A 72,089-nucleotide genomic window follows, 5' to 3' on the forward strand; every position below is an offset into this window, starting at 1 on the left:
TATGTTTTGTACATGAATCTTGTTTATATGTGATGTACAGTTAGTGGGTAAATTAACCACATTTTTGGCATGTAATGTATGTTCATATAAATGCACAGCTCTTTGGACTATTAGTGGTTATTGTTTTCGCTTCCGCGAGCCCCTTTTTATTTATGTTTTGTATAGCAAGGCCTGTGGTAATCTAGGATTACTGGCCGGTCTCGTTGCCAAACTTCTAGGGGCGAGTTTGGGGCGTGACAGAGTGGTATCAGAGCGCATGAGTTAATGTACCCACACACGTGTCCATCAGAGCTGTAGGGTGTCATAGAAAAGAAATAGAGCATGGCATACATGTGTGCATGTGTGTGTGTGTTTGGAAGAGAAAGAAACGAGAACTGTAAATGATGAGACATCAGAGGAACGATTATGTTGAGAATGAAATATTCTATCTGCTATGGGTACTAGAGACCAATGGAGAACGCTAATGCAAGGAATGTAGATGAGTCAGAATCTTCTAATGCCAGAATAGATCGGTTAGAAAGAATGGTGGAAGCCTTAACTGGGTTGGTGAGACAACAGCAAGAGCAAAACCAACAACAACAGAGACAACCTTTTCCACCACCTCCTCCACCACCTGTTCAAGTGGAACCAATCAATTATGATGACATCATCACTCTGACACAGAAATACAAGAAATTGAAACCGCCAGAATTTGCAGGAGGTATTGAGCCATTACAAGTAGAGGCATGGGTACTTGAGACTGAGAAAATTTTTGAAGTGTTTCCATGTAATGATACATATAAAGTTCTATTAGCCACATTCACTTTGAAGGAAGAAGCGAGAAGATGGTGGATGCTCATTCGAGATATGAATAGGGACTTAACATGGGATCGATTCAAAGAGACGTTTTATGAAAAGTATTTTCCACAATGCATGCGAGATAGAAAAGTATCCGAATTTGAACAGCTGAAGCAAGGAACCATGTCAGTAGCGGAGTATGAAGCGAAATTTACCGAACTAGCCCGTTACGGCCCTCATATGGTTGATACGGATTACAAGAAGGCAATGAAATTTGAGGGTGGCCTACATGTTGAGGTACTTGACAGGGTGAACGTGTTGAAATTAGAAAAATATGTTGATGTACTTGACAGAGCCTTGATGGCTGAAACAAATATTGCTATCTTGAACATGTTCAAGTCTATAACTACACCTGAACCAGAAAGTAAGAAATTCAAGAAACAAAAAGTAGAAACAGTTAGTGAATCCATGGGCTCCATGAATGAAAATTTGACTTCAAAGTTTAGTGACAACACAAAAAGGGAAAGTGGTGGCAGTATAGGTGTTCCTACTTGTAAGGAATGTGGGAAGCAACATTGGGGTATTTGTCGCCGTGGAACTGGAGTCTGTTTCAAATGTGGACAAAAAGGACATATAGCTAAAGCTTGCCCACAAGTTTATGTAAGAAATGAAGGACCCATTGCTAGTGGAGTTAACTCAACAATGACACCAAAGACAAACGTAACATCTGCTCCTGAGGGGAAAACATTGAGGCAAGGAAGGGTTTTCACCCTAGTTTCAGAAAAGACACAGAATACTGGAAAAGCGAATACAGGTATGATTTTTATTATCTACTGTGATGTTAGCACTGTTCTCTATGCGATGGCTATGTTACTTATGCGGTGGAAATATGAACATATGACCATGACGGAATAATATACCTTTGTTATTACTTGTTAAGGAATGATTATGTCTATATGACTACTTTTATATTGAACATTTCTGATGGAAGAATTATCACGTACAACCGAAATTTCTGATTTGAATATTATCCGCATGAGCTAAGTTTGGAGGACCAAACTTTTTAAGTTGGGGAGAGTGTAACGACCCAGAACCGTATACCATGATTACCAGTAATTAATTATGTGTTAGCAAGATTTAATTGAAGATTATCTGTTGAACTTAGAAGAATATCTGTTGAGATGAGAACTTTGGGACTGAAATTGATGACCGTAATGGGTTCGGAAAACGAAATTGAACACGCCTATGTGATACTGGGAATTTGTAGAACCATTTGGGAAAATAAATTGAGAACTGAATTTCGTCTGATTCGTTAAGTCTTGTTTGGCTCAAGATAATGGCACAATTCTATTTTTATGATATATATATATATAGATAAAGATGTTGACCATGTTTTGACTCAAAACAAAAGAGAAGAAAAATCTGGAAAGGAGAGAGAGAGAGAGAGAGAATTCGTGAGAAAGGGGAAGAAGAGGAGGAAAAAGAGAATCAAGCTAAATCTTCTACAATTAAGTGATTAAGGTAAGGATTCCTCTCTAATTTCTTGAAATAAGGTTGGTTCATGCATGACCTCATGGTAAATAAGTGGATTGAAGAAGAAATATGTTTAAATTTGAGCATGTATGGCATAAGTTGATGATTTATGTTTATATTTGGCATTTTTGAGGAAGAACCTCCATGGATATGAAGAAATGAAGCTTTTACATGAATAGTTATGATTCTTCACCTTAAATCATGGTTTGATCTTGTGCATGATGCATTTGGGTTTGTTTAGAAGCTAAAATGTTGAAATCAAGTGGGTTCCAAGTGTTTTGGGACTTGGGTTTTCATCAATGTTGAAGTGTTTTTGCAAAAAGGAAAGGTTAAAGCTTGAGAAGAGTCCAGAATTTCAGATTTTCGCGCGGTCCGCTCGAGCGGAGGTATTCCCGCTCGAGCGTGAAAATAGGCCTCCCAGCAGTTTCGGAAAATTGTGCAGTCCGCTCGAGCGGACAAAGTGGCGCTCGAGCGGGGACCTCTTTTTCAGGAAATTTTGAGAAGTTGAATTACTTGATTTTACCATGTTATTGACATCATTTAGCATCTCATAATCATGAAATAGAGTAAAGAAAGGATAATATGGCATGTATTAAGTGATTTAATGATAATGTGTATGGGAGAAATGTGTTCTAATGTTGATAATTGCAGGTCAAGAGGCGAAGACCGTGCAATCGGTTTTGGAAACCCACTGTGAGTAACATTTCTGTAAAGATATGTTATTATGAACTATGTTTTAAATGTATTACGTTATGCTATGCCTTGAAATGAGAATGTTTTCTGTGAACGAATGTCCAGTTTGCGAATCTAGTATGGCATCCATAGATAGTCCTAAGTGGACCAGTTTACGAGATCTCGGTATGTGTTTAATCGGTGTCCGGGACCGGTTACTCTAGTCGTTGGACGACAAATGTTATGTTCTATGGAGTATGCCATTATGTATGTTCTGATATGAGATGATTATGTTTATGGATGATTTATTTTATGGTATATGAATGTGGAATCCGTTCACTACCCCTTTACGTTAATGTTACTTGCTGAGCTTTAGCTCATTGTTTGTATATATGTATTTATAGGTGAGCACTCTGGGAGTCAAGCCTAGGCGGGGTCCGAGCTGAGCCTCCGTTTTGAAGCCTACCCGGTGTTTTGGTGCCTCCGAGTTGGGGCTAGGCCTAGAAGGCCGTTAGGAAGCTTGGTTTTGGTTGTGCATGTGGCGTGAGCCTATGTTTTGTACATGAATCTTGTTTATATGTGATGTACAGTTAGTGGGTAAATTAACCACATTTTTGGCATGTAATGTATGTTCATATAAATGCACAGCTCTTTGGACTATTAGTGGTTATTGTTTTCGCTTCCGCGAGCCCCTTTTTATTTATGTTTTGTATAGCAAGGCCTGTGGTAATCTAGGATTACTGGCCGGTCTCGTTGCCAAATTTCTAGGGGCGAGTTTGGGGCGTGACATCGTGCCTATGTGATGCATGATCCTTTGATAAAATGGATTGACGTGAGGAGTGAGAGAAGGCATAACCATCCATAACGATTAGTGCAGCAGAGTATAAATAAAGGTGGTATCCAAAGCTAAGACACACACATTCCAACACTTCTATTTAAACTTTCATTCACATTTTCTGCTCCTTTGTCTATTGGTTCATTAACTTAGACCATCTCCAACGCTTCACAAAATCTGGCATCAAATTTGAAATTTAGTGAAAAAAGCACTTTTTAGAGCTCCAACGGTTTCACCAAATTGATATCAAATCGAGAATTCACCAAAAGTTTCGCCAAAATGAGAACAGGCTCCGCATTTCACCAAAACACTGTGCATGACCGTTGGGGGAAACAAACCGGTCGACCAGCCGGTTGACCAACCGGTCAACCACCAAAAGGTTCAAACAGTTCCAAAAAAAAGTTCAAACAGTTAAAAAAAAATTTTTTTTTTTTGCCTTACCGGTCGACCACTAAAAGGTTCAAACAGTTCAAAAAAAAAAATTTGGATTAATCAGTCGACCAACCGGTTGTTTTGGCGCAAATTTGATAAAAATTTGATGAAAATTAACCGTTGGAGCACTCGGTATCAGATTGAGAAAAAAGTCATTTTTTTACTCAAATTTGATAAAATTTTTGATGAACCGTTTGAAATGCTCCTAGGCATCGGATAGTTCTCAAGCTGTTCTCTAACCGGACCATTCATTCTTTATGAGTAAGTTTTAGGTTTAAAAAGTCCAACAACCTTATTTCCAATGTAACCAAAAAAAAAAAAAAAAAAAGAAAAAAAGTCCAACAACCACAGCTTAGTGGTTCAGATTTTTATCCACCACACAATGGGTTTTCCAACCAAAGAAAGAGACCTACCCATTTGGATCGAGTGATTTGGACCAAAATAATAATAATAATAATAATACACATATTTTAAGAGAGGCATGAGATAAAGTAGAGAGAAACTATATATATATATATATATATATATATATATATTATGATCTTTGTTTTGAATCTCTCAAGAATTAGATAGATTATACTTACCCAAAAAAAAGTAGGTAGATTATAAGAAAAAATAAATTATCTATTTTTTTTTTTTATAATACTAAAACTTTAGATATAAAAATAATAATATATTGACACATACAAAAGACTATTTTGATAATTTAATATGAAACTTTTTTTTTTTTTTTGTTAATGTAATTTAACCAAAGAAGTGGTGGGATATTTGGTGCAAATTAAATAAGTTGATTATAATTTATTTTTGGATAAATTATAAACACATCATTTGAGATTTACTTAAATTACAAATTATCTCTATGGTTCTAGAAATTACATTATGCCCCATATGATTTCTAATTTCATAACAAATAGGTCTTTTTATTAATAAATCATCAAGTTAATTAATAATTTTTAATAATGTTAAAATTTAATTTCAATTAATAATTCAGATAATTTTATTATTATATAGGTAAATAATTAGAAAATTTTCTTTTTTCAATTAATTTTGTTAAATAAAAAATTCTGGTAGGGAAGTATTTGTAATTTTTCAAATTACAGAGGACAATTCGTATTTTAAGCAAATCTTAAGAGATGTATTTATAATTTACCATTTATTTTAATTTGAGAATATGTGTCAGGTTATTTGGTATAACTTTCACTCACGTTTTATTGAGCAAAAAATAACTTAAATAAATTTTTAAAAAATAATTATTTAAAAATTAAAATAAAAGTATTTTTTATTATATTTTTTAACTTATAATATACTCATTCCGTTCCAAAATATTAATCCCTTATTTCATTTTTCATTGTCCTAAAATATTAATCTCTTTTTCAAAAATCAAGTACAAAAATAATATAAATTTTTTATTTTGTCCTTATTTTAAATTTATTAATAACATAAAAAGTACAATTATAATATTAATATTTTTCAAAAAAATATATTATCAAAAAATAATTTTAAAAAATCAAATTTTCAAAGTATAATAATTGTATGGCGCGGAGGGAGTCTGTCTTTCCTCTTCTTTTCTATGCTTGTGTGTGGAACACACACCATCCATGGTTCGGATCAAAGGTTGCGGGGTCTCAATGATTGAGACAGAGCACAAAGTTTAACTAGTTGAGGAAGAAAAATAAAACCAAGGGAATGGAGGGGGCGTCGGGGGTGGTGGGAAGGGAAGGGGAGGGAGGCGGAGGGGGTGGCCGGGGGGAAGGGAAGCTGTCGCGAGGTGGCAGTAGGGATGGCAATGGGGGTTAATGGGGTAAATATTAATTTCCCATCCCCATTACCCTATAATAAATTTTTTCCATTCTCCATTCTCCATGGATACCACTCTCCTCATTTCCTAATGGGTTTGGATTTTCCCTAACCCACTTTAATCCCCATTTTTATTTTATTTTTATTTTTTATATTTAATGTTAACTACCACTTTTTTTTTTTTTTTAAGATTCACAACCAAAACTAAATATACATTTAATCTTTTTTCTTTTATTTATTTATTTATTTTTTCAGGTTCATAACCAACTTTTTTTTTTAAAAAAGTTCACAACCAAAACTAAATATACATTCCATCTTTTTTCTTTTATTTATTTATTTTTTCAGGTTCACAGCCAAACTTTTTTTTTTTTTTAAGATTCACAACCTAAACTAAATGTACATTCAATCTTTTTTCTTTTATTTATTTATTTATTTTTTCAGGTTTACAACCAAATTTTTTTTTTTAAGATTCACAACCAAAACTAAATATGCATTCAATCTTTTTTATTTTATTTATTTATTTTTTTTTTCAGGTTCACAACCAAATTTTTTTTTTTTTTTTAAGATTCACAACCAAAACTAAATGTACATTCAATCTTTTTTCTTTTATTTATTTATTTATTTTTTCAGGTTCACAACCAACTTTTTTTTTTGGTTTTTTTTTTAAAATTCACAACCAAAACTAAATATACATTCAATCTTTTTTCTTTAATTTATTTATTTATTTTTTTAGGTTCACAACTATTTTTTTTTTTAAGATCCACAACCAAAACTAAATATACATCCAATCTTTTATTTTTTTATTTTTTTTTATTTTTAAGGTTCACAACCATTTTTTTTTTAATTCTTAAGATTCACAACCAAAGCTAAATATACATTCAATCTTTTTCTTTTGTTTTTTATTTTTTAAGGTTCACGACCAATTTTTTTTTTTTTTTTTTTAAGATTCATAACTAAAGCTAAATATACATTCATCTTATTTTATTTTATTTGACTCAACAATAAAATCAAATACACATTAATTAACATTGCCACATTATTCTTGTCAAATTTTATGCATATCTAGAATTTTTTAAATTTATTTAAAAAAATTAAGGACACTGTCTAGTGCAGGTTTCGGTTTACTTTTCTATATTATTTATTTTGTTATGTATTGTAATTTTCAGAATGATTTACTTGGTCTGAAATTTCAATTAACGAGTATGAATCTATTTTGTTATTGTGGGGATATATTTTCGGAGTACCAACACGTGACAAGGTGATGCCGACGTGTCAGCCGAGGTGCCACGTGTCCTGATCGTGACGCCGAGGTGATCTCGGCAAGGTCGAGGTTATCTGCGAAGATATCGGAATCTGAGATAAGTGGAAAAGGAGCAAGAGAGTTTATACTAATCCCACTGGGAGTCCCAGATTGGCAGTAATCCTGAGTCCATTGGAGTTAGGCTCCTATTGGGACTAGGATTGAGTTTACTATAAATAAAAGGCACCCCCATGGGGTCTAAGGTATGCTTTTTATGCTCAAGCTTGTGAGTTAAATAATTGATTTATCTTTGAGAGATATACTGACTTGATCGTCGGAGTACTCCGGATGGAAGAACCACCGTCGGAGTTTTTTCTTTCTGTGCAGGACAGCAAGGTGCCATCTATTCTGCCTGTGTTCTACAGCTAAATTACTAAACAAGACAGTGTGATCGAAAAATCACTCACACAGTTATGTATATGTATACTAAACCTTCAATCATAAGCCTTATTTTGGTGGGTTGAGTGCTCAACCCTATTTGAGGCGAGATGGGGATTTTTGAAAGAACATCCGGAATGTATACTTGAGAGAAACTGCCTATGAGAGCAAACAATTCCCTGCAACTGTATTTTAATTTAATGTTTTTCAAAATAGTGGACTCAATCATCTTTTTTGAAAAACAAAAAAGAATAAATAAAAATTGAATAAGTACTACATTAACAATGAGGCAAAGCCAGCCCTGCGTGATTCTTTTTTGATAAGATTAACCCTAAAATCTTTCTTTGTAGCATTTGAAAAAAAAAATAAAAAAAAATAAATGATTAGAATCTCATAATGTTCTATAATTTATTTGATTTGGTATTAGGAAAAAATTTATGATTAAATTTACCAATTTTTCATTTAGGTTGTATACAATTATTCAAAAGTGAACATTATGTAATAAAAGCGCTGGCATGAATCAATTTAAAATGTTAAAATGCTTAATTGAACGGAAATTTAGTCTATAGACATAATTGATTTAAAAAAATTGGCATAATTTACTCTATTTATATTGGAAATGGAAATTTTGTTATCACTCTTCCAACGAGTCATACTCGTCATTCAGTACCTTACAAACTTGTGTTGGTTCTATTTTTTTTTTTAACCAAAAAAAAAAAACAATAATTTTGTTTTGATATTAGAAAGAAATTAATCAAATTATTGTCATACTGATATCTCTTATAATTGTCAATGACAATTTTAAACTTTGAATTATTATGGTATTAAATTTTATCATTCAAAATTGGAAAAGAAAAATTAGTTGCAAGACAAGATGATCTTACTTTCCTAAAATCTTACAAGCGAGTAGTTAGTGTTGTGATAGAAGCATTCTTCACAATCCAACTACATTCCTGCAAGACCTAAAAAGAGTACAATCATTTGCAATCAAGTCTATTTCAAGCCAATTAATTGAAATAAAAAAATAAAAATAAAAAAAATAAAAAAATAAGTTGTTAACATTAAATATATTAAAAAAGAAAGAAACAAGATTAAGGGTATATTTAGCTAAAAAACAAAAATTGTTAACATTAAATATATTAAAAAAGAAAGAAAAAGGATCGAAGGTATATTTAACTTTTGTTGTGAACCTTAAAAAATAAAAAAATAAAAAAAAAAGTTGTTAACATTAAATATATTAAAAAAGAAAGAAAGAAGATTGGAAGTATATTTAGCTTTTGTTGTGAACCTTAAAAAAAAAAAAAAAGTTAGTTGTGAACCTGAAAAAATAAATAAATAAATAAAAGAAAAAATATTGAATGTATATTTAGTTTTGATTGTGAATCTTAAAATAAAATAAAAAAAATTGATTGTGAACCTGAAAAAATAAATAAATAAATAAAAGAAAAAATGTTGAATGTATTTTTAGTTTTGGTTGTGAATCTTATAAAAAAAAAAATTTGTTATGAACCTGAAAAAATAAATAAAAAAAAAAGATTAAATATATATTTAGTTTTGGTTGTGAATAAAAAAAAAACAAAAACAAGAACATATGAAAAAATTAGTGGTATTCATCCCAACCCATCACCTGTAGATATTTAAACCCAATGAATTAGAAAAAAATGAGAAAATCCATGTATTTGGGTGTGGGTTTGGGTTAGGTCACCATGAATACCCACAAGATAACTTATCCATTGCCATCCTGGGTGGCAGGGTGGGGAGGGGAGGGGTTGGGTGGCGGTCGGGCTGGTGGAAGAGATGGTGGGAGCGGGAGAGAGACGGCTATATATATATATATATATATAATTGATTGTCATATTATTAAGTTTGAAAAATGGGTTTAATTTTGGACTTCAATAGCTATGCTCATATATATATATATACATATATTATAATTTTACTTTATATATTTTGAGAATGGAGAAGGATTTGCCTATGGAGGTCCTCCATTTTTTTTATATGGTTCCAAAAGAAGCTGTGATTTTCGATGATAGCAAGAATGATTTGTCGTCTACTAAGACGTTTTTGGATCTTCTTCCTTGTTTCTATCGTTCAGTTTTCCCTAGAAGGTATTAAAAAGATGCTTCCAGTTGTCCGAAATTCCATTACTTCGATCATTTCCAGGTTGTTAATACATATACATTCACCCTCTCGCTTTGGAACCTTCAATCAAGGTTACCAAAAGCTAGGAAGACAAGGTAAGGGGTAGAAGAAGAAGAAGAAAAAATAAAGGAGATGCATTGTTTAGCATTAGAAGCTACTCATTGACCACCTCCAAGCTACTCAAGTGGGAAACACCAAGGTTAGATTGCTAAATTTCATTGCTTTTTCTCACATGCTTTAAATTTTATTGCATCCTGCAGCTTGGCGGCTCTCTTACTACACATACAATTGGTCATTCTCTTAATTAAGAGCTCTTTTCTCTAAATTTAAAATGTTCAAATTTTCATGCTCTTTTTACTGCATAAGATGTGATGCTGCATTCTTCTTATTTCTACAAATGGATTTTTCTTCCTTTCTTAAAGCCACAGTTAATTGATGGACCATAGGGGAAGAGAGCTAGTTGATGGACTTTATTCTGCATGTAATTCTCTATGTATGTTTGCATATGTATCTATGTGTTGATGATGCAACTGTACTTTGAATGCTAACTATGAGTTGATTAATCACTATTTTCATTTATCAATCTCATCAGGTATGAAATTGGGATTTTTCTTTACATGAGGTAAGCATTGTTGTAAATCATCAAATCACATATGTTCTATTATAAAAGGGGTCCATCAAAGCAGAAAAAACAAATGGGAAAATTTGTGGCAGACAGATAGATGCACATGGGAATAGTTATTTGGTGATTTTCGAATACGGGTCACATGGTGTTCCAAGAGTGCCGTACTCAATGTGATTAGTTCAGTAATTAAAGAGCACACAAAATTTCTCACCCTCAAAAGTTTAGTTTTCAAAATCATGGCTACAAATTATGTTGGATTAGCAGTTATTAGGATGCTACTATACCAGCAAGAAAAAGAAAATAGTTGAAGGAGATCCTTTTGTAATGCATTGATACAATACCCCATTTTACCATGGTCTTATGTACAAGAGACCCATTCCATCCTATTCTAATTTTTTTAAGGCTTAGCAAGTCTCCTATGACGAGTTCATAAACCTTGTCCTCCAATCATATTGGAGAAGCTTTTAGTTTCTAAATCACCTCAAACTGTTAAGTCACCAATTGTCCTAAAACTTAAGTTGTTTGGAAATGGGCCCAACAATGTATATCAAGCTATCCAACATAAACTACAAAGGAAGAGCGAAGAAATGAAAGGATGGAAAGTAAAAATTAAAAGGTACTGAGATTTTGGAAGATATAACTACAACTTTAACAAATTAAATTTGGTGAATGCTGGAATTGGAAGTAATTTGGACTTCCACACTAAACAAATTAATTTGACCATGGAAGCACCTTTGAGACCCCTGGCACTTATTGCTATGATTCGTTGTGTATCAGTTTGTCCATGTTGCCCCCATCACTGTAACAGAGAAAATATTTCTCTTTCACCATTTTTCTTATAAATATTATATTTGGTGAATGCTGGAATTGGAAGTAATTTGGGCTTCCACACTAAACAAATTAATTTGACCATGGAAGCACCTTTGAGACCCCTGGCACTTATCGCTATGATTCGTTGTGTATCAGTTCATTCATGTTGCCACCATCACTGTAGCAGAGAAAATCTTTCTCTTTCACCATTTTTCTTATACATATTATTCTGTCTGGCTATCTTATTGTTATGATTGCCAAGCTCGTTGTTTTCATGTTGCTTCAGTTACTCATCTGGATAATTTCAGTAATAGTTTAGTGCATAATTTCTGAGAGTCACACTTGGAGTTTCTATCATTAGATCGGTCTCATATCTACTCTAATGTATGGCCTAGTAGCCAAAGCTTCTATTTTTTTTTTATTTTTTTTAGGGGGCGTGGGACTCACTTTAGGCTATATTGGTAGACTAAGTCAAAATAAGTGAAATAACAAAAAGCTAAGTGTGCATTTGATATGCCATGAAAATCAAAGTTGCTTCATTTTATCATATAGTACTTGTAATTGATGCATCTTTGTGAATGTGAAGTGTAGACAAGCAAAAATAACAGTCATCTTATCTATTGATGATGAACAATTGATACAATGGAAAAATCTAGAATTGGTCCTATACAAACTTGTACCAAAAAAAGGGGAGAAAACTATACATACATATTCTTTAATTTCCCTGTTCTGCATTACTAACAAGTAACTTTAATATTGCAAACATGTCTTTATCAAAAAAATTCTTTTGAGAGCCTTAACCTAAGTTATTTTTTTCCTTTTTTTTTTCAGTGATTGCTCCATCACCTGCAATTACTCTTGGAATTCAGAACTCTCCTTCTATGCAGCATTCAGCGGCATTATTCTTTTTCCTTGGAGGGCTAGTTGTGCTTCTAATATTGCTGATTCTCGTATTTATCTTCTGGAAAATTATCAAACCAGAAAAGCTGAAAAAGTCTGTAGGATGTACTAAAGGGCAGCAGGGTAAAAGTTTTGCTGATGTGTGAGAACTAAGGGAAGCATTGATGAGCATCATGATTAAAACTTTTGTTATTTTGTTGCAGGTTCAACTGATTTCTTTAGTGGAAATCTTCGAACCATAAGCTATTTTGCCTTCCACAAATTAAAGAAGGCAACTAAAAATTTTCACCACTGTAATCTTCTTGGAAGAGGTGGTTTTGGTCCTGTCTATCGGGTATTACTGCTTCTAATGAAAACTCTGTCTGGGAATTTCTATTTCTATTTTGTATAATCAGGAAAAGTCCTAAAGATAGTGGCAAAACTCTTTGACGACCTCTACCTATGTATGTGAAGCGTCAAAATGGAATATTGGAACTAACAATGAATGGGTCGAACAACATTTATCTACAATTATGAGATGCAGGGGATGGGCTAAAATGTTGACTGTGGTAGAGGGATGGGATTTAAGGCAAAAAGAAACTTGATTTAAGGTAGAAAGAACCTTACTATAAGAAACGAATTAGAAACGTAAGAGCTAAGAAGAAAATTTGTTGTGTTCTTAAATTTTAGGAAGACCAAGGACCTCTTAAGCCTATATGTAGGTTGGTTTTGATTAATGTCTTAGTGTAGATGTTGCAAAAAAATTGTTTATATGTGCTGGCCTCCTTTTGTGCGTATTGCACCACCAAATATTCACCACTGACAGATTAAGTCTTCAGAAGGGATCTAATTTCTTTTTATTATGTCAATCATTATATTAATTAATATGTTGCCTCTTTGTAGGGAAAACTAGAAGATGGAAGGTTGGTCGCTGTGAAAAAACTATCCCTTGACCAATCCCAGCAGGGAGAATCAGAATTCCTTGCAGAGGTGAGGATGATCACAAGCATACAACATAAGAACCTGGTTCGCCTTATTGGATGTTGCTCAGATGGAGCTCAGCGGCTACTTGTCTATGAGTACATGAAGAATAGGAGTTTGGACCTCATACTATATGGTATCACCTATATTTGACTCTGTATGCATACTCTAGTCCTTTTGTTCAGAAAAGAATCTCCTCCTGATTTGTTTTTATTTAATTAATCAGCATTTAATTACGTATGCTCTACAAAGTCCTATAGATGCAATGATAAGGAAGAGTGATATGATTACTATGAATGGGAATGGGAATGTTAGGGGGAGAAGTAGACCTAAACTGACATGGGATGCAAATTTTGGGACACAAGGCGTAGTTTGGTTCGGTTTGGTTAGCCTCTAATTACATGATAGAAGTTATTTGAAGCTTCCAAAAGCTAAAATCACTGGGCCTGTTTGGTATAGCTTCTTGTAAGTTGAAAGTAGATAATCAAAAAATAGAAGCCAAACACACCCCTCCCCAACTTCCAGATAATTAGTTTTTTGAGCTTATTTATTTCTGCATGATAAGCTGTAAGTAGAAGTTACACCAACCAGTCTAACACAAACTCCCCAAATAATAAATAATAATAATAAAAGAAGCTATAAACAGCTCATATAAGCTACACCAAATATCCCCACTATCCTTCTTGGGATTGTAGCTAGGTCTACATTGTAAGATCTCCAAAAAAGAGGGCAAGAAAAAACAATTATTGGATTTTGTCATCTTCAGTAAACTAACTTGACTACTCGCACATTCATCCCATACCATACCCTTGACTATCCTTTTCTGTGACGGAAATTGATTTTATATTTTTATTTTTCCTTTTTTGCTGTGCACGCCGCTTGATGAAGGAACCTTTAAAAGGAAGGAGTCTTCTAAAACTTTTAATGATTTTAATTTAGGTGTGTGCTACTACAATACAATGATAGTCATTTACTTTTTTATTGATTTATAGTATAATATGTGATGAACGAGGCATGCCCAACCTATTTGCAAAGCTAATCGCCCAACATAAAAGATGATGGAATCGACCTTTGTTTTGGAAATGTATAGGTTCTTTTATTTTTTTTATTTTTTATTCCCTAAAATGTATGGGTCTTTATGCTATAGAAATTAACAACTGATTCATGCTGCAAACACTTTTTTCCAGAGCTCTGTCTGAGCTCTACTTTTGCTTGACACCATATGCAGCTCAATTGCAAACTAAACAGAATTTTAATTGATAAGTTTTATAATGACCAGGGTTACTGTGTACTTTTTTAATTTGTCTTCTGGCACAGGAAAGAGTGATCAGTTCCTGAACTGGGAAACCCGCTTCCAAATAATTCTTGGTATTGCTCGAGGATTGCAATATCTGCATGAGGATTCACACCTCAGAATCGTTCACAGAGATATCAAAGCTAGCAACATTCTTCTAGATGATAAATTTCAACCGAAGATTGGAGATTTTGGCCTGGCCAGGTTCTTTCCTGAAGACCAGGTTTACTTGAGCACTAATTTTGCTGGGACATTGTAAGTCTATTTCCGATTATAATTTCCCAAGAACATTGCAATCATATTATAATTGCTAAAGACCATTAAGGCCATTGGGATGGCATTTGGGAGTAAGGATTTTTAGGCAAGCAACTAAAATAAAAAGGAACAAAAATGGTTTTAGTATGCAGTTTTAGGGTACCTATTGAGTAGAACTGCCAAAAAAAAAGTAACAATAATAATAAAATAAAGGAAAACTTACATGTAGGTCCTAATAGATAGACTTATTGTCCAATAGGTCATATGATAATTAATGGCATTTTTCATCAAACACTATTAAAAAACGTCACTAATTATTAAGTTTCAGTGACAGTTTAAAAATTGTCACAAAAAATGTCACTAATTATAAGTTTTAACAGCAGTTTAAAAAAAATAGTCAAAAAAAATGTTACTAATTTTCAACTTTCAGCGACAGTTTGAAAAATTTGTCACAGAAAAATGTCACTAATTGTAAGTTTTAGGGACAATTTATAAAAGTCGTGACAGAAAAAAGTTACTAATTGTCAATTTTTAGCGATATAGGCCAAAAATCGTCACAAAAAATTATTTTTAGCGACGATTTTACTAGAACTTATTTTCAATAGAACTTGATGGGAATTAAGTCCAAATATTAGGACATATTGGTAGTTTACCCTAAAATAAAGGTAGTCTTTTGATACAAAATGGAAAGAGAACAAATATAGCCTTGGTAATGGCTTGTTAACCAAATTATGTTGTTTTTTTATCATAAAAACTAAGGGCTATTGGAACTTAATTTCACAAACTACGTGGAAGTGTGTTTACTAAAATTTTTTTGATGAAAATGCTTTTAGCAAACACAATTTCAACTGTTTTGGACTGAATGAAGTAATAATATCGCATGAATAAAATAATGTATAATTGTAGTTAGAAAGCTCTAATAGTAAGAAAGCTTTCAGTGCAAAAAAAGAAAGTGTCATAAACTGGCTTTTAGTTAAGAACTAAGAAGCATGGGCACTTTCATGAAGGAGTGTCATGTCGGGCACAACACTTCGTGGAAATTACTAAAAGCATGTTTGACACTTCTTTAAAGTGTCTTAGTTACAATTTTAAATTCATAATATCGGACAGTTGACAAACACTCTCAGCCACTTCGGCCACACTTCTGCAACCCTCCAAACTAAATTTTTAACCTGTTCAAGGTGTATCGTGTCCTGTGTTTTTGGAAAATTATCGTGTCGACATGTCCATGAACTTTAGGAAAGTAAAAGTGTCTTTTCTAAACACATACATTAGAAAATAAAAGTGTGTTTTCTAAACACATATATTAGAAAACCCCATTCCCTGCCTTTTTGGTGCAACCAACAATCCCAAGCACACAACTCACAATTCAGAACACCTTTTTGTGTTCAATTCTCTCCCTCAAGTCTGTATACCAAGGGCACAGTGTGTGCCCAGTTTTGCAGCCAACAAGCATCAAATGGACAAAATTGCTTCTCAAATTGGACCCAGGGCATACACCACACAATCTGGACTACCTTTTCCTAGTCTGTTTTCTCACTCAATTCTATATACCTAAGAAGCACAGACACTTCTAAGAAGGTGACATATCCATGTCGTGTCCGTGTCGGACACCAACACTCTTAGGACACGTGTTCAACACTCTTCAAAACGTGTCCTATTTTTTAAATTTTTTTAAAGACCCGGACATTCTTTGGACAATTGGAGGACACACGTGTCAATCGCATAAACACACGTGTCTATCGATTGGACACATGTGAAACTAATTATAAGTTTAAACAAAACAACTTTAGATACAATAATAAAATAAAAACCATATAAATTTATAGAAATTAGTATCATATTGCATTTTTTATTATCTTTGAATGATATATTCATATATATAACATATAATAAATATATAAAATTAGATATTTCATGCGTGTCTCCGTGTGTCGTGTCCTTCATTTTTTGAAAATTAACGTGTCGGCATGTCCGTGTCGTATCCATGTCATGTCACGTGTCCGTGTCCATACTTCTTAGCTGTATACTCAAGGACATGATGTCTATTTGGCTTTACAGCCAATGGCCATCAAATAGACAAAATTGCCCCTCAAATTGAACACATGGCATACTTACAAAAGGTCAGTTTACAAGTTGTATCTTTGCACGCAACTCACAATTCAGACCATCTTTTCTTGTTGCGTATTCTCCCTCAAATCCTAAACTCAAGGGCACAGTACGTGCCGGTTTTTGGCCAATGGTCGTCAAATGGACAAAACTGCCCCTCAAACTGGACATATGGCCTTTTTACAATATTAGTTTACAAATCATATCTATGCACACAACGACCATTTCCCATATGCACACAACTCATAGTCGTTCTTTTCTTCTACTAAAATTAATTAATCATTTAATTTGCATCCTAGAAATTTCTCAAACTAAATTTTGGATGTGTCACTATTTTATTATATGAATAATCTAATTAAATTATTATTAGGAGATATAAATTTATAGTTGAATTTATTAATTAATATATTTAATTGTTTAGTTAGACATTAACGCTAAAATAGAGATGCAAGGGAGAATAAGAAGGTAGAGGAGACAAAAACAAATTTAATATTTTAGTTGAGAAAAACGTGTTTGAATAGAAGTGGAAGGAGAGAGGGAGACTCATTGATGAAGAATTCTACTTTTAGTATGCATATTTCTATTATGACTTAATTTAAATAAGGAACTTAATTGGATCACAAAGAAGAGAATACAGTGGTCCAACTTTTATTGCCCTTGTGATGTAATCATGTACCATTTTAAAAATATAAGATCATTGAGAGTGTCATGTAGGCTCTAAGTAGGAGAGTAAAAGTTTGGGCAAACTATACCATTTTGTTTTTGTTTTTATTTTTTGTTTTGCTCTTCAGTGAATTATGAACTTTAACAGTATAATTTTTTGAAGTTCCATATGCCTTGTATTTACCTTAGAAATCCACTTGTGCCATTTTGCTTCTTTCTGCCCCAGTTCGTTCTTCTTAGGCACATAAACAGAAGACAAGATATAAATATGAGAATGAGAAACAACATTGGAACCGAAAGCATAGGTATCTAGTGCATGAGTACATACCTTCACAAAGAACATGAGGGAGATTAGAGTCATTAGCAGCAAGAGTAACAGGTAAATAATTGGGATTATTGCTTTTGTCTGAAGGAAAGACATTCATTTGTTTTTTCCCTTACACCTCCTACTATTGACATACAAATATTGCTAGGTTCATAGTCTCCTGTGCTAAAATTCTTCCTGTAGTTCGAATTGTAGCATGAACCGAGGGAGCAAAAATTGCAGTTACCTTTCATCATTCCTTCCAAACTCAAGAAATCAACCATAGATTCTAAGATTTGTTTGGTTTGAGTATTTATTGAGGGAAAGGAAAAGGAAAGGGGGAACAAATGATGAGGATAAATAAGTGAGAGAAGTTAAATTCTTTGCTTTTGATTGGTTAGGCTAAGAAAATGAATTGGTACTATTAAAAAAAAAATAAAAAATTGTTTTTTGTTTGGTTACTCATCAAAAAATGCACAGTATGAGTAATTTCATTTCCCTTTTGTTTTCATTTCTTTCAACAAATCCTAAATTCAAACATATCATATTATGTACAGCCCCTTTTTTTGTGGATTTGAAAGTATGAAATCATATGGTTTCTAGAACTTGGGATGATCTTACTTCTGTAGTGATCATGATCAATACACACACAGAACACCACCAAAGGTCTAATGAGGGTGTATAACATCAAAGTGGAAGATGTTCAAGGGTGCTTTAAAGTAGGACAAATAAGGGAGAGAACAGGAGGGAACTGAGCAAATATGGAATGAGAGAGCTACCTACCCTTACTAGGATTTGTTCCCCTAAATAATGATGGAACTAATGTTATTGCCTTTGCACTTCTTTATTTTCTTTCTTTCTTTCTTTCTTTTTAATGCTTTTCCTTGTGCTGGAGCATAGGCATTAGCTAAGCTTGTTTTATTAAATAGATAATAACTGATCCTTTATAAGAGTTTCCATAAATGCTGGCATCATTGTTTAATCTACAAATCTTAATCATTGTGGAGTGGAAACTTGCATCATTTTACGTGCATATCTCAAATTTTTAATCATGCATTATCCATCAAAATTTCCAATTCCTTATTTGAAGCTGTATAGTTGGGTTACTGGGAGGGTGGATCTGGATTTGTTTGCTTTTTTGGATTATTTAGATGATTTGATTTGTTAGGTGGTTTCTCCCCTTCTTGGGGCTCCTTTTTTATATTTTTTAGCATCTTCTTGATGCTGTCAGTAATAAATTTTACTTACCAAAAAAAATGATGCGGCCTTTAATCATTTACTTCTTTTTTCCAGGGGCTATACAGCACCTGAATATGCCATTAGAGGAGAATTGTCTGAAAAAGCTGACATATATAGCTTTGGAGTTCTGGTGCTAGAGATTATTAGTTGTCGAAAAAACACTGATCTTAACTTACCATCAGAAATGCAATACCTCCCCGAATATGTAGGGTCATTACCTTGCCATTTCTACAATTATTGTATCTGTATTTTATTGGTATTTATTAGTTGATTGATTATGTTGTAATATATGTATATATATATTTGAATTATTTTTATTTTCTTGTTAGGCATGGAAGCTCTATGAGAGGTCATCTGTGATTGATCTAGTAGATCCAAAAATGCGAGAAGATGGTTTTGTGGAGAAGGATGTTTTGCGAGCAATCCATGCTGCCTTCTTATGCCTTCAGCCTCATGCAAACCTAAGACCGCCTATGTCAGAGATTGTAGCTATTTTAACACGCAAAGGTGAAATGATTAGAACACCAATGAAACCAGCCTTCACGGATCGTCGGAGGAGGAAGGATGAGAAACTTTCTTGGGATACTATATCAGAGGCTTTCCCTTCCCCACTAAAGAGTGATTCCCCTTCCTTGCCTCAATCTTCACACTAATTAAGGATGGTTTCATATCATATTATATAAATCTTTCTATACAAAACCATGAATTCGATACACTGTTCCTTTGTTGCATTTTTTGTAAAATTTTGTAAAATAGTTTCAGTTTGGTGTTTTTTAATTTTATATTCCAACATTTTTACTGAGACATGGAAACATGTACCGGTATCAGTTGCAGGATGGTTAATAGTTCAGTAGCTGCAGCCTTGTGAGATCATACGTTTGTTAAGTCAATACTTTATGGGTTTTTGTTTTTTTGAATTACTACTTTGTTAGAGAAATTTATACAGGAAGACTGGAGGAGTAATGCTTCTTCAATGATGTTGACATTACAACGTCTCATCGGGATTTTCTTTCATTGTTTACAATGAATGATGATGCAATCTGTTGCTATCATCATAATGTTTATTAGGCCTGTTTTGTGCACTTTTTTGGAAGTTAAAAATTGTTAATTAGAAAGTAAAAATTAAAAACATATTTTCTCAGCTTCTCAATGTTTAGGTTTTTAAAATTTATCTAAGTTATTTTAACTTCATAAGTTACAAACAATTATGCGAAATAACACAAACTTCTCACTACCAAATGGTTTTTAGAAAACATTTTTTGGGAAATGCTATTCAAGGGACGGACAGAAGATAATTTGACAGTGAACATACATATATAATCTTTAATTTTTTGTGATGACCTAGTGAAATGTAATATCAATCCCTTCTCTCTCGTGTCTCTATTTTTGAAAAGGGAGATGGGCTTATTGGCCATGGTGGAGAATGCGATGATAATAATTGTTGGTGGAAGGTTGATTTTGGATGACCCCGATTGACGAGCTCATGTGGATAATTTACAGAATAATGTTATTTATGTATAAAAATTATATTTTTATGGACAAAATATTTTCGAAATTAAGGACTAAATCATATATAGAGTAAATCATAATGCGATAAGGTGGTGTTTATCTTTAATAAACTTTAGCTTATTTTTTTAATGATTTTTTTTTTAAAGATTTTTATTATATTTTGTTATTTTTAGTTTTCAAGATTATCTAGTCTAAACAGAGCTGAAAAATAAAATTAAATTAAATTAACAGTAAGCCCCAAAATAATAATAAAAAACTAAAGCCAATAGCTAATCATAACTAGAGCATGGCAACTCCATAATAAAGAGTAGTTTAAATTCGTTTATATCTCCTCTACTATGGTAGTGATCTGCATAATATAATATTTTGGATATTTTTAATTGAGTTTGCCTCCTCTTCAGTACGCAATCAGATTGGAGGTTATTATTGGCTCATGGTAAAGCCTTGTTCCGGGTTTATCTCGGTAATTTAAATTATTCAATGTATACGTCACGTCAAGTATATCATTTCTATAAAAAAATTACGTTGATTACATATTAATAACTATTTGATCATATCACATTTATGTCAATAACAAATATAATTTTAAAAATAAACTGTTGACACAAATGTGTTTTGATTAAGTAATTATCGATATCCGATTTATATAATTTTTTTGTACTAACGATGTATTAGAAAAGACCTTATATATTGTACTATTTAGATTATTGAAATGAATTCCGATATGAACCCACCATGAGTCAACAGTACCTTCTGACCTATTATTTATAAGTTAATTTTGTTAACAAGTGACGTAGAGGCAAAAAAACAAAAAAAAAAAACAAAAACAAAATAAATATAGAACTAAATACACGTTTTATTAATTTTATAATTTTTTTACTCATTTTAAAACATTTTTTACATTAATTCCATGCTTACGGCTGTAGTTAACATTTTGCCTATAAAAAAATAATTAAAAAAAAAAATTGCCGGTGAGGTAGTTTGTTGGTGGAGCAATCATAAAACACGAGATAACCTTGGCGCACCGTTAGGATGCTTTCAAACCAATCAGTTCATTGGCCTGCTATTGCTAGGACTCTTCCCCCTTTGGGTTAGGTAAGTCACTCACTCGTTAAAGAGAGAGAGAGAGAGGAGGGGGGGTTTCTTTTTAGAGGCTGCGGATTAGGAGGGACGGGGAGAGAGAGAGAGAGAAGAGAGCGAGGATGGGTTTGATAAAAGCAGCGATTGGTGATGCCGTATTGACTTTCATGTGGGTGTTCTGCGCTTCAACACTGGGGGCAGTGACATCGATCATAGCATCTGCCTCTGGGGTGCAAGGGATGGCAACGCTCTTCATAACCACCGTCCTTGTCTTCATTCTTCTGCTCGTCTTTGGCATCATTGGTGACGCCTTGGGTGGTGCCAGCTTCAATCCCACTGGCACTGCTGCCTTTTACGCCGCCGGCGCCAGCTCCGATTCTCTTTTCTCCATGGCCCTCCGTTTCCCTGCTCAGGTTGGCTTTTTCTCTCTATTATATTATTCTCTATTCTTGCTTCCTTTCCTTTGCTTGTTTGTGCAGCCGGAAAACATCTCTTTCAATTGTGGCTGGGGATTCCTTGTCTTCTTCATTTTACCCTCTTTTTGTGCCTACCCAATTTACTCTTACCTCGTCTCCTTAGCCATGCTATCCTAATTTCGTGTCTGGATCGACCAAGAACAGGAACTGAAATTTACAAGTGGATAGAATTTGACCGGACCCATTTCACGACTCTGCGGGTTGTTGGCCTCAAATCAAACTTCCTTCATCTTGTTCACTCCCCCGAAATCATGGACATATGTGTTATCCCTATTGAACCAGTGGCAGCTCTAATGTCCTGATCTGATCTGACAATCAACCTAATAGATTCTCCAAGATACCTCAGTTTATGGGAAAACTAATAAAAGAGCTCAGTGTATTGTGGAAAATTAATTTAAACATTATATGAAACTTAAACTGGATTCTCTGTTCACTCCTCTTTCATAAATAACCTTTTTTTGACTTTTACAATAAACTTGATGCAAATGGTCATATGCTGAGAATGAACATGAGATGAAAATCGTAACAGTCCATTTGGCTAACTAGGAGAGAAAAGAAAAGAAAGATAATTGGCATCTTTCCTTCTTGTTTGAATAGTTTATTACAAGAGAGATAAAGTAGGGGCGGAACCAGAAATTTGTATAGGGGCCAAGCTATGTGCATAAAAAAATTTGAGTTTGTTTTGGTACATTATTTTGAAGATGATTTCTTACATAAGTGCTACAAAAGAAGTATGTCATGAGAAGAAAATTAAAGAAAACTAACTAGCCCTTTTTTTTTCCATTTGTTCTAAAGTTTTGAACTATTAATTAGATCTCAATATGTAATTGATTAGACCACCCCCATTTTGTTGGCTGACATAATCTAGTAAATAAAAGTATACACACCTCTTTTATTTTTAAAATTAAAAAAGAAATGAAAAAAGAAAAGGAGTATATGTACCTCTTGCAGTAATAAAATCGACACGATGAAATTAATGCTATTAACTAGCATGTGAAGTAGTTTTTTGTATTTTTGATCGAGAGCATGTGAAATAGTTGAAGATCGTCTCATTATACATTGTGAAATACTAATAAAATAGATAGTTAGTAAAGTGATTTATATAAAATTAAGGGGTCATCCAATTATGCAATTTACAAATACTCCTGAAATATAGAGTTAATACCCCTCAGCCCCTATGTTGTTCCGCCCCTGCGATGATGAGAAAAAAGTGAGAAAACATAACAAAACTTTATAATGTGAGTAAGAAGGGTAAAAATGGAAACCTTCACAAGATTATTCAGTTTGTTTTTTTCACAGGCAGCTGGTGCAGTGAGTGGTGCTCTGGCAATTGCTGAAGTGATGCCCATGCAGTACAAAAACATGCTCGGGGGACCTTCTTTGAAAGTTGACTTGCATATTGGAGCGGCGGCTGAGGGGGTTTTGACCTTCATAATTACCTTTGCTGTCCTTCTGATTGTGCTTAGGGGTCCCAGAAGCCCAGTTGTGAAGACATGGTTACTTGCTATGTCAACTGTAGCTTTGGTTGTTACCGGCTCCAATTATACTGGACCTTCCATGAATCCTGCCAATGTGAGTACCAGCAACTTCTTTTTTATCTTTGGGGATCTAGCAAACCGTGGAAGTTCACTGTATGCCATTTACATTTATATTTTGGGGGGTACAAATGCCATTTGCATTGCATCAGCTGATTTTTGCTATGCCTTTTCTTTTGCATAATACTCACGTTTTCCTTTTTTTTATTTTCTTCCTTTTTTTGGTCTTGGTCAAGCACTCACATTATTTGAGTTATAATGAATCTGTACCATATTTTTATGATGCAATGGCCTGCACCTTTGTTAAGTGTCAATTATGAATGCAAAGTATATTACCTTCTGACGAAGATGCAATGGCCTGAACCTTTAAAATGCCATTATGGTCTTGTACTCTTTTATTTATTGTTTTCTTAAAGTGACAAGGATTTTTATTAAGAATAAGCTTAAGAAAGGAGAGAGGACAAGGAGTCCTCCAACAATGTAAAAGGTCAAGTACTCTTTTATTATTGTAAAGATCACCGTATGCTTTTTTGATATCTTTCTTTTTACATTCACCTCTTTCAAAAATTTCCTCATTTCTACTCTTTTGCCAAGTTTTATAACAAACCCATTTTGTTTTCACTACATTTTGGACATCCTCATTCCACATTTCTACATTTTGGACATCCTTACATAATGGCATTTTTCCTTTCGACTCACTAAGTGCCTCATTTGTTGTTTTTTTAACACACTTGCACATTTTTCTTTGTTGCATATTTCAAATCCCATGTAGCTTACTAACATTTTATATAAAACAATTCCCATTTTCTTGAGCAGTCAATGTTTTTCTTCTTCCTCAGCTGTAATTTCTATCTGAACTTCGTAATTTTAATGTTAGTTTTTTAAAATTTGAAATTTTGCAATGCTTTTATATTTGTGATGGAGTTAGCAACGACTTTATAAATATACCCTTATGTAGTTAGGCGTTTGATTTGAAATGATGGAAATTTTGAGGGCACCTTAAGAACTTTGTGTTGCTGGCCTTTGCCGTGAACATGTGTTTCTCCTTTTGTGTGAAGTTATCTTTTGAGCAGTGATTCAGTGCATCATGCACCAGAAATGCTTTTTTTTTATCCAATCAGAACGTAAACTAAGAGGAACATGGACAAATGTACTCAAAGGCATGTCGACATGTATTGACTTGCCCCTCAGCCTTAGTTCTTCCAAGTCTGCCATAACATAATTTCATAAAGATACAAAAACCAGATATTCACCGTCTAGAAGCTGATCCCTTATAAATGACTTTTTTTCAAGACAATAAATTTGTGAACCATTAGATGATCCGAACACTGAATCTTTCAAGGACCCCCTTTCAAGTATCTTAAGATATGATATGATACTACTTAGCATCTAAATGTTGCTGCCTTGAGATTTGCGTAAACTAACTCTCCACTCCCAACAAAATTAATGTCTAGTTCGGATAATTGAATCTAGCCTCCCACTACTAGCCTTCTATACCCTTTTAACTGGTTTAGCACCTAGTATTCCAGTCTTAGGGTTTACAATTCATTATTGTGTTAGCAAGTTGGTGGGCCATTTACACTGTCATTGTGCCCGAGGAGTGCCTTCCTTGATCTAATGTTCTCAATACCGAAAAGCTCTCTCATTTTTGTGAAAGTATCCTCAACATCTGTCCAGTTTCTTTCTTTTTTTCGACATTAGTCCAGATAATCACTACATTCACACATTCTGTAAGAAACTATTATCCAACTGTAGCTCTGTTTCACAAACATGGAGTGTGATGCAACGATGCTCTCTCTCTCTCTCTCCCTCTCCGTGTGTGTGTGTGTGTGTGTGGACTATAAGTTCCTGAGTAATTATGATCATTTATAGAATTATGGGCAACTGACTAGTATTTAATATAGTAATTAGATGCATGACATGTGCTTGATTGTCTCTGCAGGCCTTTGGCTGGGCATATGTAAACAACCAGCACAACACATGGGAGCAGTTTTATGTTTACTGGATTTGCCCCTTTATAGGAGCAATATTGGCTGCATGGGTTTTCCGTATTCTCTTTCCTCCCCCAATAAAGGAGAAGAAAGCCTGAAAAGGCCAAAAAGAATAAGCCTTATTGTCATTTGTGTTAATGAAGATAATTCCCGGTTGGGACTATTTGCAGCTTAGGAATTGTTAATATCATTTGTCAATTTAAGACGGTGAATGTTTTGCACCTATAATTTAGTGCCGCTGGTAAAAGAAATTGCATACTGTATGAAGGTTTTGAAAGTTCTAATTTCTGGTTGATGTTTAGCTAGGTATTTAGTAAAATGAGGTAGATATTTCCATCAACAACAGCCTTTCCTGTAATGAGGGCTGTAGGAGGTAGAAGAGGGATGTGACAAGGTTGTGGGGTCAATAGGGGCTGGTTTTGGGTGGTGTTGGTGGTGGAGATGGTGATTTTGGGTGGCTTTGATGTTGGGATGATAGAGAAGAAGGATAAAGACACAAGACAGAAGTAAAAGAGCAAAACATAAGTGTTGTTTTGTCTTTTTAACTTTTATTTTACGACTATTAATTATTATTATTATTAGTTTGGTATTGACACAGAGGGATAAGGGTTAGTTTGGCCAATGCCTGTGTACTATGTTTTATGAGTAATGTTAAGAATTTTAAATATTTTATCATGTCTTATATAGATGTGTCTCTTATACCCATATGAGATATTTGATAAAATATTTGGGATCCTTAGCATTTTTTATATTTTATTTTATTTATTATTTTTTAAAGATAAAAGTGTGTGTTAAAAAAGTTGGTGCATTTGTCAAATGCCAAAAAAAAAAGTTGTTTTTCTCATTGAGAAAGTTCAAGTGGAATTTAATTTTTTTTGTAGCCAGTAATTTTTTTATTTTTTTTTTTGTGTAGATTTTTCTAGAGTAAGATCTAAAAAGAATTATTTTAATAAATTTTTTAATATTTTTAGCTAAGGCTCTCTTTGATCAGAAAGGAAGAAATGATGGGAAGTGAAACTGGTAGCAAATAAAGTAAAGGAAAAGAAAAGGAAAAGAAAATGTTATTTCTTGTATGAATTTGATCAGGATGAAATTTAGATAAGAAAAAAGGAATTTTAATTAGAAGTAATTACTTTTACAATAAATGGTTAATTACACTAATAGTTTTTATAATTTGGGACTTATGTCACTTTGGTCCCTAACTTTTCAATTGTGACACATTTGACTCTGAATTTTGAATTTTGTTTCAAATAAGGACAATTGAAAATATCATTAGGTATTTTAAGGGTAAAATTGTCAATTTGATAAAATATAAACTAATTTAATAAAAATAAATGTCAAAAAAATATGTTTAATTTTTAAAAAATTATTTTTATCCACCAATGATAAAATTAATAAAAATTACATGATTAATTTTTTAAAATTAATTTTACATGATCATAATCCAAACACATAATAAAAATTAATTTGGTAAAAAAAAATAAATGTCTAAAAGATTTATTAATTTTACATAATTTTATTTTTAGTGTATAGAAATAATTTTTAAAAATTCAAAAATATTTGTTTGATATTTATTTTTGTCAAATTAATTTATATTTTATCAAATTGACAATTTTACTCTTAAAAAATCTAATGATATTTTCAATTGTCCTTATTTGGAACAAGATTCAAAATTCAGGGTCAAATATGTCACAATTGAAAAATCAGGGACCAAAGTGACACAAGCCCCAAACTATAGGGACTATTTGTGTAATTTGCCCTATAATAAATTTAAATATTTTTATATTTTCTTGTATTTTTTGTAAAAATCTAGAAGCGTAATTATCATGCTATTATGAGTTGTACAAGAAAATTAATTTTTTTATAACTTCTATCACTTCCATGCTAAACAAATTTACAAAAAAAATATTTTTTAAAATTTCTTTCACTTTCCATCATTTTCATTCTAACCAAACTGAGCCCAATGATCCAAAAATTTGACATGATATGAGATCATTTTTCTAGAGTAGGATCTAAAAATGACAGAATCATTTTTCACAAAGAATTTATTTAGATTAATTTTTTAGATAATCTGTAATTTCACTAAGGAATAAATTCTTGAGATTAATTTCATTACAAAAATTACAGAATCATTATTCAGATCTAACAATGACAGATTATTTTCTGTCATGTAAACTTGAGATTATTTTTCACTAAAGAATTTTTTTAGATTGAACTGTAAAATAATTTTTCTAGAGTAGGATCTAAAAATAAATTTATTTTTTATTTTGTATTTTTTGTTATACAGTTTAATCAAACATGATAGAAGATTAGGATTGAGTAAGGAATCTGTAAAATCCGTAATTCGATCCGATCCAATCCGATCCAGTAGGTTTGGATTAGTTTTTTAAATCTGTGGTTTGGTTCCAGATTGAAAAATTAAAATTCCGTTGTCCACGGATCAGTTCCGGATTGAACCCCACGATTCTGGATTGGAAAACATCCGGATCACATACAAATAACCTATATTTATATTATATACCCTCAAGTATAGTATCTTCTCTTATTCCATATAAAACTTAAAACCAAACCTAAACCTGTATAGTATCTTTCTTTATTGCTTTTGTTTGTTGATTTTTAGTTTAATTTGTAATGATTTAAATACTTATGGTAGTTTTTTTATGGTTATTTAAATTATAGAACAATATGTCGCTATTGTAGAAAGACATGTTGCTATTGTAGAACTAATATGATGCTATATTTATGTTTTTATGAAGTTAAAATGTTCTATATATTTTTTTGTTATTTAATCACGTGAATTCGTAATCCTAAACTGATCCAATCCATGTTTAAATGGATTGGTTTGGATTAATTTCACAATTTAAACAGATTGGATTAATTCTAATATTTCAAGAATCATAGATAATGAATTGATTCTGATTTTACTCCAATCCAGACCATACTCATCCCATAAAAGATTAATCATTATTTTCTTTTCTTTTCTCTTCTCTTTTTTTTTTTTTTTTTTCTCTTATAACTTGCATAGTTATTTCTTCTCATTTATGTTCTCTTCTAAGTTCATGAACAAAGTGTTAGTCATTTCATATTTCACAATTTCAAATATTTGGCCTTTAAAATTAAAATTATTTTCCACTAATTTTGAGTTTTTACCTATCAATTTTAAAGTTTTTGTATGAAAAACCAGAGAAATTGCACTTTCTACAATATAATTTTTTTTTTTTTTTGGTCCAAAATGGCGAACACAATAAAATCCATATATTTAACCACATAAATCTTGACTCTTTAGGTTAGCTTCGAAAGAAGCATAATACCAAAATCTTACCCCAAAAAAAGCATAATACCAAAATTATAAAAAAAAAAGGGGTAAATTACAAACACACTCCCTGAAATTTACTTAAATTACAAATTACCTCATGTGCTTCTAGAAATTACATTATGCACCCTAAAATTTCTAATTTCATAACAAATAGGCCTTTTATTAATAATCATCAAGTTAATTAATAGTTTTTAATAATGTTAAAATTTTATTTCAATTAATAATTCAGATAATTTTATTATTGTATAGGTGAACAGTTAAAAATTTCACTTTTTCAATTAATTTTGTTAAATAAAAAATTCTGACAAGGAGGTATTTGTAATTTTTTAAACTACAGGGGGGAATATATATTTTAAATAAATCTCAAGAGATGTATTTGTAATTTACCAAAAAAAAGAAAAGAAGAGATACAGAAAATATAGCATTTGGATTTTAGAAAGAGATTATAAATATGACGTTAAGCTATCTTAGATATGAAGTCGTCGGTTGTAGATTTGAAATGGTTGAGGTGATGGTCACTAGTGGAGATGATAAGTGCTAAGGATAATTCATCAACCATCAATGCCATCAATAAAGTAAGTGCGACATAGTTACAATGTGTATGGTTGTATGAGAATATTATATAATAACAAGATTTAGTTAGTTGGTTATACAGTTAGGATTAGTTTCATTTAATCATTCAATGGAATAGATCCACAGATCGTTTATAGTATCAGAGCTTTTACAACTCTAACGAGTGATCCTCAATGGCTTCGTCGTCTCTTTCATCTATTCCTTCCAATCTCACCAAACTAATCTCAAATATTAATTCTCTCATTACTGTCAAATTAGATAGCACAAATTTTATCCTTTAGGAAAATCAAATGCAGAATATTCTTTGTGCAACCGATCTTCTCAAATTTGTTGATGGATCATATCGTTGTCCACCAGATTCAATTCGAAGTTCTTCGGGCACTGAGATTTGTAATCTAGAGGCTATACAATGGAGAGTGATCGACGCACATCTTCTAAGTTGTATCACTGCTATACTCTCGTCGGCAATCTTTACTGCTGTTCTTAATCTTTACATCAGTTCTGAGGTATGGATGTTTGTAGCCCTACTTTCCGCGTTCATTTTGGAAGGCGAAAAGTCGTACAGTGTGGACTCCACTTGTGAGTCTAAATCTGATTTCACAAGTGCAATGTAAAATAGTAAAAATATAAAAAGAGTCCAAGTCTGACAATTCTTTTTGGAAAATCAATATTTGAATCAAATGCCAAAAATGGACTGCTTTGCCATATTACAAAGTCGCTACCTAAATATTTTTTGAAAAATTTAAGAAATCCAAGACTTGTGCCAAAGGCCATTAGTCCATCATCACCAAAATGTCTCGGCTCAGGAACTTAGGTACGAGAGGGGAAGGTCATGAATTGAGCACCCCACTTGTCCGATCAAAGATAGGCCTATACTAATCATGACGTGTCTTTTATTTACATTATATGCTCTTGTTTTGATTTATTAGCTATTTTTACTGTGTGATGCGCACCCAAAGTATAGATTAGTTTACAATATTTGGAACACTTGATCTCATGTGTTGCTTTGAAATCGTTTCGTGAATTTGCCACTTGAAAAAGTGGGCTTTAAAATGGACATTTAATCAAACCATCTCAATTTAAGCAACTAGCCTTCATCCACAGCCATTCAAACAATTATATCATTTAAGCACTTAGCCTCATGAAAGTATGCTTTAACATGGCAACACAAACATTCGATGCAAGATGCTAAAACAATAAAAGCTCACCTAGTACTCCGAGCCAAAACAAAGCAAAATAATTAGAAAAATATGCATGTTCTTAATTAATGCAATATGACTAATGTAACGCACACATTATGTATTTTATAGGCTCGACTATGAGCATGCCATATGATTTCAATCAAGACATGCGATAAAGCACGTATTCAAGCAATAAATTTTGAACATTTGATATTGGGTTAGTATGATGAGCCGAGCCTTGGATACATGCAAGACAAATGGACGCGAAACATGGAGTATGCTAAAAAAAATGTGATGTTTCTAAACTAACCATCATAAGCAAATAAGTAAAAGGGAGAAAGACGTGAGGTTGGAAGACATACAACTTATTATAACATTGCTCTCATGCAAGAGGGTGCGAATCAAAGTCCAAAGTCCGAATTAAACTAACTATTACAAACCAAATGAATAAATTAAGCGAGACTAATTAACTAGCTAACTATGCTATTACAACAAGGATAACCACGATAAATAAACTAGCTCTCTATGCTAAGTAACTACAACAATCACAAAGGGATAATAATAATAATTACAACATTAATAATTAATGAGACTAATTACACTAAACAATATTGAATAAATTAATTATAATTATGATCATGATGTAAGCGAGGATGCGCAAGGGTTATATACATGCACATGTACAATTTTCAAGACCACCCAGCCCTCAATGAAGCCCGGCCAGGCCTCAAGAAGGCCAGCCGTGCCTTAATTTTGTGCAAAACTCTGTTTTTGTGCTCTGAAATGAAAACAGTGCAGATAGAATTGTTCAAGCTCTGTTTGTCCCTTCCTTTTTTCTCTGTCATGGGAAAGCCTCGAGAGAAGGTTAGAATTATTTCCAAAATCATCAATGAGCAAGTTGATTGCTTGATGATTTCGGATACAATTTTGGACAAAAATCAATGAATGCAATGAATATGACCACTCCCCCCTTTTTATCATGGAATCAACTAAAAAAAAGAAGGAAGTAGATACGCTTCGAGGATCATCAAAATGCCATGAATTAGCGTATGACCACTCTTGACTCGATAAAATTGGTATAACGTCCGGCCAAGCTCAAGCAACATGACTCATTTTCTTTATATGTGTTGGTTGCTTTTAAACCAATTCTCTTAGTCATTTCTATTCTTTAGTCCATTTGTCTGAAGTGATAATTAAGTCCTCTAAAAGGAGAGAAGCGTCAAAAGGGAAGTAATTCTCAACATGAAAGAGAGATCAGGCCGTTGACAATGAATCTTCGTAAAGATTAAGCTATTAAGCGTGAATCTCTAGTTCATGTGTTGAATGACCGTCAACTAATTGAAACAACTCTCAAATGCAAGAAAGGAATGGCAAGTTGATTATTAAGGTGAGATCAATAACATGAAAGTTAGACAAAGAAAGCCTAAGAACAACATAATACAAGCTATGTACAAAGACCAATGCTACAACAAAGGAACTAATCAAAGCTTGAATCAATTAAATAGATTAGGACAGCCCTAAAATAGTCTCTAATAAGCCAAAACAGTGGCTGAAAATGCAAGAAAAGAACTCAAAAAGCTAAACAAAAAGTAAAGACAATAAAACTATGTAAGCAAAAATAAGGAGGGGTGGCCAACCCCTCCAATTTCAAGACTTCAAACCATATTTTTTAGCCTTAGTTCAACTTTGAAAATCAGTTCAAAAATCAAAGGAAAAGAGTGTAAAGGAACCAAGGGTTGAGCTATGAAGATAGGTGCAAGTAAGGGTGTTAACCTTATCACCTTTGGTAGCTTATCCAAACCCAAGTTCCAACACTTAAAATGGATGCAAAACAGCCCAAGAATACAAGAAATAGATAGAAATGAAGTAAGCAAAAGCAAGAACAAGAGTTGCAAGCTTATACCTCTCAAAATGGAGTAAGCTTTGGTTGATGATCAAACTCACTCTTGACACACTCTCAAACTTGAATTAAGCTTCTCAAGGGTCAACCAAGGCTCTAAGATGATGAGTCAAGGCTGTGTATGGTGTATATAGATGATACAAGGAAGGTAAGTTAGTTCAAAGATAGAAGAAGGAGGACGAAGGAGCTTTCTCTATGTGTATAGGCTTTTCCTCAATTGTTCAATCCTTAAAACAAAGGTATATGGTCGTATTTATAGAATTTGAGCAAGAAATATCATAAATATCTTCAAAAATGGACATTTAGCGGCATCTCGCCCAGAATAGTGTTTCTCGCTACTGAAGCCCGGTTGGCCCTAAATCGCCACAGCCGACCCTCAATGAGGCACAGTCGGGCTTTAATGAATTTTCCTGTTTTTCTGTTTCAGCCTCAACATAGGGTGACACAAGGTGTACAAATGAATTTCTTGGGTATGATCAGTGGGAATATGGAAGGTTTGGGATTGTTTTGAAACTTAAACAAGGCTCCTTGGTTGAGACCTCGAACCACGCACAATACCACTTTCATCATCGAGTGCACCGGGCAAAGCGCTCGAGCCTTGCGGGTGGTCAAAAATGGGGTGTCCACAGATATTACTTGAAAAATGTTTTACCTCTTTGTCTCGATCTCACATTCATCAACTAAAGAACAAGCCAAATTTAAACTTTAAAAATTCAAATTCAATGGAAGTTTACCTGAGCAATATTATGACTATTGTTGATCAATTTGCTTCTTCTTTTATCGATGATGAAGATATTATGTTAATTACATGGAATTGATTGCCTACTGAATATGATTCTCTTAAAACGACTATCCATGCTTGATCGGAAAGTATTACAATGAATGATCTTTCTTCTCTCCTCTGTTCCGAGGCCATTAATGTTGAAGGAAAGATCAAACATGCTTCTGATCTAACTATGGCTTACGCAACTATGAAGGATACTAATTCCTCTAAAGGTTTTACTTCTTATCATCATAATCGTGGCTTCTCTCGTGGTGATTCAAAAGAGTCCAGAAATACATATTACGGTTCTCGATTCGATTTTAATATATATTCAAGTTCTCGTGGCAGATTTCAATCTCGAAACAGGTCTCATTATGGAATTATTTGCCAAATTTGTGGAAAGGCCGATCATACAACCATGCAGTGTTGGCATCGCCTTGATTCATAGTTTCATGCTCTCTTACAGACTCAGTCCCAGTCCTCATCTATTACACCTTATCAGTCCAAAGCATTTGTTGTGTCTACACCAATGATGCTTCTTCCTCTCAGAATTCTTGTCTTCGGTTCTTGGATTCTGCAACTTCAGATCATATCACAAATGATCATCATCGTTTCAATTCTTATAAACCATATGATGGCACTGATCAAGTAACCATTGGAAATGGTACTTCTCTTCCCATTCATCACACTGGGAAAGGTATCTTGCCCATACTACATCATTTTCTTTCGTCTTGATAAAATTCTTCATGTTCTTTCAATTTCGTCTAACTTACTTTTAGTGCATCAATTGGCAAAAGATAATAACTGCAATATTATATTTGATAAATCTTCTTTTGCCATTCAAGACAAGACCTCTAAAGTTATTCTTCACAAAAACTTGCATGCTAATGGACTTTATCATTTTCCTATACTTATTTCATCATCACCTCATGCTTTTCACAGCTACACCTCGTCAAATGCTGATGCATCTACTGCTTCATCTATTACTACATGGCACATGCGTTTAGGCCATACATCATTTTCAAAATTTCAAGTTCTGAAACCTCATTTGTCTTTGTTTATATCTGTTAATAAAGAAAATTTGATTTGTAATACTTGTTCTGTTTCCAAATGCCATAGACTCCCATTTAAACTTTCTTACAAATATTATGTGTTATTTGTAGATGATTTAAGTAAATTCACATGGCTTTACCCTATTTATTACAAAAGTGAAGTATTTTCCAAATTTATGGAATTCAAAGCATTTGTTAAAAAACAGTTTGGGTTTCCTCTTCAGATTTTACAATCTGATGGTGGTAGTGAATTTGCAAATCATTTTATGAAAGTGTTTATGCAAACTCATGGCATTCATCACCAATTCTCCTGTCCTCACACTCCATCTCAAAATGGAGTCGCTGAGCGCAAATACTTGTATATTATTGAAACTACAATATCTTTTTTGTATCAATCTTCTTTACCCCTTACATATTGGTTTGATGTAGTGGCCATAGCCACACATCTTATTAATAGGCTTCCTAGCAAAACTCTTTCTAATTCTTCACCTTATGAACTGCTTTATCACCATTCTTCTGACTACACTCACCTTAAAGTCTTTGGTTACTTGTGTTACCTTTGGTTTCGCCCCTATTTTCCTCACAAATTGGCTCCGAAATCAGTTGCTTGTGTATTTTTTGGGTGTCATCCCTCTATAAAAGGTTATAGATGCCTCAATCCTCTCACAGGTAAAATCTTGCTATCCAGACATGTCAGATTTCATTCTCTACAGTCCTCACAGTCCACTTTGTCTTAGCTTCAGACCTTCTTTTGGTCATCTTCTCCTCTGTCTTCACCAAAACCAATTGTAGTTTTTTGTGCTCCTCAGAGGAGTTTAGTCTCCTCGGATGCAATAGCCCTACAGTTCGGACTCCCGTGGTTTTGAATCTGATTTCATAAGTGTAATGTGAAACAGAAAAACATAAATGAGAATCCAAATCCGACAAATCTTTGGAAAATCGATTTACAATAAGAAATGTCAAAAATGGACTACATAGCTAGATTTTAGAGTCACCACCTAAATATTTTTAGAAAATTTAAAAAACCCATGACTCGTGCCAAAGGCCACTTGTCCGTCATAACCAAAGTGTCTTAGCTCGGGAACTTAGGTATGAGGGGAGAAAGTCATAAATTGAGCACTCCACTCACCTGATTAAAGATTGGCCTCTACTAATCATGATGTGTTTTTTACGTACAGTATATGCTCTTGTTCCAATTATTAGTGCTAACTTACTATGTGAGGTACACAAGTATAAACTAAATCACCCACTTTGGAATGCTTTGATTTTATGTTTGTTTGCAAAGATTTTGAATATGTACTACTTGAAAAAGCAAACTCCTATGTACATTAATCAAAGTCATCTCAACTTAAGCAAAAAGCCTTCATCCACAAGCATTCAAGAGGTATATCAAATAAGTACTTAGCTTCATAGTAGTATGCTTGATATGGCAATACAAACACTTATGTAATATGGTAAAGCAAAAAATGCTCACCTAGTACTCAATCGAGGCAAGCCAAAATAGAAGATAACAGTTAGAAAAATGCATGCTCTAATATGCAAGTGACTAATGCAATACATACAAAATGCAACTATTAGGTTCGGTTTATTAACAAGACATATGGTTCAACTCAAAGCATGCGATAGCGTACGTATTTAAGTAAGTAGGAAATGACAAGATGTTAGAATGATGAACTGAACCCGATCCATGCAAAAATCAATATTTACATATGGTAATGATATGAAACCAAAATATGATACTACATGCAACCATCGTAACCAAGTAAACAAAAAAAAAGAAAGAATGGAGGTTGGAAGACATACACAATATTACGAGTGTTACAAATTTGCCCTCGCACAAGGGGGTTTGAATGAAATGTCCTAATTAAACTAAATATTACAACACCAAATAAATGAATAAACTAAATTAACTAATTATTACAAGTCTGAATGAAGCTAACTAATTAATTTACAACATACTAATTATTAAAGCACTAATTTAAAGGACTTGAACGGGAAGCGAGGACCCGTATACACGCAATCGAGAACATCATCCTGAAAACCTCTCTGCTTGTTGCCAAATTCTGTTCTGTTTGCAGTCAGAAAATTATTCTGTTTTGGCCTCAGTTTCTACTTTGTTCTGCCACAAAAATGCCACTACTTGTACAAAAAAATGTGGTCGGCCGGCCTTGGAAAGTGGTCGGCCGGACAGAAAGGTGGTCAGCCAGCCATTGTTTTTGGGATTACCCTGCTGCAAAAGATTTGAAACAAAGCAAAACAAAGTGTTTCCAGAAGATGTTTATCTTCTCTGCTCTTCCCTATCATAAAGATGATCAAGGGATGAGTAAATTCGGTTCACAAATCATCAATATTTGCACGTTTGTTGCGTGATGATCTTAGAACCGCTAGGACAAAAGCTTAATAAAAGGAAATAAAAGACCAACAACACCTCATTCTTATCATGGTGTTACCTCAAGGGAAGGGGTAGCCATTGTTTCTTGAATCACTAAACATCACTACAAGGTATGTAATGATTCAAAACTCAGTGGGTTCAATATAACGTCCGATTGAACCCAATTCAATTTTATTACCTTTTTTACATTACCTTGCCATTTTCTTATCTTTTCTTCATTTTATCCAAAAGTGATAATTACGTCCACTAAATGCAAAAAACGATAAAAAGTAGTGTTAAACAAGTGGTTGTGCTTAGCATGAGAGAAATGTAATGCCTTGGTAATGAATTTCCGAATAGATTAAACCATTAAGCATGGAAAGTCTCTTTCTTATGCTTTGAGCAACAACCTAGTGTTGGATACAACTCTTAATCAAAAAAAGCAAAGAAATGAGGGAGATTGCAGAGGTGATTATGTAAATGTGATTATTACAAGTGTGTGTATGTATAAAAAATATGTAAAGAGAGCTATCAACTCAAATAGATTGGTGTCTATAGCTTAAACAACCAAATCTATGAGGACTTACAAGAATACAAGCATAGTATTTAAAGTATAAATTAAATAAGCAACTAAAACAACCCTAAAAACTAAAAAAATAGTACTGAAATCATTTAAAAAATGGGGGAGGAAGTATAGACAAAAATGAAAGAGAACAAAGCTAGGAAGCAAGCCTAAGGAAGGGTGGCTAACCCCTCCACTTTTTGGATCTTTAAATCACATATTTTAGCCTCTGAAAAGTCTGAAAAACAGTAGCTAAAAGAAAGAAACAAGTGGGAAAAATAAGGATATAAGCTATGTGATAAGGTTCAAGAAAAGATGGTTAAGCCCTCCACATTTGGTAGCTTTTAAATCACAAGTTTCAACCATTAAAACCAGTCTAAAATAGTGTATAAATAACAAGAAAAAGAGAAGAGAAGAGTAGTGTAAACAAGGCAAAAGATGGCAAAGGTTATATCTCTTGAAGATAAGATACTTTTGGTTAAGCAAACCACAAGGTAAACACTCTCAAGAGCTGAAATTTAGGGTCAAGAATCTCAGCAAGAGGCCTCAAGTTTTGGTTTAGGAAGTGTATACATAGTGTATGTATTTTGCAAGAGAGAGAGAGAGATAGTGAGTTGAACAAGTTTTGGCTCTTCGGAAAATTTTCTAACCCAAAACCTTAGGGGTGATCATGTATTTATAGAAGAAAGCCTTCTCATATCGAAAATATCTATATTGAGCCAGCTTGTGCAAGACATTCACATGGGGATAGCCGACATCAGAAAATATCTGTGTCGCTAGACATGGCGGGCCGGCCATGAAGGTGGACAGCCGGCCAACCAAAAATGGCCTATCGGCCACTTGTTGGCCAACAGGTCTTTAGGTGGTTAGGCTAGAAAAAATTAAGTTTTGGTTCAAAAAGGGTGCAAGATTTAGGTTCTGAAGCTTGAAAACTGAAGCCTTTTGTTGAGGAAATTGAGCGATTTGCACAATGTAATAATTTATCATCAAGTGTTCAATATGAGGAGCCCAAGTCTTAATGGCGCTCAAAATGAGGTGTCTACACCAATGTCTGCTCCTCTACCTCAGCCTCAGCATGCTTTCCCTCAGCCCTAGCCTGCTTTCCAACCTCCTCGGTCACCTGTTTTACCGTTGTCGCAGTTTGTCCTTCTACATCAATCCTTTGCTCCAACATAGCCAATGATAGTGCCTATAGACTTTATATTTATTGTTCTCCCTTTTCCTCCATCTTCTTTCACTAATGTTCACCATATGACCACTCGATCTAAGTCTCAATCTACTTGCCTTTTAGCCTCTTCTCCTCTATCTCCTAATGATACTGAGCTTCTATCCTATGAACATGCTCTTCTTTCTCCTGTTTAGTTCTAAGCCATAATAAATGAATACACTACTCTTCAACAACAAGGAACTTGGATCTTGTTCCTCTTCCTCCCTCCAAGCAATCTATTGGCTGCAAATGGGTTTTTAAAACTAAGAAAAACTATGATGAGACTATAGCCAGACACAAGGTCAGATTTGTGGCTAAAGGCTTTCTTCAACTGCATGGCATTGATTTTCAAGATACATTCAGTCTTGTGGCGAAGTAGCCTACTATTCGTATCTTGTTATGCTTGGCTTTGCATCATCATTGGCCTCTCAAACAATTGGACATTAGTAATGTCTTTTTTCACGATCATCTTGAGGAAGAGGTCTATATGGATCAACCACCTGGATTTGTTGATCCTTCTAACTGTACCATGGTGTGTAAACTCCATAAAGCTTTCTATGGCCTAAAGTAAGCCCCTCGGGCATGGTTTTTTACTTTCTCTGGTTTTCTTCTATCCCAAGGCTTTCTTCAAAGCAAATGTGATTCATCCTTATTTGTTCATAAGACAGCTTTTTCTAGCTCCTACCTCCTTATCTATGTTGATGACATACTTCTCACTAGTACTAATAAAGCTTTCATACAAACTCCCTTAATCCACATGCACAAAGCCTTTTCAATGAAAGAATTGGGACATATATCCTATTTTCTTGGCATTTTTGTTTAATCTTCATCTCATGGTTTCTTTCTTTCTCAAACCAAATATGCTACTATGAAAGATTACAAGCCATGTGCCATTCCTGTATCTCTGAAACCTCATATTCTTCCCACTGATTCTCAGCCATTTTCACAACCTTTTTTGTACCGAAGTATTATTGTAGCCCTTCAGTATCTCACTATTACAAGACCTGAACTTTCTTATGCTGTTAATCAAGAATGCTAATTTATGCAATTTATGCACTCTCCCATTGTTTACCATTTTTCTGCTGCCAAACGCATTATTCGATATGTCAAGGGGACTTTGTTTCATGGTTTGCATTTTATGCCTAGTGATTTCTAGCTCCAAGCTTACAGTGATTCTAATTGGGCAAGTGATCATTCTAATCACCGTTCTATTTTTGGGTACTGTATTTACTTGGGTTCGAACCTCATCTCTTGGTCTTTTAAGAAACAATCCACCGCCTCCCATAGTTCCACTGAAGCAGAGTATCGCTCTTTAGCTCATACCGCTGCCGAATCGACATGGTTACAGATGTTGCTTGCAGATTTTGCTATTCCCCAACCTTCTCTTCCTGTGCTTTGGTGTGATAATCAATCTTCCATCTCCTTAGCTGCTAACCTAGTGTTCTATAGCCGTTCTAAACACATAGAAGTAGACTGTCATTTTGTCTGGAAAAAAGTTACAGCTCACCAGTTATTACTCAAGTATGTCTCTACTTCTAATCAGCTTGCTGATGTGTTCACTAAAGCATTATCCTATGCTCGGTTTGCTTTTTCGACTTCCAAGCTAAGGGTTGTTTCTCCACTCCTTATCTTGTAGGGGGATGCTAAGGATAATTCATCAGCCATCAATACCATCAATAAATCAGGTGCATCATAGTTACTGTTAGTGATAATTACAAATAACACACCAGAAAATACAAATAATAAAATTACAATAACTTATTATCAGGGCTGAGGCGTGGGAAACTCGCTCTCTTTAAGGAGATTCAAGCCCTCGGCGGTTAGGCAAAGCCTCACACCGGTGCAGCAGAAAAACCTTGACTTGTCCCCCCTTAGGATACAACAGCCCGACTAAGTCGTATGGTTCACCAATACTGTACAATTGGTTGAACCCAAAGCTTTATCACACACACCCTTTTTATTTGCCTGATAATCTCACTCAAGACATAACCAAACAACCAAAACTTCTTCACCTCGTGTCTATTTTTTTTTTTATATGACAAAGTTCAATATATATATATATATATATGGAAATGAAAACTTAGTGGAGAAGTTAACCAAAAAACTAGACCAAGACGAAGAAAGCTTATCTAGGAAGACAAGGTGGATAAGATAGGATAGACTTGGAGAAGACTTTGGATTGCTTAACTTCGAAGTCTTGGAATGGATAAGCAAGAGGAGACAAAGACCAAGACTAGGAAGACTTAAGGGATAAGTTTTGCAAGGCCTTATCTTGTATGGCTTTGGATGGATAAGCGTGGTGGACTAGGCAAAGACTTATCTTGGAGCTCGGAAGATCATTATAATATTAAAATACTTGCTAACATTCCCCCACCTATTTTAATATTACAGGTAACAAAAACTGAGATTATTAGGCAAATAAGGATATTATGCATCATGGTAGGTGTGTTCTGCATTGAACCTCCATTAGTGAAACAATAATGTCTACTCCAGAGCCAATAGTATGCTCAGCATTAAACTATGATTGTTTAAGGGAAATAAATAATTATTGCACACACATAATATTCTAAGTGTTCATAAAAGCTTTAAAAGCTAGCACATTACGGCCTTGTGTGATCCCAGGATTCATGAGTGTATTTGAGAATGAGCCCAAATCTCATAGGTAGCGGCCCCACTACCACACTCACATAGGTGAATTCTGTCAAGGGTGCTCCTGTAACTATGACACCCCACTCAATAAGAGCTACAGAAATTCATTAAGAGTTTTTTTTTTAATAACTCAACCTCTACAACGTTACAGGATAAATGCACTTACATCATAGGGATGGGTAAAAGTAATTTAGTGCATTTCTCACGGCCATTATATGATCGTTTTTCTCATTGAACCTAGTTACAAGATCTCTGGTCCCTGGGTTGAGTATCCTCATACATGGCTCCTGCTATATTCAATGGGCTTCAACTCCATCCCCCTCGATGTATTCCAGACTCTATCTCTTGCTAAGGCCTTAGTTAATGGATCTGCAAGATTATCACCAGATTTAATATAATCCACATTTATAATGCCATTATTCATATAAGATCTCACAGTACTGTGTTTTCGTCTGATAGGTCTGGATTTACCGTTATAATAACGGTTATTAACTCGACCAATTGCTGCAGTGCTATCACAATGAATTAATATAGGTGGAATCGGTTTTTCCCAACAAGAGATTTCATTTAAAAAATCTCTTAACCAATTTGTTTCTTCACTAGCTGTAGCTAAAGCAATAAACTCAGCCTCCATTGTTGAATTAGCAATAATGGTTTATTTTTTCAATTTCCAACTTATAGCACCACCGCCCAATGTAAATAAGTAACCAGTAGTTGATAATGAATCACCTGATAAGGTATTCCAATCGGCATCACTGTAACCTTCAAGTACTGCAGGATACTTATTATAAAACAAGCCATGTTTTATGGTACCAGATAAATATTTCATAATACGCTCAATGGCTAGCCAGTGATCACAGCCAGGCTTGCTAGTAAACCTACTAAGTGCTCCAACTGCATAGGCAATGTCAGGTCTAGTACAGTCAGTCGCATAACGCAAGCTACCAATCATACTAGCATATTCTTTTTGATTAATTACATCCTCATCATTTTCAACAGGAAATAAGCGCACATGAGGATCAAAAGGAGTAAGAACATGCTTGCAGTTATAAAAATTATATTTTATCAAAATTTTCTCAACATAATGTGACTGATCAAGAAATATACCATCACAGGTTTTGGTAATTTTCATTCCCAAAATATAATTAGCCTCACCAAGATCTTTCATATCAAAATGGCTACTAAGCATATTTTTAGTTTCCACGATGATATGAAAATTAGAGTCAAATATAAGTAGATCATCCACATTATAGAGGCTAATAATGACATGTGAATTTTCTTCAGATTTATAGTCAATGCATTTATCACATTCATTCGTTTTATAGCCATTCTCAATCATGCAGGAATCAAATTTCTCATGCCACTATTTAGGGGCCTGTTTTAAGCCATATAGGGATTTAACTAGCTTGCACACTTTGCTTTCTTGACCGGGTTCCACAAAACCCTCAGGTTGATCCATATAGATTTCTTCACCCAGGTCTCCATTTAAAAAAGCTGTTTTAACATCCATTTGATGAATTTTTAGATCATGAATTGCAGCCACTGCAATTAATAAGCTAATGGATGTAACTCTAGTAACCGGAGAAAATGTATCAAAAAAGTCAAGATCTGCTTGTTGTTTAAAACATTTTGCAACAAGCCTTGCTTTATATTTATCAATAGTTCCATCCCGTTTAAGTTTTTTTCTCAAAACCCATTTACAGCCAATAGTTTTACAACCTGGTGGTAAATCTACTAATACCCAAGTTTTATTGGATAATAATGATTCCATCTCATCATTTACAGCCTCGTTCCAAAAAACAGAGTCAGGAGATGCCAAAGCTTCTTGTAAAGTTAATGGAATTTCCTCCACACTAAAAACATGATAGTCAGGACCAAAATCTTTTTCTAATCTGGCTCTTTTACTCCTTCTTGGTTTAAAAACTACAGTATCTTGGTTTTGTAAAAGAGGAGTAGAGGAATCAGTTTCAGATAAAATATTTTCTTGATAATTTTGACCCCCACCATTTTTAGATTTAAAAGGAAATTTTTCTTCATGAAAAATTACATCACCTGATTCAAAAATTATTTTGTTTTCAATATCAAAAAATCTATAGGCCGTACTATTTGTTGCATATCCAAGAAAAGCACAAGTGGCAGCTTTCACACCTAATTTAGGTCTTTTAGGGTCCACAAGTCTAACAAAAGCTAGACAACCCCAAACCCTCAAATATCTCAAATTTGGCTTATGCCCTTTCTACAACTCAAAAGGTGTAACTTTTATTTTTTTATGTGGCACTCTATTCATAACATAACATGCAGTTAAAATTGCTTCTCCCCACAAATTTGAAGGAGCACCTGCTTCAATTAGCATAGCATTTGTTAAATCAGTTAAAGTTTTATTTTTCCTTTCTGCTACACCATTAGATGCAGGTGAATATGGTGGAGTAATTTCATGGATTATTCCCAAAGACTGAGCAAACGAGTTGAATCCAAAAGATTCATACTCCCGGCCTCTATCACTCCTATACCTTTTAATCTTTTTACCGAATTGATTTTCAACTTCAAGAAGGAATTCTTTAAATTTTTCAAAAGCATCACTTTTATTTTTTAACAAGTATACATAAGTGTATTTTGAAAAATCATCAATAAAAGTGATAAAATATCTATTTCCACCACGTGTTAAAATTCCTTCAACTTCACATAAATCAGTGTGAATTAATTTTAACAATTAAGTATTTCTCACCACACTTTTATGAGGCCTTTTAGTTATTTTTGCTTGACTGCAAACTTCACATTTCTCAAACTTGTTTGTTAGTCTGAGAATTAATCCTAAACTACTCATGACTCCTACATATCGGCTATTAATGTGACATAGACGAGCATGCCAAAAATTCATAGAAGACAGCATGTAAACAGAAACATGTGCTTTCTTATTCTCAACATTTAATTTAAACATTCCATCACAGGCATACCCTTTCCCCACAAATATGCCTTTTTTAGTGATTACATATTGATCAGATTCAATAGTCTGTTTGAAACCAGCTTTGTTGAGCAAATAACTCGACATCAAATTTTTCCTCATGGACGGTGTGTACAACACATCTTTTAAAACAAGCACACGTCCAGAGGTAAAATTCAGCTCAACATCCCCACACCCAAGCACCTTGGTTAAACTGGAGTCACCAAGCATAACGGTCCTCTCCTCATTAAAAGGAGTGAAATCTTTGAACCAATCTTTATCATAGCAGACATGCCTATTGGCACCAGAGTCTGCCCACCACCTTTCTACAGATTGAACCATAAAAATATCTGTGATCATAGCCACAAATGGTTCCTCGGTAACATTAGCCTGTGGTCGAGACAGTTGTTTCCGAAATTTGCAAGTTCGAGCAATATGCCCACTTTTGCCACACACAAAACATGTCACATTTGTCAGATCTTGTAAAGGGGGTTCTTGGTTCCATTTCTTTTGCCTCGGGTAATTTTTATTTGTGGCCTTCCAGCATTTTTCCAAATTTTCTTAACTGGCTTCAAATGACTATTTTTATGAAATCGACCTTTAGGTAAAGTATTTCCAGAAGTTAAATTTACCTTTGCAGTGGAATGTTCTTGTGTCATAAGCGCATCTTGTCCTCGTGCTTCCTCCTCCACCCGAATTCGTGTGATTAGAGTCTCCAAGGACGTCTCATTTTGTTTGTGACGCATCAACTTCTGGAACTCCCTCCAAGACGATGAAAGTTTGTCAACAATACCTGCTACAACAAGATTGTCTCCAATTTTGATGCCTTCAGATCTAACTTCAGCTACTAACATATGAAAATCTTGAAGTTGCTCCACCACTGATTTTCCATCTATCATCTGATAGCGGAAAAAACGACTTGCAGCATATTTTTTAGCACCTGCCTCTTCAGTGTCATATTTGTTCTGCAAGGCTTTCCAAATTTTCTTGGCAGTGGTGTAAGTAGTATCATAATAATCATAAAATTGATCTGAAAGACAATTCAAAAGATAGTATCGACATTTATACTCATCTGTGTTGTACTTTTTGATTTTTTCAAGATGAGTAGCATACTCCTCGTCGGTCATCTCTTCAGTGGGGACTTTGTTTGGATTTTTCTCGGTCAGGATATAAGCCACCTTGAGGAGACTGAGGTAGAAAAGCACATTGCCTTTCCATCTCTTGGAATGAGCTCCCTTGAACCGAAAGGGCTTGTTGAGATCGCCGGTATTCTCGTTGGGCTTCTCCAGTACTGGCTCCATGAACTTTTGCTATTTGAATCTCCTTAAAATTGTTGGTGATAATTACAAATAACACACCAGAAAATACAAATAATAAAATTACAATAACTTATTATCAGGGCTGAGGCGCGGGAAACTTGCTCTCTTTAAGGAGATTCAAGCCCTCTGTGGTTAGGCAAAGCCTCACACCGGTGCAGCAAAAAAACCTTGACTTGTCCCCCCCAGGATACAACAGCCTGACTAAGTCGTATGGTTCACCAATACTGCAAAATTGGTTGAACCCAAAACTTTATCACACAAACCCTTTTTATTTGCCTGATAATCTCACTCAAGACATAACCAAACAACCAAAACTTCTTCACCTCGTGTCTATTTGTTTTTTTATATGACAAAGTTCAATATATATATATATATATATATGTGGAAATGAAAACTTAGTGGAGAAGTTAACAAAAAAACTAGACCAAGATGAAGAAAGCTTATCTAGGAAGACAAGGTGGATAAGATAGGATAGACTTGGAGAAGACTTTGGATTGCTTAACTTCCAAGTCTTGGAATGGATAAGCAAGAGGAGACAAAGACCAAGACTAGGAAGACTTAAGGGATAAGTTTTGCAAGGCTTTATCTTGTATTACTTTGGATGGATAAGCATGGTGGACTAGGCAAAGACTTATCTTGGAGCTCGGAAGATCATTATAATATTAAAATACTTGCTAACAGTTACAATAATGTGAATGATTGTAGGAGAGTAGAATATAATAACAAGATTCAGTTAGTTGGTTATACAGTTAGGATTAGTTAGGTGATTATTTCTTATATTGAATAAATGTGTATATATACACTTGTACAGTGATGAATTCATTTAATCATTCAATGGAATAGATTCACAGATCCTTCCATAAATACTATATGAAAGTGAAATAGTATAAAGGAAGAGCACTTGGATCTTGGATAGATATGAGATATTTTGCAAGATGAATTGTGGAGGCGGTACTTGACCATCATAGTGAATGGTGGTGGTTTTCATAAAGAGAGAGAGTAACGAAAGAAGGAAGAAGAATAAAAAAAGTTTGAACAAGAGAGAAAAGAGGTACTTAAGGTAAACATCTCTTATTAGGAGTGTACAATTTTAAGGGGTTATTTGAGGTGTCTTAAATAAGTGTAGTTTTTATCTTTTTAGATTAAAAAATTGAGGAAAAAAATATAGATGTTTGGGTTAATTTTTTGACTTTTTATGAAAAAATATGTATTAAAAAATTGTAAAAATTGATTTGTAAAAGAAAATTAGGATTGAAAATTGTGCAGCCGTAATTATTGACTTTTTGTGAATAGTGTTAACTTTTTAATTTTTTGAATAACTTTTTGACTTTTTAACTTTTTTTCAATATCTCAAACTTGGCCTAAATGATGGACTTGATTGAATGATCAATTGCTTGTAATGTTGGACTTTCGAGTTTAGAACGTTCGGAGCTTGATCTAAATTTAATTAGAAAGATTAAGTGGATGTTTGGGAAGTGAGTTGTTTTTTGGGTTTGTTTAGTTATAAGATATTATTGGAGAAATTTTTTTTTATGTTTGAAAGGATAGTTTGACTTTTTTATAGTTAGATGCCATGTTTGTGAGAGAAAAAAGTTAAATGATTATGAGATTTGATGTGATATTTTGTTTGGATTTATTTTTTTTTAATTTTGTAACCAATTTTTCTTTTAATAAAAAATGTAACCAATTTTTCTTTTAATAAAAAAAAAAAAATTTCTTTTCAAACACCACCTAAGTTTGGCCAAATTAAAATAATTAAAAATTTAAAAATAAATTAAAATAATCAATTCTCCAATCAATTCTAGAAACCAAACGGAGCGGTTGAGTCCAGAGTCAACTCTTAGGGCACCGTGTGTTATTTTTGGTCCAGCCCGAAGGCGTAAAGTGCAATTTACCCAATCTTGAAAAAAAAAAAAAAAAAAAAACAAAAAAAAAAACATGGCGTATGATGTATAACACGGCCTTATGATACAACGCATGCCGGATGGACCGATCAGTTTTGAATTGGCTATAGCCGTGCGTGGTGGAGGGGGAGGAGGAGAGTGAAAGAGGAGAGAGAGAGAGCAGTGACAGCGAACGCCTCTGAACAAAACGGCATTCCATACTGAGAGAGAGACTCCCATCTAATAAGTCTTGTTTCTCCTCTCTCATCATCGTCTTCGCACACAAGGAATTTCTCTTTCTTTCTTTCTTGCTTTCTTTTTGGTAATGTTGACAAATTCAATTCTGTTGTGTTCTGTTGGATTGATTGATTGATCGATCGATCTGGATTGGAGTGGAGTATTTTTGAGTTTTTGTTCCTTTGAAAAGAGAAAAGAGGGAAGAATAAAGAAGAGCTGGATTCCGTACAGGAGTCGTTGAAGGCTACAGCCGCCGCCGGAAACGGTCAGATCCGGTACAGATCACCATCGGCTGCAGAACTCCTGGAGGGGCAGTCGTCGTCGGGATCACTGGATCAACTGGACAAGATGCTGATGAAGCGCACCAGGCAGCACGAGTCTCTCTCCGACAAGATCCACCGCTTCAGAGGCGTAATCCTGGTGATTTCGGTCCCTCTCCTCCTCATCTCCTTCGTCCTTTTTCTCATGCCCACCCGTTCTCCCTCCCTCGACTCCTTTCCTAACCGCAAATTCTCTCCCAATAACTTCCCCCTCGCCCGTGCTGCCCGGAGTTACGCTGTCATCTTCGACGCCGGCAGTTCTGGCAGCCGTGTCCACGTTTTTTGCTTCGACCAACACTTGGATCTAGTCCCTATTGGCAAAGATCTTGAGCTTTTCTTACAGGTATAATTATAAAACAAACATCATTGATTCTCTCTCTCTCTCTCTCTCTTTTTCTTTTATTTATTTATTTATTTTTATTTTTCTTTTTCTGCTCTGCTCTGCTCTGCTCTGCTATTCCCAATTCTCAATTATTCTCAATTCATCATAGCATGTGTCACTTTTTGTATTGTAGCTAAAACCAGGTCTGAGTGCATATGCGAAAGATCCCAAGGCTGCTGCAAATTCTCTCAAGTCCCTTTTAGAGGAAGCCCAGAATGTTGTCCCAGAGGAGTTGCGGCACAAGACTCCAGTTAGAGTTGGGGTGAGTAATTTGCATTTTTGTCTGGCTTCCACAATTTTATGTACTGAGAACTCATTGAAATACCCTAGTGTGATATAATGTTTATGCCTGTCAGTTCTGATTAGTTGATTTCTATTCAGGCCACTGCAGGTCTGAGGCAATTGCAAGGCGATGCACCCGATCAAATTTTGCAAGCGGTAATCTTAATTCTTTCTTCTGTTTGTATTATTGTTATTATTATTAAGTAGTTTATTCATACTTATGTGGATTTAAACTTTTACATTCCAAAGGTCAGGGATTTTTTGAAGGATAGAAGCACCTTGAAATCTGAGGCTGATTGGGTCACAGTATTGGATGGGGCTCAGGAAGGTGCTTATCAGTGGGTATGTGTTTATGTGTTGGTGGATTAGGCCTCCTCTTTATTTGTGTTATTTATTTTCACTGCTGGCTGTGTTATGTGGAACATGATGTGCAAATGGTTACACATTTTTCTCTTTATTTTCTCATAAGTAAACAAGGGTCTGTATTAAATACAATGTGAGTTTTGTTTGTTCTTACTTCTCATCTTGATCCTTCAGGGCATGTTTGATTGGAAGGATTAAAGTATGGGATTAGGATTATTAATCCGTGGGTCCAACCATCCTATGTTTGTTTTGACATTTGGTTTAGGACTATTAATCCAATGGATAATTAATCCAACAAATTTGTAGGATAATTAGTAATGGGGTAGGGGTGAGATAGTTAATACCACACTAATTTGATAGGATTATTAATACCTCACTATTAGTATTGTGAATCAAACATGGCCTCAGTGTTTTTGTATTTCTTAAGGGGTAGGGGTTGTGAGTCGTCTGACTCCAAAAGTAGATGAGTATCTCTAAGAGGCTTGGATATTTTTTTAGTTCTACTAATATAAATTTAGTCATATCTCTAGTATAGAAAATGGAAAAATTTAGGGGATTCGTTCAGTAGTAAGAGGTTTTACCTTGGTGTCGCTTTGAATATAGAAACAACAACAGCAGCAGCAGCAATTGTTTGGTTTTGAATGGTCAGTTGATTAGGTTTCAGCATGATGCCCAGTGTGGTGATTGTGTTTTGAGCATGGCTTTCCCCAATCTCTTTTTCCTAATTGCAAAAATTAAGGATTATTCATTCGTCTCTTAGTTAGTGGTGTGTGCTTCCTGGTTTTGTTGATCATTGCACAATTTAGATGTGGAATTGGTGCAAATTCTTTTGGTATTGGCATTGCTTTATGGTGTAGTTGTTCAAGGAACATCAGCTTTTCTATTTTTTGAAATCACAGATCAAAGGTATTGTGAATCCTAAGAATTGTTGACAATACTGAATGTAGATAGGAAACATGAAATATGCATATAGGAACAAAAGTACAGTGTTGATATGTAAGAAAGAATACGTAAAGCCCTTTTATTTATTCATTGTGATATTGCTAGGGAGCTATGGAGTCTTCTTTTGTCTACTTTTGATGTTCATTGGGTAATGTGGTCTATTGCTCTTAAGTTATTGGAATGTTGGGGAGGTGGATACAAGCTAAAGAGGAATAGGAAAGCATGGATGGTGGCGCCTCTCTCATGTGTTGCTTACAGGGAGAAAGGAATAGATGCACTAAGTAATAGAGTAGGGAAAGTTCAAATTGTGTTTATTGTACAGTTTTCATTTTTTGATATAATTTTTTTGTTGTGAATTTTCTTTTTTACCTTGTAGATTCTATAGGGAAGTTCAACTTTCATGTTGAGCTCTTTTGGTCTTTGTATAGTTTTTGTTGGAAGTTCACCCCTTTTGGTACACTTATCAATATATATATATAGAACTTTTTTAATGACGTAATTGTTACATGGTCTTGGGTAAAATTCAATTTCAAAAGCTATCTGTTAAGGTGAGGGTTCCCTCATGTTTATATATTGCACATTACTTTCGTAGCTAGGCAATGTGGGACTTCACTTTATACCTCATCTCATGCGCATTGTGCTCACTCGGTAATACTAGTTGTGTGCAGGCTAGGGACCTGCACCCTACCCATCCCTAGTACTTCAACTCTGATAGCATGTTACACAGTCTTAGGCAAGGGTGCCCTCATGATTATATATTGTTCATTACTTTTGTATCAAGCAATGTGGGACTTTGCTTCACAATAAACACATTTTCTTAGTATTTGGCAATGTTACATGGACTCTTTTATTTTTCCCAAATACTCGTGTCCACCGGATATGACAAGGGTAAGGGTGTGGAATATGTGTTCGACCCTCGCACCCAATTTATATTTTACAATGTTCGAAGAAGAAAATTTTGCATTCACTAGTAAAAAAATATTTCTAGCTTCTTACATGGATGAGACAGAAATTCTATATTTTCTCTAAATTTTATTTAATTTCAAGTACATTTTTACATAATTTACAAAATCTTATAGAATATTATACAATGTGCAATATATGTGTCCGTGGCATGTCCCGTACCCATATCCATTTTTAGATTTATATCTCTATATCCTAAAATTTAAGTTTATGAAGGTCTGCCATTTGGACATGTTTCTGCACCCCATACTCCTATCTGAGTCCATATAACATAGGTATTTGGCATATGCACTATCATTGATTATTTTGCATCAATCAGCTTGTTATGTGGTTTTTACAATGTAACTTGTGGTTCTAACGCATGGATGCAATCTTTACCATTGAGCAGGCGTGTGTGGAAATTGTTTGAAATTGCGTATTGTTGTGCAGGTGACCATAAACTATCTATTGGGGAATTTGGGTAAAAAATACTCAAATACAGTTGGTGTAGTTGATCTCGGAGGTGGATCTGTACAAATGGCATATGCTATCTCAGAGACACATGCTGGAAAGGCTCCAAGGATGTCAGATGGAGAGGATTCGTATGTGAAGGAAATGTATCTCAAGGGAACAAAATATTACCTTTATGTTCACAGGTTTGTCTCTTCTTTGATGAATTGATTAGGCTACCCATTTATTACGATGTGGTTAGACTTTTGTTTGTGTAGTATATGGGGTGTTTTGGGAAGTGGGTTAAAAGCCAAAGAGCAGCTTTATGTTAATAAATTGGTTCATTTTCTCATTTGTCTACAAATGATTTTTTTCTTAAAAATTCTCTTTGATCTTATGGTAACATCCTAATATCGGTTATGGTGATCAAAATACCATTTGTAAATATAAGTATACTTAATACAGTTTCTGCATCTCATGTTCAGTTACTTGCACTATGGCTTATTAGCAGCCCGAGCTGAGATTTTGAAGGTTGAAAATTCTGGCAGCCCGTGCATCTTGGTCGGGTATCAAGGTATGTTCAATTCTTCTAGTTTGATAAGGCTTGAAGTTGTGTTGAAAATGGTACAATTGCTCATCTTTCACATTTTTACTGTGTTCTTTTTTGTTGTTGTTGCTGAGATTCTTGTGATGTAGAGCTGCACAGTATGTTTGTAAATAAGACCTATGAAGCACGGACACGGACACGGATACGGTAATTTTTAAAAAATGAGGACACGGACACGGCGGGGGACACGGCAAAATTTTTTTTTATAAATATTTTTATTTTAATACATATTAATTATTTAATTTATTTTTTAAATAATGTGTTTTTATTTATTTTATTTTATATTATATATGTATTTTTTTTTATTAATATGTATAAATATATAAAATATAAAATATGTGTTATAATATAATTGTGTTATAATATAAGCATTATATATTATATATATTATAAGTATTATATCTTATATGTTCTATACACTTATATGTATAAGATAAGACAGAGGAGGCCAAAAGGCGAGAGCGAAGGCGAAAAGACGAGAGAGAGAGAGCGAGAAGACGAAAAGGCGAGAAGGCGAGAGACACGATCTGGTCGAAGAGGCTATCGAGTGAGAGACGCGACTGGATGGAGGTCATCGACTGGTTCGAAGGTCATCGAAGTCGACTGGTTCGACTGGTTCAAAGGTCATCGAAGTCGATTTTTTTTCTAGGTCATCGAAGTCGACTGGTTCGAAGTCGCCGATCAGGATCCTCTTGCCGACCAGGTTTCTTTCTCTTCTCCTTTACTCTTCGTCTTCTCTTCTGTTTGTCCAGATTTGGACACGCGTGTCCAGATTTGGTGGACACGCGTGTCTCCGCCTTGTCTTCTGCAAAAAAATAATTAAATTAAAAGGACATGCCAACTAGTGACACCCGTACGTATCCCCGGCGTGTCGCCATGTCCCCGGCGTGTCGCCGTGTCCGACATTGCCACGGCATCAAATTTGACGTGTCCATGCTTCATAGAATAGGACGCAGATCCTCACAGAATACATTACTCAAAATTGTTTCAAGTGAAAAAGAGTAACCAAGTTTGTGTGCGCTTATAGCTAATTGCCGTACATTATAGTCATCATGACAGCTATGAACTGGTGCCTTTGTATAGCCATATCATGAAGTAGATGAACCAAAATTTATACTTCCAGTCTACAAACTGAAGTATGCTTTTAACTGGTTCTTCGATTATTATTAGATCTCTGTTGATTGGCAGTAGAGGAGAGCTCCTTCACTTCCCTTCAAGTGCTGTTTTTTATTTTATATATGTACATAGATAACAAATTTGTTTACTGTGTTGCTGGACAAGCAAATAAAACACTAAGATATGTATGCTTTCTTTCAAGGATCCTACAATTATGGAGGAGCATCTTACCCAGCATCAGCTTCTCCCTCTGGTTCAAGCATGCACAAATGTAGGACAGCAGCTTCTAAGGCTCTCAAAGTTAATGAATCATGTACACATATGAAGTGCACGTTTGGTGGGGTATGGAATGGTGGAGGTGGGGATGGACAGAAGAATCTATTTGTTGCTTCATTTTTCTTCGATAGGGCTGCCGAGGTATTAATCATTCCTTGCTTTTAATGTTTGAGGAATACTATCAAATTTATATATTTTATGGCTTCAAAAGGAATGCTGACTAGAGTGTTCCACATATAGGCTGGCTTTGTTGATCCAAATGTGCCTGTTGCCAAAGTAAGTCCTATGGATTTCGAGAATGAGGCTAAGCGTGCGTGTGAAACAAAACTCGAGGATGCCAAATTTGCATATCCACATGTGGAAGAAGATAACCTGCCATATTTGTGCATGGATCTCGTGTACCAGTTCACATTGCTTGTAGACGGGTTTGGTAAGTTATACCAGATTTAAGTCTTCTGTCAAGTCCATATGTCATAATTGTGGAAGTCATTTTTAAAAGTTGTGATTTCTGGACATTGATTGCTGGTGCTATTGGACAGGCCTAAATCCCTGGCAAGAGATTACATTGGTGAAGAAAGTCAAGTATCAAAATTCCCTAGTTGAAGCGGCATGGCCATTAGGCAGTGCAATTGATGTTGTGTCATCATTGAAGTAACCAGAAATCACATTGTTCGTTTAATTGATTGGTTCAGTTTTGGTGGCATTGTTTCTTATCTGGCAGAAAAGTTGTTCTGTTTGAGCTCAGTATCAAGTTTAATAGGTAAATTAATTTTGTGTTAATTTGAGGAATAACGAGAAATCATAGTTTTTCATTTGTTTTTGTTTGTAATTTAGTTACAGAATTTTCTGATTATAACCAAAAGCATTTTATTGATTTAGTTTGCATGGCTAAAGTACTGATACCATTTAATTTAAGATTTCTTTTTTTGCTCTCTCTCTTTTGGTTCTTGTTAATTTTTAATTTTATTCTTATATGAATTGGTAAAATAGATTGCGTTACGTCATGTTTGGTAGGAGAGGTTAAAAAAGTAGAAGGTAGCAAACTCAGAAGAATTGGGGAAAGGAATTTACATTTCCATCTTGCTTGGTCAAAGAAGGAAAGGAATGAAGGGATATTCCTAAGCTTCACTAGGATAACCTTAAGGTATTGTTTGATTTGTTGGAATGAAAGTGGAATAGATGGAATAGAAAAAAATGTTCATTATCACATTTGGTTCACTAAAAAGGATGATAATAAACATTTTATTTCATTTCACTTTTACATAGAGAGGAGGGCTGAAGTGAACTCTGGATTGCGTTTTCCAACGAAAACCTCCTGGAAGTGTCAGATTCTCAATCTTACTTTATGTTTCTCTTGGGGAGGGGGAGTAAGTGACGGTATGTTCTGATTACTAACTGAGACGGCTTCGGCTCCTTCTGCGTTGTTATACCAGTCTTCCCCTCCCCTCTACACCAGCAGTCCCTTTCCTCAAAACCCAAACACCCGCAACATCTTGCTTGGTCAAAGAAGGAAAGGAATGAAGGGATATTCCTAAGCTTCACTAGGATAACCTTAAGGTATTGTTTGATTTGTTGGAATGAAAGTGGAATAGATGGAATAGAAAAAAATGTTCATTATCACATTTGGTTCACTAAAAAGGATGATAATAAACATTTTATTTCATTTCACTTTTACATAGAGAGGAGGGCTGAAGTGAACTCTGGATTGCGTTTTCCAACGAAAACCTCCTGGAAGTGTCAGATTCTCAATCTTACTTTATGTTTCTCTTGGGGAGGGGGAGTAAGTGACGGTATGTTCTGATTACTAACTGAGACGGCTTCGGCTCCTTCTGCGTTGTTATACCAGTCTTCCCCTCCCCTCTACACCAGCAGTCCCTTTCCTCAAAACCCAAACACCCGCAACATCACCACACCCCCCCCCCCCCCCTACCAGTCTCCTGTACTCTAACCCAGGCAGGCATCTACTTTCTGCAAATCCTTCCCCCCTCCCATCTCTTTTCCTCCAATCCCAATCCCAGCTCGTCCTCTGGATTTCAACAACTTTTTTGACAGACTTTCATCAAGATTTTGGGTTGTGGTTTGCTGAGCATCTCGGGACCTATTTATTGTGTTTTTTTTTTTTTTTTTTCTTTTCCTTTCTCTGATCATCTCTTCAGCTGTTGGTGGTATTTGTTTTTATTGGTTGTGTTGTGATTGGGGTGGCTTGTCGTTGTTGGTGGTATTTGGTTTTATTGATTGTGTTGTGAACTTGTGATTGTGGGGCTTCTTGTCATTTTTGTTTCTGTTGTAAGTATGACTTGATTACTTTGTTGGGATTTGCCTTTGTTTCTTGATATTCCTTCCTTTGTTCTTTTGGGTGGTTTGTAACTATGTCGAAAAAGGACTTTCTTCTGCACTCTGCTCCGACCACAGGGTGCTTATCAGAGGAAGAAAAATGTAAAGGGATTGCAATGGACAGACTCAAATCACGATAATTGACTATGTTTGCAACCATCAAACTTGTTATCTTATATCGACCCACTTGAAATCTCTCTAACCAATGATACCCTATCTAATGATTTCCAATTTGACTGGGACAATGTTTTACAAAATCTCAAGAATAGTGATTAAGATAGAATGGATGAAGATATGGTCAAGAACGCCATTCCACTGGAGCAAAGCCAGGCAATACCATGGGCTACCAATCTTGGAAGTGATTCAGGCAAGGGAAGTTCATCATTGAGTCAAGGCCTGTATGAAGGCATTGGCAGCAAGACAGGAGGGGGTTCAACGAGTGGTGCTACTCTTCAAATGCGTTTCATGCTCAAGAAAAAAGTGAGCTTGGGCAGTATTTTTTTCCTCATTGCTAGTAATTTGCATCCGATTCTTCAAGCTGATGGTATACATTTAAGTTCCTACATTGGCAAAGCTTGCCATTGTTAATGTTCGGACAAAAGAGTTGGCTCAGACAAACGTCCAACTTGAGATGTCCGAAGTTCCCAACCTATCACTCTAATCAAGGATTACCCTATTTGATGATTTCTAATTTGATGTGCCGATTTGAGATTGTTATCCCAGGTAGACAACCTCAGAGGAGGTGAATTAGGTTGATAAATAAAAACTAAAATAATTAACCCAATAAAAATAATATGCACAACATATATAAGATATTAAAAGACATACAAAATAAGCAATAATGTGTGTGTGAAAGATAAGTAAGAGATATAATAAAGTAATGTGTGAGAGAGAGAGAGCAAACTCAAGATCTATAGTGGTTCGGTTTCAACCCAAGCCTACATCCACTCTTTAAGGCTACACATCGAGTATTTTCACTATTCTTCAAATAGCTTTACATGAGCAAGTTTACCTGGTACTTGCAAGACCTTTACAACAAGGATTTTGTTCAAAAAATCTCCCAAAATAAACACACTAAAACAGCCCCAGTTTTGGTGTTATAAAATCTCTTTTAAGTGTTTCTCTCTCAAACACACCCAATAAAGCTCACGGGTATAACAACTCTTTACAAATGATTTGTAGAAGAAAATGTTTAAAGCATTTAGAACAATAAACTTCTCAAGAGTTGGATTTAAAATAAATAAAGCTCACAAATTATTTCTTCTCTTTTGATCACCCCCTTCTCTATCTTACTTATAGATGAGTGTGGATCTTGTATTTATAATCCCTTATCTTCATATGATCGTTGGAGAGCAAATATAGCCGTTGGAGACGTTCAAATCAAGTGTAGAATTTTGAAATTCTATCTCAAGGTGTCGACACTTGCTGTTATGGCGTCGACCCTAATTAAAATTTTATTTTTCTCTTTTGAATTTGCATCATGGTGGCGACCCTAGCTTCTCCTAGTGGCGATCCTAACAAAGGGTGTCAACCCTTCATTAAGAAAAACATTTCTAACATTTCCAAACATTTTCAAACATTTCAAGCTTCAATCAAAACATAAGATCAATTCCAAAAAAAACATTAGTATAAAACAAATATCAAAACATAAGATCATTACAGTATAAAACAAATATCAAATGAATTATTCTTGAAGTTTTGAATCTTAAATCATTAGAGTAAACGATACACAACTTTTAAACATATAAGCTCTTTCTCTAATGATATATGAATGATAAACATTTATTAAATTCTTATATAACATGAAATCATTATATAGATAAAATTAAAGGATATAAGCAATTCAAACCGTATGTTTATCATATACATCATATTAATTTTGTATTAAATAATGTCAAATAAATATAATAATAAAACACTGTGGGAGCCGAATTAATAGTGAACGCAGGTAGGCCGAGTACACATTTAGACAATCGGTACATATTATACTCGCCCCCATGTTGTAGGTTCTGGATGCCGAATATCTTAGTCGGCCATAAAGTCGTTGAATGAGGGGCCGATTGGAAGTTGTAATATGACGAAAGAAGGACCGAGTGAGCAATCACACGACGGATTAATAGTAGGCCCTATCCTGAGGACTAGGAGTGAATATAAATAAAAGAACAACAACAAAAGAGAGGTATGTGAGAACTAGTACGCTTAACTTAAGATACAAGCAATCGAGAGAGTATATACTGACTTATCCGTCGGAGTGCTAATTCCGGCACCCTCGACCGGAGTGTTCATTCCTTTTCAGGACCACTTCCCCACAATTGGCGCCATTTGTGGAAATACTCAAGCACATCTATGGCGGGCGTGACGGAAGATCCTCCAGTAGTTGGTGGTGACCCTACACTACAAGACGAAACCACTCCAAGCAACATTCTTGGGCCAGAGAATATTACTGCAAGAAGGGTCTTGAACTTCGATTCACCTACGACATCAGCACATGAGGCAATGCAAGCAATTATGGAGCAAGCGAAGCACAATGAACGGAGGTTGGAAAACATGATGGCTGAGAACGAGCGCCTTCGACAAGATTTGGCCTTGGAAGTGGAAAAATCCTAACAAGCCGCGCACCAAGACCCGAGACAACCTCTGAGAAAGGATGGTCGACGATCTCGAATTCGGAGACATGATAGTGGTAGTGGCTCTGACTCATCATCCCCAGAATCTTCAAAGAAGGGACGAGTCGACATCTCCAGTTCTTCTGAGAGAAGTCCGCGTGCACGGAAGAAGTGAAGAAGAAATGATTCAGATGAAGAGGATCAACATGACCCCTTTGTACGACGGATTGCAAGGGCAGTGCTACCTGAAAAGTTCAAAGCACCGTCATTCACCTTGTATGATGGTAAATCAGACCCCACTGATCACATTCGCCATTACAAGCAAGCCATGATGCTTCATGCAGACGACGAGGCCCTCATGTGTCGAATATTTCCGAACAGTTTGGGACCACTAGCTGTTAGGTGGTATTATAAATTGGAGCCGGCATCGATCAAGAGCTTCCACTAACTCCAAAAATCCTTTAAGGCAAGGTTCATCACTAATGAGGTCCAGCCGAAACAAGCCGATTCTCTGTGGGCAATGCAAATTCAACCGGGGGAAACCCTTCGTGCGTATTCGGCACGGTATTGGGAATGTTTTAATCTAGTAGATGATGCCTGCAATGACTACATGGCCATCACCGCCTTCAAGATGGGGTTACATCCAGACAGTGCCCTCCGCAGCTCTTTGACTAGACGACCCCTAAAAATGGTCTGGTCGTTGATAAGAAAAGTTAAGGAATACTGCAAAGTAGAATACGATGCCCTTCGGGTCAAAGACGGGCATAAAGCAACTAAGTCGGCCCCGCCTGAAGTTGTGTAGCCAATAAACGCTGTACCACCACGGAGCCCTGAATCACGGAATCAGGCTAAACGAGATAGAAGGCGGGATTCACGCCGATCAAATGACCAATGTCTACACCGAGCTAATGAGCAGCTTTAAGTGGATAACAGACATGCAAGGCGTGTCGACAAGAAATACACAGAGTTATCGAAGCCGATCAGTGTGGTTATGGCTAAGGTTCAACACCTTCTGTTCTTTAAATGGCGTCCAAAAATGGTGGGACCTCCCAACACGAGAAGACGGGATAGGCGGTGCGAATATCACAAAGATCATGGTCATGATACCGACAGTTGCTATGCTTTGAAAGATCACCTTGAGGAGTTGGTACAAGACGGTTGACTCTAGCAACACGTCCAAAAGAACAACTCAACTAAAACAGTTGCCCTATGGCAGGATTCACCTCTGCTCGGAGTTATTCATATGATATAGAGCCTGCTGACAGCCCCCGCCTGCCTTCGACGTATAATCTTATCATGGAACGAACTTGGCTGCATGCCGTGCCAAGCACCTATCATCAACTGCTTTGCTTCTCGACTGAACGCGACATTGAACAAATCCGTGGTTCCTAGAAATCGGCACAAGCATGTTATTTTCTCGCCGCAAAGACACCAAGAGAGCTGGAGGTGAATTCTATTGAGGTGCCAGATCACGAGAGCCTCGACGATGTTGGACGGCTCCTAAGTGAAAAGGCCACAGAAGCCCTGGATCGAGTTGAAATTGACGGGGACCCTGACAGATTCTTCATGGTCGGCACCTCCTTGAATAAAACTGACAGGCAGCAGCTAATTACCTTCTTACTCGGCAACCTTGATGTATTCGCATGGTCGCCGTATGAGATCCCGAGGGTAGATCCATCTATTTCTCAGTACCGTTTAAATGTTGACCCCAAATGTAAGCCGATTATTCAGAAAAACCGGCGGTCAGCCGCAGAACACACTGCTGTCGTTGTTGAAGAAGTTGACCGGTTACTTGATGTTGGGGCAATCCGGGAAGTGACTGATCCTACATGGTTTTCGAATACTGTGGTGGTAAAGAAGAAAAATGGGACTTGGCGTGTCTGTGTGGACTTCACCGATTTAAATAAAGCTTGCCCCAAGGATTGTTTTCCTTTCCCTAGAATTGACCAACTTGTAGACGCCACGACACGTCATCAACGTATGAGCTTCCTCGATGCCTACCGAGGCTACCATCAAATCGCCATGTATCTGGAGGACCAAGACAAAACTGTATTCCTCACCCCAAGAGGAACCTATTGCTATAAGGTTATGCCTTTTGGGCTGAAGAATGCAGGGGCAACTTACCAAAGACTAGTCACCGCCATGTTCAAGGAGCAACTCGACCGTACTATGGAAGTGTACATTGACAATATGGTGGTTAAATCCAAAGAAGAGCAAACTCATCTAGCTGATCTGGAGGAGACATTCGGCATTTTATGCAAATACAAAACGAAGCTGAACGCTTCCAAGTGTGCACTTGGGATCGGATCCGGCAAATTCCTTGGCTATATTGTCAACCACCAAGGAATTGAAGCCAACCCGAGGCAAATCACAGCAATCTTGGAACTCGGCTCCCCGCGATTGGTGAAGGAGGTTCAAAAGTTGATAGGGATGGCCGCCGCACTCAATAGGTTCATCAGTCGTTCCACAGATCGCTGCCGACAATTCTTTCATACCCTACGGCAGGGTAAGGCTTTTGAATGGACCTCTGAGTGCGAAACCGCTTTTAACGGTTTGAAGACCTACCTCCGATCAGTTCCACTCTTCACAACACCTTCGGCAGGTGACCCGCTCATTTTATATCTAGCAGTCTCTGACCGGGCCGTCATCACCGTACTGTTAAAAGAAGAGCTTGGGGAGCAACGACCAGTGTATTATGTGAGCAAGGCAATGGTTGACGCCAAAACACGTTACCTTCTGTTGGAAAAACTCATCCTAACCCTCGTCATGGTAGCAAGAAAACTAATGCATTACTTTCAGGGGTATACCATCGGGGTACTAACGGACTACCCCCTTCGGGGCAGTGCTTCGCAGTGCAAAAGCGTCAGGGCATGTTTCAAAGTGGGCTCTTGAACTCGGCCAGTACGATATTCAGTTTCTACCTAGAACCTCAATCAAGGGTCAAGTGCTTGCCAACTTTGTTGCCGAATTCACTAGAGGCCTTGTCGACTTGAAGTATAATCAAATTCAACCTAAGCCGAACTGGAGAATTTATGTTGGGGACATTTGGCTGTTGTACTGTGATGGATCGACCAATCAACACGACAGTGGAGCTGGAGTAGTGATCATGGCTCCGACAGAACAATAATTGAGCAGGCCGTCAAACTCGGCTTCGAAGCATCGAACAATGAGGCCGAATACGAAACCCTGCTAACCGGCTTGCGAAACGCACATCTCCTGGGTGCTTAGCGTTTGCTTATATTTTGTGATTCAAAACTTGTGATCAATTAACTAAAGGGGGAGTACGCGACCAAAAACGACCGTATGGCTGCTTACATGAAAACGACAAATTCCTTGTTGGCAAAATTTATCATGAATTGAACCAAATAACCCATGATCCGAACACACATGCAGACGCCCTGGCTTGTCTAGCCTCCGCCATTAACTCGGAGATTAAACGGACAATTGAAATGGGTTTCATCCCTAAGCCGAGCATTGGCCCTTCAGAGGAAGTCCAGATCAATGTCATAGAATCAGGTGCGAGTTGGATGGACTCCATTGCTGCATTCCTATCTTCCAAATAGCTCCCGTCGAATAAGAAAGAAGCACACAAGCTGCGAAACAAAGCCCTGTGATACTTCTTGGATCCGCAAGAAAAGCTTTACAAAAAATCCCTTTCTGGGCCGTACTTGGAATGCGTTCATCCGGATAAAGTCGAGGAACTCCTGATTGAAATACATGAAGGTAGCTGTGGTGCCCATTCTGGCAGGTGCTCTTTGGCCCATCGAGCTGTGAGGCAGGGGTATTATTGGCCGACAATGAGAGCTGATGTCAAATGTTACGTGAAGAAATGTGAACAGTGCTAGAAGTTTTCTCCCTTAACCCATCCACCTGCTGAAGAGTTAAGCTCTATAACTAATTATTGGCCGTTTGCCCAATGGGGACTTGACATCGTCAGACCATTGCCTTACGCCCCGGGCAACAAGCGATTTTTGATTGTCGCAACAGATTATTTCACAAAATGGGTGGAAGCGGAGGCACTAACGCACATTTGAGATACTGATGCGAAGCGTTTTGTATGGAGAAATATTATAACGCGATTTGGCATTCCAAGAGCACTTATTTCAGACAATGGCACCCAGTTTGATTGCGGTGTCTACCGAGAACTGTGCAGCAAGTATGGAATTCGACCCTATTTTTCCACCCCGGCTTATCCGCAGAGTAATGGCCAAGCTGAAGCCTCCAACAAATCTATTTTGGACGGCATCAAGAAGAGGTTGGAGAAAGCTAAAGGCAGATAGGTCGAAGAATTGCCGAGTGTGTTATGGGCTCATCACACTACTCCGAGGCAGTCCACTGGGGAGACACCGTTCGCTTTGTGCTTCGGAACGCAGACAATCATCCTCTTGGTGATCGGCCTCCCAACCTTCAAATCAGAAGTTTTGATATGGGCCAAAATGACATGATGCTAGCCTTGGATTTGATTCTGATTGAAGAATGAAGAGATCGTGCCCTTGCATTCATGGCACGGTACCAGCAGCAGCTTGCTAAGTCGTATAATCAACGTGTTCATCTGCGCCGCTATACATCAGGAGAGTTGTACCTGAAGAAAGTGCTTCTAGCGGCTAGGAATCCGGCTGATGGAAAATTGGGTCCTAACTAGGACGACCCCTATCAGATCAACTTAATCGCCGGAGTAGGGGCATATCGACTCAATGACATGTTTGGGAGAAGTCTGCCACGGCCTTGGAATTCAACACACTTACGTAAATTCTATCATTAAACCCGACCTGTGGGGCATGATATTTGTTTTTAAATGATTCACCATGTACAGATTTCACTTTTGCAATGCAAAGTCTCCTATTTTTTCATTATGAAATCCAATTCAAGTCTCTGAATTAAGCCTCCGAATTCGGAGCCCCATCCGTGCAGGTCACGTTTGGGCCGAAAAAGACTCTGAATTCGGAGCGCCCTTCGTGGATCTCACGATTGGCCAAGATAAAGAAGCCTCCAGATTCGGAGCCCTATCCGTACAGGTCACATTTGGGCCGAATAAAGACTCTGAATTCGGAGCGCCCTTCGTGGATATCGCGATTGGCCCAAGTAAGCCTCTGAATTCGGAGCCTCATCCATGCAGGTCACGTTTGGGCTGAAAAAGACTCCGGATTCGGAGCGCCCTTCGTGGATCTCACGATTGGCCAAGATAAAGAAGCCTCCGAATTCGGAGCCCCATCCGTGCAGGTCATGTTTGGGCCGAAAAAGACTCCGGATTCGGAGCGCCCTTCGTGGATATCGCGATTGGCCCAATTAAGCCTCCGAATTCGGAGCCCCATCCATGTAGGTCACGTTTGGGCCGAAAAAGACTCCGGATTCGGAGCGCCCTTCGTGGATCTCACGATTGGCCAAGATAAAGAAGCCTCTAAATTCGGAGCCCAATCCGTGCAGGTCACATTTGGGCCAAAAAAGACTTCGAATTCGGAGCGCCCTTCGTGGATCTCACGATTGGCCAAGATAAAAAAGCCTCCGAATTCGGAGCCCCATCCGTGCAGGTCACGTTTGGGCTGAAGAAGACTCCGGATTCGGAGCACCCTTCGTGGATCTCACAATTGGCCAAGATAAAGAAGCCTCTGAATTCGGAGCCCTATCCGTGTAGGTCACGTTTGGGCCGAAAAAGATTCTGAATTCGGAGTGCCCCTCTTGGATCTCATAATTGGCCAAGATAAAGAAGCCTCCGAATTCGGAGCCCCATCTGTGCAGGTCACATTTGGACCGAATAAAGACTTCGGATTCGGAGCGTCCTTCGTGGATCTCACGATTGGCCAAGATTAAAAAGCCTCCAAATTTAGAGTTGGGTCGAATACATAATCCGGATTCGAAGCGCCCTTCGTGAATCTCACAATTGGCCAAAAAAGAAGCCTCCGAACTCGGAGCCCCATCCGTGTAAGTCATGTTTAGGCCAAATAAAGACTCCAAATTCGGAGTGCCCTGCGCGGATCCCACGATTGGCCGCCTCTAAATTCGAAGCCCCATCCGTGTAGGACACGTTTGGACCGAATAAAGACTTCGGATGCAGAGCGTTCTTCATGGATCTCACGATTGGCCAAGATAAAAAAGCCTCTGAATTCGGAGCCCCATCTGAGCAGGTCACGCCTGGGCCGAATAAGACTCCGGAGTCGGAGCATCTTGCGTGGCTATCTCGATACACGGCGAAAGTTGAAACATGCAAGCATTCAAAATGAAATGTTTCATTAAATTGATCAACTGGCACAAAGTGTATAAACATAAGTTGAAACGTGCAAGCATTCAAAATGAAATGTTTCATTAAATTGATCGATTGGCACAAAGTGTATAAGCATAAGTTAAAACATGCAAACATTTAAAACAGAGTGTTTTATTAAATTAACCAATAAATACATAATTTGCACTCAGTCTGCGTTTGAGCATTACGATGTCTACTTTTATTCGGCATCTCCCTCATCATCACTCTTTTCGACTTCGAAGGTGGAAAAGGGAAAATGATGACCTTGATATAGCGGCGACGTCGAATCAACGCCTGGTGCCCGGAGAGCGTCCGTGGCTTGAAGTGCTTTGATCCAACTGTGTTTAAATTCACGATTTTCACATCGGCAGACCTCCTCGGCAAGTTTTTCCCGAGTCTTGTCTATCCAGACCTTTCGGCCGTCATGAAAGTCTTTTTCATAGGCCCTGGACTTGGCAGTCTTAATTGCAAACATGCTAGCCGTATCTCAATCGGCAATCACATGACTTATTAGGTGCTGGGTCACCCTTTTCTCCACGACCAGGTTAAGATGGCCGGCCGATTGTGACTCGGCAGTCTTGACCTTCCTTAGTTCGCGCTCAGCCTTCTTCGCGCGAGCTTCTAAGCTTTGAATGCGTTCGTCTCTCTGCTCTATAGCTCGTCGTGCGCTACGAAGACACATGCCGATTTCATAGGAGGTGTACAGCCCCTTCACCGCCCCATAAACGCCTTCTCGAAACCCTTCAAAATCCTGTCGACCTACCATTGACTGCTGGACTTTAGGTGGAAAAATCTGTCGAGCGAACTCGACTACCACATTTGGGTCACGAACGATTGAATCTGCTTCTGTCATTGGTCTGTTCCCCACAAAGATCGCAAAACTTAACGAACGCGGTGTCGCATCGGATTCTTTTCCGGAGTGGGACTGAGGGGATTTGCCCCGTTGCTGCTTTTCCCTCCTAGGTGACCTACTTCGACGACGAGGGGACTGGCGTCTCTCCCGCTCCCTCGAAATCCTGTTTCCCGTGTATAGGTTCGTCATTTTGGTTCATCTCTCCTTCCAGCTTAGCCCATGTCCTCCCCTCTTCTCTGCTGTTGAGAAATAGTCTATTTGACATTCGCACTTGTCTAACCTCCCTCAACGGACTGGACTGAGTTGTTGAGTCTGAGCACATTAATAGAAGCTACGTACAGGAAGCACTCATCCTATCTATTCCTTACGGGGGCAGCACCCTCGAGGCGATATCATTAATGCTAAACTTCAAAAGCCTCACGCCACAAACTAACTGTTTTCGGCGTCCCAGTTCAAGTGCTGGCCGGTGCAAGGGCAGATTCATCAATCTATTCGGCGTAACTATCAAAGTTGAGCCGAATTACCATTGTGCCCCAACAAATTCCTGAACTGCAATGTTCAGTCTATCTGGGTTCATTAACTTGCTGGGACAAGGGCAGATTCATCAATCTATTCAGCATAACTATTAGAGTTGAGCCGAATTACCATTGTGGCCCAGCAAATTCCTGAATTGGCGTGTTTAGTCTATCTGGGTTCATTAACTTGCTCGGGCAAGGGCAGATTCATCAATCTATTCGGCGTAACTATCAGAGTTGAGCCGAATTACCATTGTGCCCCAGCAAATTCCTGAACTACCGTGTTCAGTCTATCTGGGTTCATTAACTTGCTGGGACAAGGGCAGATTTATCAATCTATTCAGCGTAACTATCAGAGTTGAGCCGAATTACCATTGTGTCCCAGCAAATTCCTGAACTGTCGTGTTCAGTCTATCTGGGTTCATTAACTTGCTGGGGTAAGGGCAAACTCATCAATCTATTCGGCGTAACTATCAGAGTTGAGCCGAATTACCATTGTGCCCCAGCAAATTCCTAAACTGCCGTGTTCAGTCTATCTGGGTTCATTAACTTGCTAGGGCAAATGAAGATTCATTAATCTATTCGGCGTAACTATCAGAGTTGAGCCGAATTACCATTGTGCCCCAGCAAATTCCCGAACTACCGTGTTCAGTCCATCTGGGTTCATTAACTTGCTGGGGCAAGAGCAGATTCATCAATTTATTCTGCGTAACTATCAGAGTTGAGCCAAATTACCATTGTGCCCCAGCAAATTCTTGAACTGCTGTGTTCAGTCTATCTGGGTTCATTAACTTGCTGGGGCAAGGGCAGATTTATCAATTTATTCGGCGTAACTATCAGAGTTGAGCCGAATTACCATTGTGCCCCAGCAAATTCCTGAACTGCCGTGTTCAGTCTATCTGGGTTCATTAACTTGCTGGGGCAAGGGCAGATTTATCAATCTATTCGGCATAACTATCAGAGTTGAGCCGAATTACCATTGTGCCCCAACAAATTGTTGAACTGCCGTGTTCAGTCTATCTGGGTTCATTAACTTACTGGGACAAGGGTAGATTCATCAATATATTCGGCTAAGCTGCAGCACTTTTCAAGTGATTGTTAATTCAGCTGCTTGTTTCATTCATTTCATGATTTTACATTTTACTTGGTTGCTAACAAGCACATTCATTGAGCATAAAAGCCAAAAATAATTTCCATTCATAATTTGCACGCAAATAGCAAAAATAATTTTCATTCGTAAATTGAGCACAAATAGAATTCATTTTACAAATGAAAACTACCCTATATCAGCTTCTCACAAAAATGAGCAATCAAAAACAAAAACCTAATACATACAACAAAATCTACATACGCTTAATATCAAAAGCAAAACTGAAAATATTCAACTGTCTTCGGGGTTAGACTCCAGCGGCTCAATGTTTATCTGCTCGTACGGAATCGGCTGTTTCGATACCACGTTAGCGGCAGCCAAGGCTTTGAGCCAGCCATGTTTGAACCCCTTGTTTTTGAATTTTGGCACTTCTTCGACGTTGTTCGCCAAGGCCGCACTCTTGCCAGCCTGGAACGACTCGGAAAGCGCAGACTCGACGTTTGCCTTTGCCCGTTTCGACTCTTCTAGGTCGACCTCCAGCTCGGTAATCATCTCGTTGGCCAGCCTGAGCGCTTCTTCATTCATTTTCGCCTTTTCCTAAGCGGCCACTTTCAGTTCAATAGCAGCCCGGGCCTCATTTGCTGCTGCATCGGCCTTAGCTCTCTCTTCCGCCATTTTCGTGGCCTTAGAATCGGCTCAGAGAGTGGCCTCAGCTATTCTCCCCTTCTCGTTCTCCAATTCGGCTGTAAGAAAGTCGATTTGCTCGATTGCGTCGTGTTGGCAACGTCCAATCTCGGCTATTCTCCGCGCCACCTGCAAAAGAAAGGATCAGTAAGCTAATATAGGAACGCTCCTGTTTAGCCTTGCAAAACTGTAAAGGACTATTGCCGATTGAGCAGCTAACGTGATAGCCAGCAGATTGGCCTTCGCCCTAAAAGTTGATCTGTCAGCTGGCAGACAAATGGAGGAAGCCAGACTCAAGGCCACAGCCGGGTCTCTTATAGCCAAAGAATCGGAGCCAACAGGCATGTTTTTTTATTTTTGGTTGCACTATGAACGACACAACCAAGTCCGATTCTTCCAGGCATGGCCGTTTATCCATTGGGTCTTCCGAATAAACGGCTTCGTGATCGGCTGGGCGCTTTTCCCCCTATGCTCCGTCACTTGACCCTCCTGTTGATTGACAACAAGTTCTGTTTCAGCCATTTCATTCTGACCCACCTCTTCAACAGGAACGGGTGGAGTTTCTTCCCTGGCGTTAGGTGGAGGTGGCAGAGGTTGGTTTCGCTTGGCTTCAGCTTTTCTTCGGGTAGCCAACCTCTCAACGTTTCTCCTTTTGGCCAATTGGGTGAGCGACTCGCCGGCCATGTTGTCAGGGTAAGAGCTGGGCAAGTCCCCTAAGTTTGTAAAAATGTCTTCGAAAAAGTCTCCTTGGCCTGAGGCGGGCGGAGGGTCAGACGAATTGAATTCGACTTTCTCAAAAGCCGAATTAAGTGCCTCGTCTACCTCGACCTCCGATTGGTTCAGGTCCTCGGCGACCCGATCAGCTGCTTGTTCTTCCTCTTGTTCCAAATCAGAGGCTTCTAAACCAACCTCCTTTATGTTTTTGACGCTGGGGAAGATAAGGGTGGTAAGATGATCTTCACCATTCGGAACTGGAATGTGTTCTGCTGCCGAAAACGTAGAGTAAGACGGCGCGTATCGCAATAGAATGTGGGCCGCCCTCCCTTGTTTCTGCAGGTTTGGATGGCCAACGAACTGTAGAGCGACTTTAATGTCTGCAAGTCCAGCGTCGTCGGCTGAAACCAACACTTTCTTCAAATTGCTACCTGCATAAACAAAACGGTAAACGCATAGAAGGAAGGCCGAATACAAATAAGGTAATAAGAGAAACTAGAATGAGCTATACGGCCACTTGGTTTGCCTTTTCGCCTTGGCACGAGATCTAAGTGATCTTCACCCTTGCCAAATTCCGAGTTGCCTCGGACAACGACCATCACGTCGTCAACACGCTTGCTAGAGCTGGCAAGCATAGTCACTAAGTGATGATCGGTATCTTTGGCCCTGAGAAAATAGCGCCCCAACCGGCCAGTAGACTTGGCTAAGGCATAACAATGCTGAATTACATGTATGCCTAAGTTAATCCTAAGATGGCGGTTTAACTTTGCAATCCCCATTATGATGTGGAAAAAGTTCACGTTAGGCTAGGAATGAATTAGACCCCAGTATCGAAGAACGGCTCTTAAAAATGGGTGAAGGGGAAAACGGACTCCGCCCTCAGCAATCGATAGGAGAAGAAAGATGATTGTACTCTCATCGGTCCTTTCCATATTAGTGGTGCTGTCTGCCATGAGTGACAGATGGACATCGTTGGGGATGGAATAATGGCGTCTGAAGTTAGAAATTCGATCCGTAAAAAGGAGCTCTTTCAAATTTTTTGCCATCACAGCTAGCCTAAGGATTATGCAAAACTGAAAGCAAACAAGGAAATGGTATAGGGAGTGAAGGAGAAGAAAACTTACAGGAAGCCGAAGGTATAATGAGAGAAGAGGAAATTGCAGAGGTCGCGAAGTGAAGGAGTTGAACTAGAAGGCGAGCTAGAAACTTCGAGTATTCAGAGTATACATTCGAAGAGACAAAGTTTTAAATCACATTAAATGGAGGACGCGTACGAAGAGGCGGGAATTTGTAATGATGAGTAGAAAACGTGTGCGTTCTGACACACGTTGGAATGAGGTTAACAGCTGAATTTTTGACTTTTCAAGTTCGAAACCAAACACTCTGACTAACTAGTGCTAGTGGGGTGTTTGGGGGGCAATTGTGGGATCCGAATTAATAGTGAACGCAAGTAGGCCAAGTACACATTTAGACAATCGGTACAAATTATACTCGCCCCCATCTTGTAGGTTCTGGATGCCGAATATCTTAGTCGGCCATAAAGCCAGTTGAATGAGGAGCTGATTGGAAGTTGTAATACGACAAAAGTAGGGCCGAGTGAGCAATCACACGACGGATTAATAGTGGGCCCTATCCTGAGGACTAGGAGTGAATATAAATAGAAGAACAACAACAAAAGAGAGGTATGTGAGAACTAGTACGCTTAACTTAAGATACAAGCCATCGAGAGAGTAGATACTGACTTATTCGTCGGAATGCTAATTCCGACACCCTCGACTAGAGTGTTCATTCTTTTTCAGGTTACTAGCTGAGGATCTCGAGTGCCCCATTGGATCCAAAGAGTATTTCCAGAATCACTTCCCCACAAATACAATTAATAAACATCATCGACGTTAAGACTTAGGACTAATAAAGTTTTTTTTTTTTTTTTTTTTCCCGAAATGAAACATCCATTATAGACTATGTTTAATTGTAAAATTGTTTTCAGCACACAATTTTAGGAGAATTTTCTATAGAACTTTTTTTCTTTTAAATTACTTACCAAAAAAATTGCATTATCGTGACATTCTATTTGTCCCCATTGTGGGTCAATCATTTCATGACAATTTATTTGGTGGTTTTAGAACACACCATTTAAGAGTAACACTTGCCTAGTTATTTCTTGGAAACCAATTTAAAAAAAAAAAAACCAACTCTTATAATTTCAATCAATAAAAATTATACATATATTTATTTTGAGGGCATCATATAATTTTTTCTGTCTCATCTCATAGAACAATGGGACAACACCTCTTTTGAGTCACACCTCTCAAGTTTGTAAACTTGATTTATATATTTGTCCAAAAAAGCATAGTAATAATTAATGAAATAATTAATTCAATCCAAAGAGGTTTGGAATCTATATCGGTAATGATATGATACGGTCAAACTAAATTTGTGTGATTAGTATTAGTGTTATTATTATTACACTTGTTGATTCGATCTTCACCCTCTGAATCTTTCCCTTGGATCTTTATTGAAGGATCTGAAAATGGTGAACCTTTCAATTGTCAATTTTGTGTGTTTGGAAGTGAAAATTTACAAAGCAATAGCTATACTTAGTTTTGATTTAATTTTTCTTTAATATCCTGATGAGTGAATCATAAAACTAAAGCTTATGCATATAGATCTAAACTTATATGCATGAGTATCGATCTAGATGTATATATATATATATATATATATCTATATAATAATGGTAGCCTTGGTTTGAATTCAAGGGCTCAAAATGTATATGTGTCAACATATGGACCACTAGATTGATTCAATCCAATGGTAGAAAATGTCTTACTCTCATTTGTCCTATTTGGACATTTCAATGATTAAGATCAATTACCACCACCATCTAATGGTCCAAAATATAAGTTCCAAAATATCACAGGTACTCCTCCCCTCATCTCAAAATCTCTCTCTCTCTCTCTTTCTCTCTCTCTCCATCGGAGCTCATTCCCGTGCTTTTCTTCAATTCCCTGTCGGAGCCCAACCCTTGTCGAGACCCAACCTCAAACCCCCTATTACTCTCTTCATCTTCTCTCTTCTTCCCTTTCTCTCTCCGCCATACAAATCTTCATCAATAGTGGTAGCCCCAAATAGACCGAATGAGGAATCTAAAGGAAGAATTTGGTATAAATACAGTTTAAGTGAGCAAACCAAAAGGAATGAAACCAAACTTTTTCTATCTTTAACCCATCATGGATGGAGGTGTCTAATTTTTTTGGGTCCAACAACTATATTTCCAACAAGCATATTTTTAAACCAAGTATATTTTTCTGAGTTTCTTTTGAATTTGGTAGTATTTTTTTGAGGTGTCTAATTATTTTTCTTGAGTATTAATTTTTTTGGGTCAAGCAAGCATAATTCTTTTTCCAGCAGGTTTGTCTAATTCTTTACTCTAATTCCATTAGGCATTGTGTTTGATTAATTGGGTACTGCTACTGCAACAAATAAATATTCGCAAGTATAATTCTTTTTCTAGCAGGTTTGTCTAATTCTTTACTCTAATTCCATTAGGCATTGTGTTTGATTAATTGGGTACTGCTACTGCAACAAATCAATATTTGCAAGTATAATTCTTTTTCTAGCAGGTTTGTCTAATTCTTTACTCTAATTCCATTAGGCATTGTGTTTGATTAATTGGGTACTACTACTGCAATGAATCAATATTTGCAGATATATACGAATATATTTTTAATTATACAATCAATTTTATTGAATGCACAATCTTGAATTTATGTATTAATTTTTTTGGGTCAAGCAAGTATAATTA

The 72,089-nt window shown here is 36.5% G+C and overlaps 3 protein-coding genes across 6 annotated transcripts; all 3 read left to right on the plus strand.

The window, feature by feature from the left end:
* Positions 1-9,671: 9,671 nt before the first annotated feature.
* LOC114258280 (putative LRR receptor-like serine/threonine-protein kinase At1g56140) lies at positions 9,672-19,898 on the plus strand. Of its 2 annotated transcripts, XM_028198196.2 has the most exons (8): positions 9,938-10,065; positions 10,459-10,488; positions 12,133-12,324; positions 12,405-12,535; positions 13,084-13,297; positions 14,479-14,710; positions 19,080-19,230; positions 19,355-19,898. In XM_028198196.2, exons 3-8 carry the CDS (start codon positions 12,183-12,185, stop codon positions 19,676-19,678), a joined length of 1,194 nt encoding a protein of 397 aa, XP_028053997.2. In that variant the 5' UTR covers positions 9,938-10,065; positions 10,459-10,488; positions 12,133-12,182; the 3' UTR covers positions 19,679-19,898. The 2 variants fall into 2 exon arrangements, with proteins under 2 accessions (XP_028053996.2, XP_028053997.2); XM_028198195.2 differs by lacking the exon at positions 10,459-10,488 and having other exon boundaries at positions 9,672-10,065.
* Positions 19,899-21,446: 1,548 nt separating this feature from the next.
* Positions 21,447-25,893, plus strand: LOC114258277 (aquaporin SIP1-2). Its single transcript, XM_028198192.2, has 3 exons — positions 21,447-22,027; positions 23,390-23,662; positions 25,568-25,893. The coding sequence occupies exons 1-3, from the start codon at positions 21,737-21,739 to the stop codon at positions 25,712-25,714; spliced, it is 711 nt and encodes a 236-aa protein (XP_028053993.1). The 5' UTR covers positions 21,447-21,736; the 3' UTR covers positions 25,715-25,893.
* A 20,490-nt stretch (positions 25,894-46,383) lies between these two features.
* Positions 46,384-54,184, plus strand: LOC114258276 (apyrase 2). Of its 3 annotated transcripts, none has more exons than XM_082890732.1 (10): positions 47,280-48,233; positions 48,406-48,534; positions 48,654-48,710; positions 48,804-48,896; positions 51,252-51,457; positions 51,737-51,825; positions 52,292-52,561; positions 53,177-53,391; positions 53,491-53,680; positions 53,790-54,184. In XM_082890732.1, the coding sequence occupies exons 1-10, from the start codon at positions 47,919-47,921 to the stop codon at positions 53,903-53,905; spliced, it is 1,680 nt and encodes a 559-aa protein (XP_082746858.1). In that variant the 5' UTR covers positions 47,280-47,918; the 3' UTR covers positions 53,906-54,184. The 3 variants fall into 3 exon arrangements, with proteins under 3 accessions (XP_028053992.2, XP_082746858.1, XP_082746859.1); XM_082890733.1 differs by having other exon boundaries at positions 52,301-52,561; XM_028198191.2 differs by lacking the exon at positions 52,292-52,561 and having other exon boundaries at positions 46,384-48,233.
* Positions 54,185-72,089: the final 17,905 nt, after the last annotated feature.

Source organism: Camellia sinensis, chromosome 10 (genome assembly GCF_055761805.1).
Source record: "Camellia sinensis isolate YWXY chromosome 10, ASM5576180v1, whole genome shotgun sequence".
Taxonomy (NCBI): domain Eukaryota; kingdom Viridiplantae; phylum Streptophyta; class Magnoliopsida; order Ericales; family Theaceae; genus Camellia; species Camellia sinensis.

Excerpts from the sequence above, each read along its gene's own strand:
- LOC114258280 (XM_028198195.2), top strand. The coding sequence starts at position 12,183 with ATGCAGCATTCAGCGGCATTATTCTTTTTCCTTGGAGGGCTAGTTGTG. Across the intron at positions 12,325-12,404 it reads ATGTACTAAAGGGCAGCAGG|GTTCAACTGATTTCTTTAGT; the intron begins GTAAAAGTTTTG and ends ATTTTGTTGCAG. Across the intron at positions 13,298-14,478 it reads TTTGGACCTCATACTATATG|GAAAGAGTGATCAGTTCCTG; the intron begins GTATCACCTATA and ends CTTCTGGCACAG.
- LOC114258277 (XM_028198192.2), top strand. The coding sequence starts at position 21,737 with ATGGGTTTGATAAAAGCAGCGATTGGTGATGCCGTATTGACTTTCATG. Across the intron at positions 22,028-23,389 it reads CCCTCCGTTTCCCTGCTCAG|GCAGCTGGTGCAGTGAGTGG; the intron begins GTTGGCTTTTTC and ends TTTTTTTCACAG. Across the intron at positions 23,663-25,567 it reads CTTCCATGAATCCTGCCAAT|GCCTTTGGCTGGGCATATGT; the intron begins GTGAGTACCAGC and ends TTGTCTCTGCAG.
- LOC114258276 (XM_082890732.1), top strand. The coding sequence starts at position 47,919 with ATGCTGATGAAGCGCACCAGGCAGCACGAGTCTCTCTCCGACAAGATC. Across the intron at positions 48,897-51,251 it reads AGGAAGGTGCTTATCAGTGG|GTGACCATAAACTATCTATT; the intron begins GTATGTGTTTAT and ends ATTGTTGTGCAG. Across the intron at positions 53,392-53,490 it reads TCTTCGATAGGGCTGCCGAG|GCTGGCTTTGTTGATCCAAA; the intron begins GTATTAATCATT and ends TTCCACATATAG.